The sequence below is a fragment of the Aplidium turbinatum genome, chromosome 10 (assembly GCF_918807975.1).
Source record: "Aplidium turbinatum chromosome 10, kaAplTurb1.1, whole genome shotgun sequence".
Classification (NCBI taxonomy): Eukaryota; Metazoa; Chordata; class Ascidiacea; order Aplousobranchia; family Polyclinidae; genus Aplidium; species Aplidium turbinatum.
The window spans coordinates 9345104-9417192 of record NC_137481.1 but is presented as its reverse complement, the minus strand read 5'-3'; the positions used below and the strand labels follow the sequence as shown (position 1 = coordinate 9417192).

General features: G+C 37.8%; 2 protein-coding genes across 3 annotated transcripts; one reads left to right on the top strand and one right to left on the bottom strand.

Annotated features, from left to right (window-relative positions):
* Positions 1 to 23810: 23810 nt before the first annotated feature.
* On the bottom strand, positions 23811 to 46687 carry LOC145778126 (ELKS/Rab6-interacting/CAST family member 1-like). Of its 2 annotated transcripts, none has more exons than XM_082589539.1 (23): positions 46525 to 46687; positions 46257 to 46390; positions 45970 to 46058; positions 45527 to 45670; positions 43788 to 43933; positions 43035 to 43189; positions 42444 to 42589; positions 41307 to 41381; positions 40624 to 40779; positions 40355 to 40522; positions 39891 to 40058; positions 38110 to 38247; positions 37002 to 37142; positions 36593 to 36733; positions 36348 to 36374; positions 33801 to 33893; positions 30866 to 30966; positions 30611 to 30716; positions 30029 to 30160; positions 28301 to 28461; positions 28070 to 28217; positions 26160 to 26276; positions 23811 to 25922 (listed from the first exon to the last, which is right to left on the bottom strand). In XM_082589539.1, the coding sequence occupies exons 2-23, from the start codon at positions 46372 to 46374 to the stop codon at positions 25896 to 25898; spliced, it is 2697 nt and encodes an 898-aa protein (XP_082445665.1). In that variant the 5' UTR covers positions 46375 to 46390; positions 46525 to 46687; the 3' UTR covers positions 23811 to 25895. The 2 variants fall into 2 exon arrangements, with proteins under 2 accessions (XP_082445665.1, XP_082445666.1); XM_082589540.1 differs by having other exon boundaries at positions 40355 to 40555; positions 40621 to 40779; positions 43812 to 43933.
* A 3094-nt stretch (positions 46688 to 49781) lies between these two features.
* On the top strand, positions 49782 to 58570 carry LOC145779154 (uncharacterized). Its single transcript, XM_082590729.1, has 10 exons — positions 49782 to 50021; positions 50151 to 50353; positions 50653 to 50780; positions 51026 to 51117; positions 51359 to 51434; positions 51825 to 51985; positions 52133 to 52267; positions 54601 to 55378; positions 55711 to 55828; positions 56243 to 58570. Exons 1-10 carry the CDS (start codon positions 49880 to 49882, stop codon positions 56435 to 56437), a joined length of 2028 nt encoding a protein of 675 aa, XP_082446855.1. The 5' UTR covers positions 49782 to 49879; the 3' UTR covers positions 56438 to 58570.
* Positions 58571 to 72089: the final 13519 nt, after the last annotated feature.

Sequence of the window (72089 nt, the reverse complement as noted above, 5' to 3'; positions counted from 1 at the left end):
TCTGATATTCTTGATACTACAATGCACTGGATTGAATTTTCTTCACTCTTTTCAATGACAGGTGTCTGTAATTGCATTTTTTGCGTAGGCCTAGTAAGTTGAATCAGCGTTTCAAATACTTTGTCAAGGTTAACAAAAGGATCACAAAACCACCATCTCGTCACAAAGATGTAATTGATGCATTACATGACGTGTTTATGGCGTCAATACAATAACAAAAGGGCGGTTCGAAATAAACCCTGTTTCCTGAATCACAGTAAATGATGCATGAGCAATATAAATGACCTGACTCTTCTGTTTATGTTTCTACAACTTATTAACCTCAACAAAGTGGCAACCCAGTTAACGAAATTAGTCATTTTGTGTTGATTCAACGTTTGCATATCGTTTTTTGTAGTCTGGGGATTTGTCTTAGGCGTTTAGATCAATAAGGTTCAGAACGTTGGCAGAAATCAAACTTGTTCTGTGGAAAATCTATGAAGAGTAAATAATGACTAAACGAACTGTCCCGTCCTCAATGAACACCCGATTCCAGGTTGAAGGCGTTTTTAACGTTGAAGTTAAATCGATACAAGTTATAAATTGTAATATTTTCAAAATAGATTAAAAAACATACCGCTGCCTTTGTTACTTGTTGTTAATGCTTTCGCTCGACCTTTAACATGGTTGGAATTAAAATCCTTCAAATTTTTGCTTCAACATCTGCTTTAGAATTTGTCTTTCTAAGATTTATACGGCTTCACCGCTTTACACAACCGATTGGTGTGAAAACAACTTGGTCATCAAAGCAATGCTTTTTCATGTTGGCTCAAGGTCTAGAGAAGTTAAATCAATATACTGTAACAAGGGCTGCTTTGCTGGCGAAAGGCAAGTATGATCAACAAAATTTATCCTAGCGTCAAAAGGCTTGTTTTGGCACAGTCCAGTTTTCCAAATTTTGTGCTCAAAATTACGCTTTTCTACAATACTGCTTTGATCTGAAAGACGAAGTGGGCTACCACCCAGACAGCAAAATCTATCATTTTTACATTGATTCAACGTCAAAAAATGACGGATTTTGCTGTCTGGGCAGTTAATAAAAATATATCAGCTAAAAGAAACGTTTTGAAAATTCACAATAACAAAACAGCAAAGTGAAATCAAACTTTAAAACTTGGTTTTATCCTTGGATCAGCTGACACTTTTCCAACTTTGACATCTAAAATTGCTTGTAAAAAATCACCAATTTATTGTGGATTGCATAAAAGCTTATAAAAATGTCACCGATTTTTACATTTTGTTGATTTTTACCAAATGTCAAAAATTTAAGTTATTTATAGCTTTGAGGTCACTTCTGTATTCTATTCTAAAATCTTGCCAAATTATGTGTTTTCTTACTTATCTCAAATGGAATAATTTTATAGTAGGCTACACTTTAAAATAGTAAAGCTATATTTGAAATAAACCTCTAAAAAAATTGAAGGCCAAATAAATTTTGCAAGTAATTTACTTTGAAGGTCAGAGCCCACCATCGTATTGGCAACAATGAACCTCGCACAGTATGATTTAGCATGAAATAGTTGGTCACTCTGGGACAGAAGTTACAGAACCCAGCTTTATTTTTTGGTTCAGGGGGAATAGATGTTATATCATTGGCAATTCTAAGCGACACATCTTAAACATGTTGTTTAGTTTTACGTTTGCAGTGGAGTAAACAAATTCATTTCTAAACTTTATTGTTTTCTACGACATGGTAATTATCGTTTTTTTCAATTTTGTTATATTTTTATTTTCGCATTTAGAAAATTCAAACTTTTTAGTTTTTGTTCTATTTGTTAATGGGCCTATTGCATATCCAACAATTTATTAGTCCTTCAGCTTGATTACGTTGGAGTGTTTGATTTACCCAGCAGATGCGCTACCTATTATTTCCGTCACAAGAGTAGTATTTGTGGAGAGTAACACAAATCTTTCGCCTTAGAAAAAGGTTTTGTTTCTTATAATCCAATTTTTTCACCAATTGAAAATTAAAAGAATCTTTTTTAACTGGGATAGTCAGATTTACGCTACTTGTATACATGATACTTATCACCGTCTGTAGACAAGCCAAAAGGTCGTTCCGGGTCACCAAACAATGCCACCCTTTCTTGTTGAATCAGTGTCCGGTGTAGCAGAGATGTGCGTAGAAAAAATTTGGGAAACGTAGTAGTTGATTATTTTATGATGACAAATTCTTTTTTCTGTTGGCAATTATACAGCAGGAAAATGGTGATAGGCAATCTTGCTTGAACTAGCTTAGAGAGCACAAGATTATATTACTGAAGATGTGCCGTTAAGACAGGCTTTAAATTCGTAACAGAAAACAAAAACCCATTAGTTTCAGTGTTAAAAGAAAACTATTTGCAACTGCAATTTTTTCAAATTACACGTTAAGGATATATGTTTAATGCTTCAAACATTCAAATTTTTTTGCTGGTTGGCATGAAAACAAACCCCATAGGCCGCGAAGTAGGCATTTTACATTTACGCTTGTATTTTTTTTTTCACTGCAGCTCTGTTTTGATTTACTTTGAGCTTGTGACAGTTCGTAAAAGGTCTTATCATAGACAATACTAACGGGGTGACACTGCAACTATCAGATAATTTTTAAACTCCACGGGGCACAACAACGTGATAGGTCCAAGATTATTGTGTAATTGAAAAGTCAGAAAAGTTATACGCCACGCCCGAACAAATAACCCAACCAGTCGGCTACCATCATTTTAAAGAAAGCAAAACACTTCAATTACTACCACAACTTTGTGTTAATTTACTCTTTAAAATTCATTTAAGACTAAAATAATTGCATTGAGATATTTCCTTTAAGATTTTTACCCATCCACTCTGACTATGACGTAATAGATTTGTGATAACTAACCACCAGATCACAATCAACAACAGAAACAAGTTGTCCAAAATATAACAGCGGTTTGTTAATTGCTTTTAACTTTTTCTAGCAAGAGAGTTCTACTGTAGTTATGATTAAAATACGTACAAGTTTTTCTTTTTTATCAGATGTTGATGGTGTCCAACTTATTGAAGTCACAAAATTTGCTTCCTGGAAATCGATCAAAATCGACAAACATGGTAGAACTGTATATTTGCATAAGATCATGCATTTGTCAGGCCGCCATTATCGATCAGTGTCTTATCTGTTACTCCATGTATTTGTTCGGTTTTCCGCCCATGTTTTTCAACATGGCAATCTATTGTTGAAGGCCGGATTCAAATCTAACTTATTTAAGTGCACCTCAAGGGAAAATAAACTTCTATAAAAAAATTGGTCTTAAGTTGAAATTGTTTTTATTGATAAGTTGTAAAACCGCAGCTATGTCTATTCACGCGTGGCTTCATAAGTTCGACTGTTCGAGTATGCTGTGAACTGAGCAGAAAAATAGGAAATTGATTTTTCAAGCAGACTTATTGTCTTCCACAGATAACATCAGAGCAAGTTTAAGGTCTTTTCTAGAACAAGATCAGAAAACTTCTCTTTGATATCCTGAAGACCAAAATAATTGCAAAAGATTTCATTTTGTGAACAATGAGTTGATTTTGTGTCAATGTAGTTTCGTTTGACAATCTTTCCACTCCGCCAAATTGAATATAAAAAGTGCTTTTAAATTATGTGTTTAGGTGCTTGTTAACAATGTGTTCTATGCGTGTTGGTCGCTAATTTATTTCAATTTTTAAGCTTGTTTTACAGAAATTTTGTACATGAAACTGAAAGCATTGTCTTGTTCATCTCGCTGTGCCATCGTGAGATAGTCACTCAATCAATGACAAGACGACTTAAATACGATGCATGTTTGAGGTAGTTTGGTAATACTGTAGTATAAATATGAACCGATTGAAAAAAAAACTTTGATTTTTTGTTTTTGTTTAAATTTTATCGGCTTAGTCTACCTTAAAGTAAGCTAGAAAAATATTGAGGCTACGAAGGGTTAGGCATCTGACGCTACAAATTTTTCCGGAACATTGCTCCATGAAAGTATCTTTTAGTTAATGGGAAAACAGAATTTAAGCCAAAGTCAATTGTTGATGGAGAAAAAAAGAATAAGTTTGGCCAGTCTGTTTTATTTTGGGCATAGCCTACTCTACTGACGATGATTAACTGAAGCTGGAAATGTTGTTTGGCTTTGGTAATTTCAGCTTATGCTGTAGCAAATGGGTCGCATCAAGTGGAATCTAACCATAAAATACAAGCAAATATTTAATTTAGAAGTTAGTTTATTAACACAAGGAATAGACTATTCTCAGTAGGCCTACTAATCAAAGAAAGATGTCAAATTTAATACGAATCTCGTGTAATTTAGTTCATTGAGTTAAAAGTGTGAAGAGGTGGAAGCATTAAAAAAATACATATCGGTGCTGTAGCTAAAGGAAAAACCTGGAACATCACACAACTAAGGCGAAAGAGAAAATTGAATTGAGTCCTGTCTTTGTCATGAGTTACCAAGGGGGGGTGGGGAGGGGACTTATATACCAATCCCAGGTATACAAGTCCCCCCCCACCCCCCATGGTAACTCATGACAAAGACAGGACTCAATTCAATTTTCTCTTTCGCCTTAGTTGTGTGATGTTCTAGGCGTTACCGTAGCTAAAACATGTAAATCCTACATTTAAAAAAAATCCGTATTAGGACTAGGGTTGGGATTTCGGGATCAAATTTAAAATTCCGGGATCGGGATTTCCCGGGATTTTTGCTCCTTAATCCCGGGATTTCTCGGGATTAGCAAAGTGGGAAAATACACATGCAAGCTACACAAACCGCATTCATTTATTGTAATACTGACGCAAAAACATGAGAGCATCATCGTTAAAAACGATTTCTGATTTTGCGGGCACAATACCTAACAGCTAAAATGCACGTTCAGCCTCAACAGACGTTGGCTTAATACTTTGCAATGCTGCATATAAATCGTTCAGGTTTTCTGGCCTTTTTTGCTTGTTTCATATAGCAGCAGTTCTTCTTGCATTACTCATTACTTTTCGCCGACATCACAGTTTTGTGCTTCTTCACTTTCATCTTCTGCTACGAAAGCATGCGGCCCTTGAGCTAAAGTCATTTCAGTGTCATGGCTGCTATCCTCTGTAATGGTATCTTCATGCAGTTTAGTAGAGACTCGATCCAATTCAACAGTTGAGCTTGAGAACAATCATTGAAAAACGTTTGTGGCCAGGGCAGCAATTTTCTGACGCTTTATTTTATGACCAAGCTGATCCTGCGGTTGATTAATGTAGGAAGGTTTCTTGAGGTACCCCAAAAGTTGAACCAGTTCAATATTCCGACGCTCGTCGATTCAAAACCTAAAGCTTTTTTTCAAATTTTTGTTAACTTCTGAATTTAGTTATCAGTTCCTTTGTACTGAACCCTTAAGCTTTCAAAACGGCTTGACACAAGTTACATTTTGCTTTTTCCGTATATTTGCAATACAAAAAGTTTTGCCACATCTAAGATTTTCTCTTTGAACTTACATCTTCAACATTCGCCATTCTGAGCTAAATTTTAATTTCTCCTTTGCAAAAAGCTAGGGCAGAAGTAGCAGAAACTGTACTAACAGCACAATGGCACAACCGTCTTTCTCACACAACGATACCCAGTTGCACCAATGCTACGACTGAAGCGATTGCGTAATTCATTGTTTTGCCATAGTTGGTATTATTATCACACTAATGTGGAGTGTTTAAGACAACCCGTTGATATTGTAAAGCTGCTTTAAAACCAAAATAATATAAGCGATATAGCGCTACATCAGCTTTTGTAGATGTTTTCTGGAAATCCCGGGATTTTAATTAAATTAATCCCGGGATCGGGATCAGAAAAATGGGCTAAAATACCGGGATTCCGGGATCGGGATTTCCCGGGGTCCCAACCCTAATTAGGACATTAAATAGAAAACAAATAGAGCAAGAATTGCAAGAAATTTCAAACGCTTTCTTACTCACTATTTTGATTTGGCATTTGTAGATAGACAACTAGCCTACATAAGTTGTTACTTCATTGGTTACCGCTGCATTTGAGTTTCCAAAAACTTACGCCAGAAATAAAAGTTCAGTCAAGGTGAAAATGGCGTCACTTCAGAATAACCAAAACATTGCAGTGAAAATTTAAAACAGTTATTTTCGCATCAAGTGGTTATGGTCATTTTGTTACACTACATGATGAAAGGAAAAAACGAACACATAGTTATTTGACTGTGTAACCGCATAAAAAGGACAATCCTTATCACAAGATATTTGCTGAACGTCACTGATATCAGATTTAAGATGACATAGTTCAGTGAACTCGTGAAAATAAATGTTGAAAAATAAACAGGCTTAAAACCATCTCTTTGTTCGGGTGAATGAAAACGATAAGTAAGTCATTTAAACATGTCAATTAATGTGACAACATCATCATGGGGACATATTATGCTGACAGAACCTTTTTCTGCCTTTACAAAAAAAGAGACATAAATTGGTTGTGTTGGGCTGAGGAGAGAAGAATCAGATTTTTAAAATTAAAAAAATAAAATAAACAGCCCATGTAAGGTCACAATAAATCTTAATCGTATGGCTTGAATCGTTGGAAGACGCATGGGCTACAAGGCCACGACTTAATCTAACAATGTAGCCGTAGTATATTAGTACTGTCTGTTGTCTAACGTTACAGATTTTATCCTACCCTCTGCAAACGATGTCAAAACAAAAGATGTCTTGTATTTTTAGAAAAAAATACAACTTATGTGATAACGTTGCATTGCATTTTTTTATTCAATCTTTATCGCAGTAATTGCAACAAAATTCCTTGGACAATGATTTGTACCACGACAGGTATTTGACATTTGCGACGTTTGTCTTGGCTTGTTTGAGCTGTAGGCTTGATCTAAAACCACAACTCAGCAATCGACAGACGACAATGCATTTACTTTGAAAGTCAGTAAAATTGCTCTCTGTAGAATTAGATAATGTCAGCAAAGTGATTCGCGTTCGATAGGAACAGCTATTAAAGTCATTAAATCTTTTTAACAAAAATGCTCACAAAAAGTTTGCAAAAATGTCGAACTGACAGTTGCAGTGCCGTACTCCACATTCCAACCCTTTATTCAACCACAGATACAAGGTGACACAACTAACAGAAACGCTAAAAGCAAAGCTCAACGTCTATGTGAACTTGAAGAATACTTTAAAAGTTTTGTCTTCACACAACATTATGGAAACGTTAGCATAACCGTCGCCAAAAATATGTAAAGATAGTGAGAGTTAGCTAACACAAACCAACAAAATCATCTCAGCTTGCTCCAGTGTTAAAGACAGGCTGCCAAAACTGCGCTGTGTTAGCTGGTTCTGTTGACAGATGGAATACCACAACGAAGGACGTGGATCATGGCCCCATGTGTGGCAAATAGTAGGCTTGTATAATCTTTTACCCGAAGAATAGTAAAAAAAATTGTCAGCTTGAGTGCATTTGTTTGTTTTTGCATATGAAGGCGTGAGAGAGATCGTATCGTTTTTCTCAGTTGTTTTAAAATGTGTAGCGTACGTAGCCTACTATATTTGGTTACGCTACGGTTTACGTACTACAACTGAAAGACGTTTCTTAGGTAGGTAGGTAATGTCATACTGACACTGTGTATGTCTGCAAGTAACTTTACTAACGGCATTAAACAAGTTAACTTTTGTCCTTCATTCATGATAGCTATTCACAAATGACCTTCACGTATTTGTGTTAAGCACTGGTTCTGTGCGACGTCAAAAATCAACGTCGCTAAATATCGTCATGTTCAGTGACGATGCAATAAATCGACTTAAAAGTTTACCTCTTCTTTCTCGCTTGCTTGAAGGTCGAAATGACAACGTTATTTTTCATGATTTAGACTTGAGAGGAGTTTATTGAAGTGACAATTAGGGATTGTAGATCATAGGGATGCGAAACTTCATCCGCTTTTGGCTTATCCGCAACACTAGAAGGGTTACGTTTTTTTGTAATTTACAAAATATTTTACTTTTTATGGGATATATAAGAAGAGTGAAGTTGGTTTTAAAGTAATTTGAGGTTTTTAGTCGAAAGTAAGCCAGCAGTAAAGCGTAAAAAAAATGTCAAATAGGCAATTGACCCTTCTAATGTTGAAGGAACAACGGAGTTGCGCGTCCCGTAATGTACCGTCCCTAGTGACAATGCCTTGCTTTTCCGGTACAGTTTTATCCCTAAACTTTTTTTCAACATGCACAACCTGCTACTTCTTTGTTCAATAGATTGAGTTCGCTTTTACCAACATGATCGTCATTCGTCACTTATTTCACAAGTTCAACGGTTGCCACAGCGAATTCGCAGCAGTAGGCTGAAACAATCGTTGTATCTATACTTGTGAATTACTTCTCTGTTAATGTTTCTAATATGATGTTAGGTTGAAATTTAAGAAGAATATAAATGGAGCAGTTAGCAATATGGGCTACAACATCAAAAGCCTTTGCCACATGATGTACATAAAATAGGCTACAGTCCTTAAATTGCCAAAACATAGCGTAAATTCAATCTTGGAGTTGTTTGTCTGTTTTAAAAAAAAGAAACATTAAAAACGTAAAAAATATTTTAGGTTTATAAACCATGCTTAAACGTGATGTTCATCCAGTAATGAACATTTTGCTGCTTAAATCATCATGGAGTTTCTAATCGAGTTACTCTTGTTATATAACTGTATCCGACAGCTTGCTTTAGTCTGGTGACTCAGAAACATCTTTAGACTTTCTTGACGCTTGGTGTCAAATTAACCTCAGCAGAAGTACGGTAGCAATCTCAAATACCTTTGAGATCTCCAGGCTTTATGAAAAAGCGATGTTAATGCTATAGCCAGATATCAATGCTAGAAAATGATTGCACAATGTACATAAAGAATTGCATATCTTCACTTTTTACAGCAACCTCAAAAATATTTGATAGAGTTTGAAAAAAATATCGAAAACGGTGGACACCATGTGCAAAAACCATCAAGATTGCACGCCTCCAACTACGCAGGCCTACAGTGAAACCGATACCTTTTTGTTACAGCACTCGCTATAAGTGTGTATTCCGACCAATCCTAACAACTTCAGCACTTAGGGTACATTTGAGGTGACAAAAGTTGCTTGAAAGCTTGTTTATGTCAATGAAAGATTAATTACACGTTAAAGGGATGAAACTTATGTACTAATTTAAAATGACTCACAGGAAAGGAAAAGATTCTATTTCTTTTTACGTGCTCGTTTGAAAATGGCCATAAAGAAACTACATTTGTGTCGAACAGTCTTGTGAAAAACTTTTAATTATAGCCTACGATCTTTGATCAACAACAAGTGCTAAGTAAATCTCTCATTTATACGCGTGGTGTTGTGTTTTCATCTTGGTAAAGTGTTTCCGGTTTCAAGTGAAGGAGGTAACCACACCCCTCAGATAAGAAAAGGGCATCAAAACTGTTTCTGTTTTATTTTCATTAATTAAGACTGCTGCTTAAAAATGATAAAAAATACGGTAACCTTAGCTTTTTTCGTTGTACGGTTTATATGTGAAATCTGTTGTGTAATGAAATTCTTCAAAAGAAACTTTTGTTCATCTGCCGACAATGACGCTGGAAAAGACATTTCTGGACTAAAAACAAATTAGCGAATTTCATGCTAACAAAAATCTGTCAACGTTGAATCATCGCAAATACCAAAGATGATTTAAGTTGGGTATGAGAAAGTTCGATGTGAGTTCACTCTGTTTTTCATTTGCTATCTCACTTGTCAATATCTGTCAAAATATGTTTGCTCCTCCCACTTAATAGCGTTGCGTCGCTACAGACCAAACTAAGGTGCGACTTAATGATTTTGATTTGCAAACTGTATCGTTTTTGATTTTGGACAAAAAGCCAATGACGCAGAGGTCATCTTGCATTGTTTTCAGTCTGTTTATCCTTTCAATTGTTGTTTAGATACAAGTCGTTGTTTGACAAATACGCCCCTCATCTATAAAGTATCGTTTGACAGAGATGTAACCTGTTATCCATATCCTATTCTCATTCTTCGGCTATTTAAAAGCGGCCTTATGATTAAGCGATGCTTTACGCCAACAAATCACACCTACAAGACGACACTCTATCCCCAGGAACATGCCTTACCTGGGTAAACCACAGTGCAAAGTTTCACACGGTATAGGATTAACCGGATGTAACTTGAAACGATATTTGCAAGCTGTGGATCAACATAGATGACCAAACCAAAATTGCTTTTTGAAATTATCCATTTATGCAACAGCTGCGTTTATAGTTTTACAAACTGTTAAAGGAGAGACATTCAGCTGTGTTTTTTGAGAAATAGCCTAACCTTAGATAGCAAAAGTCAAAAACGCAGTTGAAGTAACACTGTTTTAAAATGGATTGTTGTACATTCATTTTGTGGAGCTTTTTGAACCAAACTCTACTTGCTCCTAGTTTAGCGTATGGATGGCGGCTGCATCCTGCAATCTCATTGACTGTGCACGTGCAGTTTTGGGGATTGTTCAAATGTCTTATGATATGACAAAGCTTTGGAAAAGAGTTCAATTTGTTGAACCATAGACAGACAAAAAAAGTAACTTTAGCGGGTTTAACATATTGTATTACACAAAAAATATATCATAATTAAAATAAATTCAAAAGTTTTCGATACGTAACGTACCTATGTCCTCATCGAGAATTATAAATTTGCAATATACATAAAATGAGAATCATAAGAGAAATCTGACTATGCACTATATCTGTAATGACACTCCGAACTGAAAAGCACATTCAACAAGCGATACAAGAATGAATACGAGAAAATACACGGCGGGAAACAGATCACACGAGGTGTTTTTACAAGCATGTGACAACAATTAGAACACATCTCTAGAGTGAAACCGATATTTGTACTGAGTCGTAGCTTGCTGTTGATCACAAACATCATTTTGGGGTAAAAAAAAAACACTAAAATAATGTCATAGAATGTTTCAACAATACGCTACTTAAACTTACGAGACTTTTAGTTCAAACAGTCAATAATGACGAAGTACAAGATGAAAGATGAAGGAAAGGCGGCTGAAAGAAAGGAACTGGTCACCATACCTTTGTTAGTGCATTATCTTTTCTTTCCCCGAAGCTCAATAACTTTTAGCATAAGATCATTATTTGCTCGGTCAAATATAGCCTACATCTACATGCCGAATTTGAATTACGGCAACTCAGATCCAAGTCCATCGCGAAGTGCAGATGGACTTTGTAAAAAAAGTCAATCTTAGCAATAAAAACAAACCCCACTACCTCAGTGGCCAGATTAGTTTTTCAGTTTTCGCTATACTGCTGCTTACTTTTGATAAGCTCTGGTTTGATTTCAGCTTGGATCATTGCAAGAAAAGTTTAAAAGATCCCAGTTGTGCTCTTTCTGAAGTAAAATGAGTAAGTCCAAATGGCAACGTGTTCACAACGTAAATGTGATACAAAAAACAAAAAGATACATAGGCTATGTGAATAAAACTACGTGCTTTTGTCTCCAGCAAGTCGATAATAATTAAAACCGTGATATCGACATTATGAAGGGCAAATACTGCATTGAGTTAAAAAAGTTTTTCAACATGATTACTTGTCAGCTTGGAGTAAAACTGCCAGAGGAAACATAAACAGAACCCTCTGTCTTGACTAACCAAATGTGAAAGTTAGGTCCTTCTTTATTTACATTCAGCGCCAAAAGAAGAGCATCTGCATCACAAATGTGAAAAGGGGCCTAATTTCAGCTATACTTGGCAACTCTGGCACAACATGTTAATATGTCATTGATTTCAACAAACCCCAGCAAAAATTCGTCAAAAACTGAATTGCATTTTAGATAGACTTTGCAAACTGAATGCCATGAAGCGCAGCCTGAAGCTGCCTAAAGGGAAAAGTCCATGACATCTGCTCCGGTTTTTCACTGACCTTCTTATATGGTTGTTTTCGAGCCTTGATTTCTTGATTTACTGACAATGATTTCTTGTCAGGTGAGTGGGGTAGTGCAAGGCCGTGTAAGTACCATCTCGGCCCCTCTAAAAACTACTAGTGCGCCTTATTTTTAGTGATTGCTCTTAACTTTATGACCGGAAAGCGTTTGGGGTGGTAAACCTTTTCAACAGGCCCGTAACTAGCTTGGAGCACCAGGGGGGGCAAAAAGTATTCCAGAGGGGGCCCAACTTTTACCTTCCGCATCATGTACGAAAACGACGTTTGTACACAATGTGGTATATCTACGCAAAAACATTAATCGTATTACAGCGTTTACATTAGCATATCATAGATTATCATAGAAACAGCAGCGTAAACTGGCATTATAGAGTCAATTACATATTGTAGCTTAAGCAGTTATAATGACGACAGAATAGAAATTGAGAAACAAAATCATTTTTAAAATATCCGATCCGGATCCGACCATCAACTAGCGATAAAATGGTTAAAAATTGGCATAGAAACCGCAGTGAAATAAAAATTTATGATTTTGTAGTTGACTCTTTTTGGTAGTTTTAATCCTTTCATGAACTTCGAGTTTGTTTTAGTTTATTTGCACTTTCCTCTAATGCGCTGTATAAATCACACAAAATATACACAGAAAATAGGTGTTCAACTATGATCAAATAGGGCTGCAGCCGCTGCACCTGTCACTCATCGTTTTGTAAATAATTGTAGCCTACAATGTGTAACCTACATTGCACCTCTTTTTCTCTAGTGCAGATTCAACAATTATCTCTTCAAGATCAATCTTTTAAGGATAATATTGAGAATGTATTCCACACCATCAGTGAAATATATCCTCGCCATAGATAGGTTATGTCCCACCTTAACAGAACGCGTTGGTGGACTTCACTGAGTCTATTAACAAAAACTTTCACGTCTATTTTCTCGGTCATTTCTTTTACAAACCCCAACAGGACCAAGTTCGCCTGTCTCGTCTGGAACATAGACCTGCGTGTAGGCTGGTCTATCTGAGATAAAACGGAGAAGCCACTCTCACAAACCGCACTACTGGACCCGAATGATGCCATAGTAGCAGCAAGTTTATATACATTCGGGAATGCCAGTCGTTGATTGGACAGTTCTTTCAGTAGGCTAATATATTGGAATTTTGCAACTTCCACACGATCATGGAGGAACTGTTTTGCGACTTGCAATTCCGCCTCTGATGGAATATCTATCTTCAGTTGCGTCGTCGTCGTCGTCTGAGCTTCTGGGGCCGAGGGTCTATCCTTTTACCACCCCAGATTCACGATGTTCCCGGACTACACTGGAAGGCTGCTAGAGAGCAGCCAGTCTTTAGTTTCATCATCCATGACGCGCAGACCTTCCACTCCGTTAGGTGGCTTGAAGATGGTACAGTCATTGATGATGTGGTCTGCGGTCTGTTCCTCGGCACCACATTCACAGGAGGAGGAAGAAGCCATTCCCCATTGGTGCCTGGTTGAGCGGAAAAGCCCGACGCCCGTACGGAGACTGTTGAGGCGCACCCATGCCTGTCTCTGTAGTGTCAGGCCGATGGGGCGTGTGTCGGCGTCGGGGATGAATGAATGGAGTCTGGTGGTGCTTGACCTCCATTCAGAATGCCATTTATGGTCCGCCCAAGTAGCCGCAGAGATGTCTTGTTCGTCAGCTTCGTTGATCAGAAGCCGAGCGGCTGGCACGAATGGGTGTCTTGATTTCAGTCGGCGGGGGTGCCCGTTTGGGAAGGCAGAGATCTTGTGGTGGAGAAGATGATTAGGCTCCAGTGCCCGTCGACCGAGGGACAGAGTGGATTCTTCGCGACGAAGCTCAGCAGGTTGGATGCCAGCGAGAATGGGGAGATTGTCCAATGGTGTGGGACGCAGGCATCCGGTCACTGTGCGCAGGGCGCTGTTTATGGCAGTGTCGATGTTGTGGCAGTGAGCACTGCGGCACCAGACAGGTGCACAGTACTCTGCTGTAGAGTAGACAAGGGCTAAGGCTGCTATTCGCAAAGTGTCAGCCCTCGCCCCCCAGCTAGAGCCTGCCAGGCGCTTCAGTAATGCAGCGCGGGATGTCAGTTTCTTGCGCAGTGACACCAAATGGTGGCGGTATGTGAGCGATCTGTCTAATGTCACCCCAAGATACCTTGGCTCGGGGCAGAAGGACAGAGGTTTTCCGTTGTTGTGGACATGTAGCTCACGATCAGCTTCCCGATTGTGTAGGTGGAAAGCTGCCGCCACAGTTTTGGTTTCGCTGAGTTTCAGTCGCCAGTTCTGGAGATAAGCTGAGATGGTTTGCATGTCCTGGCTCAAGGTGTCTTCTAGATTTTCCCACGACTTTGTGGAGTGGAGAATTGCCAGATCGTCCGCATAAGCGTATTTTGCGGAGACCGTGGTTGGCAGGTCGTGGGTGTAGATGTTGAAAAGAAGTGGAGCCAGGACCGATCCCTGTGGGACGCCGTTTTTCAGGCGTCTCAGTCTGCTTCGCCGTGGGTTGCCGGTGGTGAGGGTGAAGCTTCGATTCCTGACAAGTTCCATGATCATATGGACCATATGTCGGTCAGGAAGCAGGCGAAGCAGCTTGTAAGTAAGGCCGCGATGCCATACAGTATCGTAGGCAGCTGTGAGATCTAGAAAGACAGCGCCGGCCTTCTTTTTTGCCTCAAAGCAGTCCTCGATGTCCTGGGTCAACAGTGTGACCTGATCTAAAGTGGATTTTCCGCGCCGAAACCCAGCTTGCTCTTTTGGAAGGAGCGGGTCGATGATTGGGTTGACGCGGGCATAGATCAGTCTTTCGAGGATCTTGAAAGGAACACAGAGGAGGGATATCGGACGATAGCTCTTTGGGTCCTCTGGTGGCTTGTGAGGCTTAGGGATCGCAACTACTAAAGCTCTTCTCCAGATTTTTGGGATTGTGAGGTGGTGCAGGCAGGAAGAGAGGAATCTACGTAACCAGGACTTTAGGGCATGGCCAGCATGGAGCACAAGCTCAGGGCAGATCTTATCGGGCCCTGGAGACTTGTGTGGTTTCACTAGGCGGAGGGCGGTGGCGAATTCCTCTGGAGTGAAGTCTCCAGAGATTGTTTCTTCTGGTGGTGTTTCCACTCGCCATAGGGCAGATACTTCCTTGGCAACAAGGCGGGATGCCTTGCGGTCCTTTGTCTTGTACACCCCGTTCTGCACTAGCTGGGAAGCGATGGCATTAGCAGAAACGGGGCACTGACGAGGGGAGTTTGCTGAGCGCCCAGTGAGGTTGTTGATGATGCTCCATGCTTTGCGGCTTGAGTGTGAGAAGTCGATGGTTTGGACAGCTTCGTTCCACCGCTCAAGCTTCTTTGTGTCCAGCCGCTCAAGTAGTCTGGTGGCGGCGGTGTTAGAAGCAGCACCACTTGTGGCGGCTAGGTATGAGCGGTAGAGAGCTTCACACTCAGAGTCCCAGCATGGTTTATAGCTGGTTCGATGGCCACGTGGTATTGTGGCCTTTGCCGCAGTTAGTATGGCATTGCAGAAGTCCTGGTATGCCTCGTCTGCGTTGCATGTTTCAGTCGGTGGTAACTTTGCAGCAGACTCATTGGTCAGGAGGCTGTATTGATTCCAATAGGCTTTTTTGAAGTTCCATCGCTTCACCGGTGAACTCGGGACAGGAGCCACAAGTTTTGGGGTGATGATGAGGGACGGCCGGTGTTGGGACCGCGGGAACTTCTCAAGCACACGTCTGTCTGGAAGAGAGCTGTCGACACTCGCGAAGGCCAAGTCAGGGTTTGTCCCTGTTCCCCAGCGGCCGGAGTGAAAACTGGCTGGTTCCTTTGGATTGAAGTTGCGTATATAGGCCTAATTGGAATGAGAGATTCACGGTCCAAGAAGTTTTCATTTTTTCTTGAAAGGGCACGAACAGATGTATAAAACCATAAATTGTCAGCAAATCTGAGTTTCATCTCCAAAACAATGTCGTCTATCACAGCATACATTAGTAACTTTCTCAGATCCCTTTCCTCTTCCATTCCTACAGCAACTAGTAGGTTAGGCTAACTCTCCTAAGGCGTGTGTTTGGCAGTCAACTTTCTGCACAGTATTCTGGAGACTGATCGGCTATCACACTGCTTTACTCAGTTGAAAACTGGTGTAGCCTACTCTGGATCTAACCAACATTAAATCTCGAGTCTGTCTAACGCAGGGGTTCTTAAACTTTTTTTTAACGCGGACCCCTTAAACATTTTTTGGTTGGCGTGAACCCCCTTTGTGGCCTAGTCCGAGAAACTTTTTTTGATCAGTATGAATTGGACATGACGCAATAAAATTAAAATGAATTGGTAACAAAATTTATGTTTTATTAAATTTAAGAAATAGCGAATGCAGATTGTTTTTCAATATCTTTGATTTAATTTTATTAATATGAAGAATGCTGCTGTTTGTCTTCAACAAGAACATGAAATTGTGGCTTCGAGTTTGATAAGGCTGATAGGATAGTTGTTTGAACTTAATCTTTTTTCTTTTGAAAAATTTATTCCATTTTTGAAATTATACACTAAGATTTCCAGTGGGCCTTCATGGACCCCCTAAAACTAGTCTGCGTGCCCCTTGGGGGTCCACGGACCCCAGTTTAAGAACCCCTGGTTTAACGCAACATTTGACCACACCATTAAACACACAATGTTTACAATTAAACAACACAAGAAAATCTGGTATAAAAGTGGAAAGTCAGCGAACAGAGCTAATTAACATCATTTTTTCCAGGGGGTGCCAACATTTTTGCAGGGGGGGCTTCGCCCCCCCTGCGCCCCTCCTAGTTACGGGCCTGCTTTTCAATGTGAGGAAAAAATTTACATTCATCATTTTAGCAAAGAGTAAACAACTTTTATGATTTTGTAGAACAAAATAGTTAATTGGCTATGCCGACAATGCAGAAGGGGATCCAGAAAAAAGTTGGGAAAGCACCAGAGTTTTAACAAAGTAAAATTTATAACATAAATGAGCAATGCAATGCAAAACTTAATGTCCAAATAAATGAAACGGAAAGGGGATGTGGAGGCTTGCCCCCCAGAAAAAATTGACAAATATAATCTTGTTTGGGTCACTTTTTAGGAGTAATATTTTTTTATGAAAATGCACACTTTGTATGTAACCAAATTCATCAAATTAACATTGGATTAGGGTTATAAGTTTTGTTTAAAATTTAAGTTAGCCTACCATTTCAATATTTTTTATTCACAACCACAAAAGGATAATTTATTTTTTAAAAGTTTGTATAGCCTAGTGTGTTGTAGCCTTTCAGGAGGCTAAAACTTCGAAAATTTTACCTGAGATGTCCCCAACTTCACAGATAACTTTTTCACTTCATAACCTATCTCGACTCACATTGAAATTTATCAATTTAATTATTTTTAATTAACTAGGCTATTTGAGTGAGCAGTGTTCACTTCGAAATATTGCATGATTTTGTTAGTTTTTTCTAGACACAAAAAACTTTTCACTCCCTTAATTCTCAACTATGCTTGCCCAACATCGTCGAGTTGAGCGAAATGTGGTTGAGCAAGCAAAAATTTTTTTGTAAAGTGGAAAAAAAATTGTAAAATTACAAGCCGAAAAACGCACGAATTAAATATGAGAGGGCCCCTAGTTAGAGGTAGGCTCCTAGTAGAGGAGGTTTGAAAGGCAGTAAAAACGGCCTTGCATGATTTAATTCGCTATTGATTGATTATCGAGCGTTTGTAGTATTTTTATTTTTAAACAGTGAAAAAACATTAGACAGACTAAAATGAGTGGGCCCCTAATCAGCCGGGGGATACAGAGGGCGGTTAAAACAACCCTGGGTGAGCGTCTTAGGTTAGTTGATGTACCTTAGTTTCACTAAAAGTGACAAAGATAAATGCTGTTCGAGGAAGCCATAAAAACAAAACCTTTGTAAAGCCGCCACTTAACTTCTTCGAGCAAGCTTTAAATTAAATCATATGTCAAAGGCAGAAGTAAAATTATTTACAACTGTTGTGGATGAATTCGACAATCGAAATCAACAGGTTTACGTCGTTTCAATATTGTTGGACATTGGAATAAAAAATGCGCTCTTTCTTGAATTATGCGAAAATTTATCTTCATTAGACAAATAAATGACTAATGCGGAGTATCTGCTACTAACGGTGTTTTGCAGACAAAAGCAATGTTGCGGAGTATGCGACATAAATCGATAATTTATGTCATCACGTCATCCATAGAGACAATGACACAATCACAGAAAAAAATAAAATGCGATTTTGTTTGATGTCAGTTCAACCTCGAAAAGTGTCGGCTGCATAGCCTAGTGGTGAGAGCCTTGGCTCGGCGTTCGATAGGTCACCTGTTCGACACCGGTCAAGATCATGTGGCTGTGACTTCGGAAGGACACTCAAAGGCATACCTGAAGCTTCAACTACTGGGTGTAAGCTTGGATACGACAAAAAAACGTTGAAAAGTGTTAAATTGGTTTGAAACACTCCATTAGTGCCCCATCAATCTTATGTTCGAGTGATGATTTGTCGTTTGTACAAATGTGGCAAGTCGGAGTTTGCACCAGCCGCTGGTTCAATCAGTAGGTGAACAGTTGCAGTTTCATTATTTTGCAACATTACAGAAAAAACTTAGTTTATAATTTCAAAACCCAAAAGCTGGTGAGCAAACCTCTAAAAATTCGCTCACAGAGTTTAGTTTGAGAGCCATTGATCAATGGAATCCAATAGGAAAGGCACAAACGCTAACGCACTACAATTGTTGTATCGCCAAGAACCGATAGACACTGTTAAGAATCTTTTAACTAAAATTTCTCCAAAATTCAGTTTTAATTTCATGAATTCGGTCAAATACGAAGTGTACGTGCTGATCAAAAACGTATTATTGGGCTCCAAAATACACAAAAAAGTGACCAAAACAAAGTTAAATTTGTCAAACGTTTCTAAGGAGGAATTTTACAAATTTTGCTCCGTCCAAACTTTGGAGGGCCCTAATTTTTTTTCTATATCCGCTACTGTCTTGCTATTGTTTTTTTCGTTATAGGCTATTTGTAAAAATTGAAACACTGCTTGAATGTAGAATCTTAGAATTACGTGACTTTTTAAAAGCAGCTACTTCCTTGTAGGCTATACAGTATACACGTTTTCCATGACTGTTAACAATACAAAACTGAAGTAAAAATAAGGAAAGAAAACTAGCGAATATTTTAAGTCCCTCTTTCATGGTAAATACCTTTGTTTGTCTTAGATAAGCTATTTAGTGTTTGAAATTAGACATATGAATGACGTCGTAGAATTGTTGTGCAAACACAAATGAATTCTTTCTTAAAAATGTGGAGTAGAGTACTGTTCTCTAGCCAACTTTAAATAAAGTTTGTTCACTTTCAATATTCATGCCAGTAGCATGCTGATCAAAAAGTATTGTTGATGCAAAGTGGTCAAGCCTGAATAAGTTTAGGCGGTATTGACTGTTCAACATTTGTTGGAACCTAACAGGGTTACACTCTTATCAGAAATAAAAAAGCAATATACACCGGTCATTTACTGTTCCATTCTTTGTACAAATTAAAACTTTTTTTACGTACGTATGTCATCAAATTCTAAGCACAAGTTTAGCAAATATGTACAGATCATTGCAGATTTGATTGAGCATGAAACGTACAAAGACCTGTTCTGATTAAACACGCAATGCACTTGAAGTGAGGTCATATGCGATCGGCGTTCTCAAGCCACAAACATCTGCCACTTTTCCATGGGTTAAAGTTTATTGCAACCTTGCCACCTAACTCTCAAAACTTCGTTTTCAATTTATGTAAGCACCTGGTGCATTGTAACGCTCTTACCTCTCCAAATAGCATCAACTTTCGGTCAAGCTGAAAAGCATTCAAGTTTGCATACGTCATTGTAATGTTACACGAGGTTAGATTGACAGAAAGTTGGTGTGCTTAGCCTGTGGGAAAATGTTGAGTCGGCTCACTAGAATCAGACACCAAGTCTCAGCTGAGCCAGAGAAAAAGATCATTTGCAGAAATGCATTTGCAACGTCGAAGCAACTATCACCTTTTGCTGCACCGAACCAAATTTAAGCCCAAGTTTCATAATAAAAATCAACACGTCTAAGAGGGTTATGAAAATTTTAAAATAGTTTGTAACAGTGTATTTAGGTTACCGTAACATCACAAAAAAGTATATTTTGCCCAAAAGTATTTGCAAATCACCCACGTTGTTTGCATGCATTCAAACTGGGAAGTAAGTTGCGTAAAATTGATCACTATTCCAACCATAAATGTTGTCACCCAGAGGCTATCTGCAAGTAAAAGCAGTAGCCGAGCTTAAGTAATTTTACGTTTTTCTACTTTGCATTGTCACGACCGATAAAGCAAGTCTCTGCAGTGCTACATTCCGAAGCTAGGAGCTGAAGTATGGTAACATTATCGAAACTGTGAAAATCGACCTTCTCTAAATAAAAGTTGAGCAGCCAACGGCCAGATTGTGTCAGTCAATAATTCCATCCAATCGTAGACCACACGCGAAAACATCAACAACAAAGTGGATTAAACACAAAAGCAGTTACAAACATAAACGTTCTGCATCATCATTAAACCCTTTAAGTGAGTGTTTTGGCTCAAAATTTAACGACATTAAGAGATGAAGTGCAAAAACATGAACATATGATTCACCGCTTTCTCATATGCGTGGTTTTATTTGCTCATGTGAAAGGGTTTTTTCAAATCATTTACTGTCGCTTTGGAATTTTAATGAATTTAAACTTTTCAAAGGTGAATATTATTAAAATTTTGCCTGTGCTTGGTGTGGCAGTTAAACTTGCGTAAATTGTCCTGGTTTTATGTCATCTACAGTAGTAAGTAAAATTGTAAATTGAACCAATCATTTGTACCTTCCTTTTCACCTTCGGGAGAAGTTTGTACAATATACACATTACTGCCATTGCCTGCAAACTGTTTGCATTGAGTAATGAGGCAGTTGAGGGTTGTAAAAAAATGAGTGAAAGTTACACCCGAAAGATAAAGAAATTTTCCTTATTTTAAAAGTACCGTAGTAGTTGGTTGAGAAATATGAGTGGAATTATCTTTTAGGCGCAGCGATGCCCAACTTCACGATCAATTGCAGGAAGTTATTGACAAAGTTACATCCTTTTGCATACAATATCGTAATACTGTAACACCATGATTCCCTTAAATGTACAATTAAGTTGATCAGGAAGTCATCAAGTTACGAAAGTTAAACTTACTCGAAACGCAGTCGTTGCGCAGCTCAGTTGTCATGTTTTTAAGTGTCGTAAACTACTAAATTCCAGATTTACACCTTGAATAAATATAGAAAAATGCTATTCAAGTTGCATAACTCCAGCTATGACCCTAACAGGCGAAAATAAACGAAGCTTTCACCAATGGTTGGAAAATGCTTCAAGAACCAAATAGTATCAGCCTATTCATAATGCAACGAAGATTATTACCAAACAAAATAGGTTTTTAAAACTACCATTTTTCACACGTTTAACTTTTAATTACAATTAAAGTGGCTAGGTGTCAATTAATAATTGTTAATAAGAAAGTGATGACAAATTACATGAATTCGAAGCGATTTCATGCTACAAATTGTAACCTACAAGCACGAGGACAAAAACCTGCTAGCGGTCATTCACAGAGGGTCCCAAGCCAGAGCATTCTATTTTGTTTTGAATTTTGCTTGCAACAAAACAAAACATAATAAAGAAACAATGAAAATAAAAGCTGGGTGTGAAGAACTTTCTAATTGGAGATATATAAGCGCTGGTATCAACAAAGACTTCCACATAATAAATAATATCATCACAAATAGGCTGGAGTTGGCAGGTTTGTGATGATCGATAGATGACTTTAGTTTGCGCATGAATCTTTGTTTGACAAATGCGCAGAGAAAACCACAGTTACAGCCCTGTTTGTGCATCTTTATGTTATTAAGAAAGTTAACAAGCAAAAGTCTAAGTCCGATTACTTCAGATAATCTAACAAATGCTTCATGTAAGCAATTGGTCTGATATATGTGCCAACCGAGTTGGGTAATCGCCAGGTTGAATCGAAGCAGAATGCTGTAGTGGTCTAGATCCGCTCCAATCCCATTTGATCGAAGCCAGTTTAGCCTTCAAACTTCTCAAGAATGCGACATTGGGCAATGAGCTCACATCATGAACACAAACTTCTTGTTCACTTGTCATCGTTCGAGGTTCGCAGAAAAAACGCGCTAATTCAAAGTGAATTGTAATTTTTCGGCAAGCTTAGCTGCTGTGTACAGTAGAATGGTGGAGCCGGAGTTTGTTCAATTTTCAGAAAATGCAGTGGATTCGAAGTTTTATTTTTCACAAAAGTTTCAGAATGGAATGGATTTGAAGTTTGCTTCAGCAACTTTGCATTTAGTTAAAGCAAGTAAGCGTCGTATAACTCTGTTTGTAGAGAGAAATAAACGTTCCAAACGGTTTTCGACCCAGCGGTGAAGCTTATAAGTGTACGCCACTAAAAACATTTTTGTGCTACTAAACTTGACAAACATTTGTGCACCTCCTGAGCTATTTCATGTTATACGCATTGGCTAGTAGGCCTATAACGTTACCTAAGAATTTCGTTTTGGAGTGAATTCAGAATATAAAATAATGAGATTTTTTCGGAATGGGAATCTGGTTTCATGGAGTAGGAGTCGAGTCTCAACAATCACACTCCGCTCAACACTGCTGTATAGAGAAAAAAGACCCACTAGCAAAATCTGCCCTTTTTACAACTTCTCGTCGTCGTCGTGTGAGCCTCTGGGGCCGAGGGTATATCCTTTTACCACCCCAGATTCACGACTCAACGTCTGATTGAATCAATAAAAAAAGAAAAACAAAATTACCTAGCTAAAGATAGCCTATAAAACGAGATTGTTTTGACCAGCGAAATTCGTGCTGTGTAGTTTATAGGCAAAAATTATTAGGACTAAACAAAAACTTATCCAGGCTGGAAACATGCCCCAGCCAGCAAAATCCGTCATTTTTACATTGATTTAACATCTGCAGACGTTAAATCAATGTAAAAGTGATGGATTTTGTCGTCTGGGAGTCAATACTCATTGCAATCAATTTTGGTTTTTAATGAAGTTGCTTTGAAAATGCTGGTAAAACCAGGTTTGGAAACGTGAGAAGATCTCTGTTCAAATGTGATTGATCTCACATGCTTGGAGATCAAAGAGGCCAGTTTAAGCTTTCAGCTCCAACACCTGATGGTGCGCGCAGAAAGGTTTTGAGTGAAGACTTACAACTTATCCCGGAAATTCTTCGTTGATAATAATTCAATTTCATTCATTGATGTTTGTATACACATCTGAATTATAAATACCAGAAAACAACAAAGGGTTGTTCAAACGTCGTTTTTCACTGATAACGGTGGGTACCTTGTCAAGAAGAATTGTAATTTTTCATCATTTTAACGTGTAGCGATGTTGAGACGACGTAAAAGTGACAAGTTTTGCTCACTGGAATATCAGGTCAATAATGTGGAATTTTTTAATGAGTAGCCTATTTGCAAATCCTGGAACAGCTTTAGTTTTTGTGAATTTGACAAACCAAGAATATCCAACCAAAACAATTGCATTTAACGGCAAATCAATACCTGATAGGGAAAATACTCAAAAACAAACTAATTGCGCATTTTTAAAAGTTAATCGGCGAAGAAAAAGCAGCAAAACAATACTTACTCGTTAAACTTTCCCACAAGACCTTGAACATGGAAGAACATTTCAGATGAAAAAATGGTTCCGCCTAATTGTAATCTTGGCTGCAACAGATGGCTGGGTGGAAGACTGGCGGCAATAAAATTCGACTGCGTTTTTAGCGTTTAGTTTTATTGAACAAAGCGTCGCAATACATCAAAGTGGCCAAGTGTACAACAAGTTTGTACCAAATCATCAGAACTTGCAAGCAACAAATGATAAAACAACATAAAAATACCGTGAGACCCGGTCCAGTAAAATGAACCAAATAAAACAAAAACATTGATTGAGAAGCGAACAGGTGACGAACAACAAAACTTCAGACAGCAAAATCTGTCAAAAATGAGGAATTCACTAACCACAAACTATAGCCTTTGTACATGAAACGTGTCACTTTAAAGGTTTAATGAGATAGTAATACTGTACTTTTACGTGAAAACTACTTTGTAACAAACAAAGCACGTGTTTTGCCACATACGATATAAAAGCAACACATAAAATTCACTAATTCAGGCAGTTTTAGCAACTTGGGCGCATTTGCTAAAGCTAGTTAGTTTGAGGACACGATGCAATTGCAACAAATAACCATTAACCAATGCGTTACCAGAAGTAATGAAAATTTTCCAAAGTATACATTTTGATTGCGCAAGTACTTCGATGAGTTTTAAAAAGATAAAAAAAGATGGCAACACTGCAAAATTGCAACAACCACAGAGCGTTTGCATTGACCATCCAGCAACAAAATTAGTCCTTTTCACATGGAAGCAACGAAAAAAGTGACTGATTTTGTGAGCATAGTAGAAATAAAAGCCAGACAAAGCCCGTAAACAAAGGAAGTTTTGTCAGCAAAAAAGCTAAACAAAAATGCGATTTGGCTGTTTTAGATCTGGTCCGGAAATCGAAATCACAAACAAAAGACACAGCAACACAAATTCAATGGAGGTTATATCTCTAGCTGACTACTTGGAAGCATTGACAAAAACGCCATGATCATAACACCAAACTTAATATAGAAATTGCACCAGCAAATTGTATTTGGAAACAACAAAGTCTTTGACACAACCACAGCAATTGTAAACGTCACTTTAAAATCGTTTGACATTCCAACCTTGCTTAACAATTTTATTCAATTTAACATTTTTGCAACGTTACTCTGACGAAGCCAACAACTTATAAAATTCTGCACAATTAGACCTAAATGCCAATGACAGAACATCAAATAAATGGGCTCGTGGAAATAAGTGCAACATGCACTATATGTATTAATCTCATCCCAGTTGACAAATCAGTTTTTACATCTGCAGCCGTTGAATCAATGTAAAAATACTGATTTGTGGGCTGGGATCGAACGCCCATGACGGAAGGTCAACAGAAAATTTGCGAATGTTCAACCAACAGTTGCTAAAATACTTTAAAAATGTGGACAAAATTGAGCTGAACAAAAAGGCCATTTACTGCAAAACAAAAAAGATCTGAAAACATAACGAAAATGAAATCATAAAAGCTAGTTTGAAGTTTACTTACCTTTTAATTTAGAGCTTAAACTTAAGAGATCTTTTCTGCATTACAACTTGACGAATAATAATTGTTCCGTTATTTCTATAAACGGTACCCACGTACATTTGCCAGCAGAACAAGTGATTCTAAGCTTAAAGGCGTTGGTGAAACAATGCGGTTCGTCAATCAAGTCGCGATGAACCACTCTGCCAAATGATAGCAAATACATAACTTGGCTGACAATTGCTACCAGATGAAAAGACTTAACCACCAATCTTCGTCGACAAGAGTAAAGCTTGTACTAAATGTTGTGCTTGAGATATCACAACGTCACTCCAGGTAATACGTGCTTGACTTAAGGCAAATTATATCCAGCCGGGTTTGACTTTGACGCAGATAAAGCTGGCATGGTGGTCCAAGGATACCAACAAGCACATCGGATCGGACATATCCAAACAGGCAGTACTAATTCATATGAGCAGTGTTCAATCGTGTACGTCAGCAGTGGCCATTTATGCGGTGCCAGCATGGCAGAAAGCCAGTAAGACCATACAATGGAGTTACACAAAGGCAATGGAATGTACACAGCTTTTACTACCAATAGAACACCACCCCAGAATCTGGCCGTGTTGCCAGGCGTGGCTGTTTTCAAAAAAGCATTTCTGGGATTTCTTTATTCAGTCGTGCTGACAAATTTCTGTCCGTGTCACGCCCATATTCCTTCTCCATCGTCCTGTAATGGAGTGTTGCAGAGAAAGGTTTAAAAGTGACAAACTATCATTGCTACACGAAAGCAATATACAGAAAGAGTATGTTAGTAACCATGTTAACACAAAAGTCCATAAACACTGACAAACTTTGAGCTGTGGAATTTGTTTTATTTTAAACCATACATGCTTAAACTTCGTGTAAAGGATGTTGACACCTCGCAAATCAGTCCTTTTTTTTTTTATTAGGGAACAAAACCAACCTCAGTTTGACGGGAGCCACCGTGCTTCGGTTTTCCATTTCCATGTTGTTTCTTGTCGTAGGAAGATGGAGAAGTGTCTTCGTAGTTCTCCTGGAGGAGCTTCAATCGATTCTGCGTCTGGAAACATACAGCAGTTGATGAAGTTCGACCACGGATGAAAAACTCTCCATTCTTGCACACAGAAGATAGCGATACAATCACAATGTGTAACCTACCTAACAAAACTCGTCTTTTTGAAATGGATTCAGCGTCTGCAGATGTTGAATCAATGTCAAAAAGACGAACCTTGTTAGCTGAGCGGTAGTTTGTACTGTGATTGGCAGCCATACTAGACTACGTCAATTGCTAACTTTAAGACAACAAAAATCATGTTAATTCGTATTGATCGCTAAGTTCAATAAAATCTTTATCGAAGTTGAAGTGGAAATTTCAAATCCATTTTGATTGATCTTCCCACAGTAAGTTGTTGATCTAACAAATTTAACGTGAGATCAAAAATACAAAAGGATCGTTAACACAAGCTATATATAACAATGCTTGAACTTTAGTGGGAATATGCCCATCAATAACAAAGCTTTCAACCTTTGCATTGATTTTCAAGACATGGTTGCAATTACAAAACTCGGCTTATGCTAAGGCGGCTAAGGTCAAGTTCCGATGTTATTTTGTCGCAAATTACCGCGGAGACAAAGCGGATTTCTTACCGGCAAACGTGGATGTTAAACGAATGCATATATTGCTAATTATAACTTTTCAAACCTCGGCAAGGACTTCCAAGAATGGTACGTCTATTAACGAAGCGATTTTCTTGTTATTGTGATGATTTACCATCTCATATCGTAGGATCAACGTAATTACAAAGCATATTACTGACAAAATAATGTGGTTATCTACAACTACAAGGAATAACGCGAGGTCAAGAACTGATGATGTTTTTAATGCGGCAATTTAAAATGGAAAGAATCCGTCTGGTTGAATCAACGAATTGAGTAAATGGTAGTGACAGACTGCTCTATCTGAAGTGGAATAATCTGCCAAGAGTGATAAACAACAATATCATGTCTCTTTTGTCATTCGCGTTGATGTGTATAAGTTAAAGGCCTTTTTTGAAGAGCACGTTCATCAAAGTATTGTTTAGTCCAGGCATCAAAACAAAACGATATGTTAAAAACAGAAAGATTATTATCAACGCATACAGACGTTGAATCAATGTAAACACGGGCTGATTTGCTGGCTGGGTAAGCGAGCTTTTCCAAGTGACCGGGCGTTAGATATGATTAGGATCATAACCCATTGCGCGAGAGAATTCAACCAATTCCTTTCTCTCGGCCGCCTTTCCTTCAGCAACTTTGCTCACACAATTTATTGCACTATGGTCGAAGAGACATGTTTTCAACATCCAGCTTAGTCGGGTGTCGAATCAAGATCGCATGACTGGAAATCGAGAGCTGCCGATGACGTCTACTCTACAGGTCATGTGATGTTCTGTTGAGTGCTGAGCAGACGACAATGTGACACAGTCAGAAAAGAAAATCTACTCAAAACCTACTAAACCACAAAAATGTACTGAAGACACAAAAAGACAACCATTGCTACCTAGGATCGATTCAAATCCACTGTTTTTTGCATTGTTAGTTAAACAACGTTGGTTGAAAATTTTTAAATCGCTTGCCACGTTTGATCCAGGACAACGCGGTGGGCCGAATTGTCAAGCAACTTAAACATCGAGCTCGTTGGATTTAAAAAAAAAAATGACAACCCAGCCAGTAATTTAGTTATTTTTACACTGATTCATGGTCTGCAGACATGCGAAAAAGTTTAACTGGCTAGAAAAACACGATTACGGAGATACCAAGCAAAATTTCGAAGTCAAAACCAAAATAGAAAAATGCCAAAATAATTGGCATCACCTGCTGCTTGAGTTCTTGCACCAAACGGTCTTTTTCTCGTCGTAACAAACAAACCTCTTCTGCGTTTGTTTTCTTGCGAGACTGGGAGAGCTCTAACAACGCGATGTTGGCGTCCTTTTCACTGATCGCCGCCAGCAGAGCTTCTTGCCTGCATACGCGCAAAACATTGGTTCGTAAAGCATCGTTTCAAATCACTCCTTGGCGCCACAGTGCGGACGAGAAAAAACTCACTTCATCTCAAGCACTTCCTCGAGTTGATTTCTCCTGTCGACCCTCATCTGATGGATGCAGCGCTCTTTCTCATGGAGGGACGCCTCGGTGGACATCAGCTTACCTCCTGTTTCATCCAGGATTACTTTGGTTTGTTTGAATCTTGTCACAAGTTCTTCCATCTGAAGATGACAAAAATGGAATTTCCCTTCGCCTCAGTAATCCATACCCAGACAGCAAATCAACCGTTTTTTACATTAACGTTGAATCAATGTAAAAAAAATGGTTGAATGGTTGTTTAGGTGAGCATAATGATCAAAAGAACAGAACAGTCATTTTCGTTTGCGAATGTGCTAAATACGATATCTTTGTGGATTTCGAAAACTGTTTCTATATTTACGCATCATCGCTTAACTAGATGACATCACCAGTCACGTGAAGCAGCTCATTTGGTTGACTTTTTGCCAGCCTAAAACCACGTGCAAAACATTCCCGTCTCTATGACGTCAAAGTTGCATGAAATTTGTTGTGAGTCAACACTTTTGTTTTTACAATTACGAGGTGTCAATAGTTTGCTAATTTTTATATTTCTTTTGCATTGTTTAAACAACGCTAAACGTTTGTCCACATTAAAAAGTAGTAAAAGTTGAAACTTTTCTACCAAGCGGTTGTTTCAAGAAAAGAAAAACGCAATCAACACGGTGGGTTGACACCCGGCCGCACTGCTTGCGTGACATGCCAGATCTCGCCAAAGACGAAGAATTGATGACGAATCGGCGTCTAATTGGCCAATTTTTGGCGTTCATGCAATGACAGATCGATATCGCGCTTGTCAGAAGAAATCAAACACAACGGAAATGTGAAAACAATGTTGATGAAAATCAACTTTATTATGGGTTTGGAAAATGTCACCCGTATATACTTGTCTTTATAAGCTTTTAAGGCAACCTGTTCTATGCAATTACTTTATCCTAGACCTAGACACTCAATTTCAGTCTTCACACATGTCATAATTTGACTTCATGTACACTTTATTATGTAAAGCTTTATGACAAAGTTGTGATATACTTACATGAAAACGTGTCAAAATAATGTAACTTGCTCTACAACGAACAAGGTGTATCAAATATTCACACGCTAATCGCCAACACCTCTTGCTGGATACTAATTTTTTTTCTTGTAAAACTTACAGTCCTAAAAGTTGAGCAAAAAAAATTTCGATAAAGATACAGTTAGTCATCCAGAGCTTCCTGGGCAGTGACATCACAGCGGTGAGATAATCACGCATTCAAAAATCAACAAAGTAAACTTTGGCTTGTGAGCTGCGATGAACACCAGCACGACAGCACGGTTCCTAGACGCAGTTACAATGTTTGAAGACAGTTTATTGATGTAAAGAAAAACAATGGCTTCGCAGAGAAGTGACATGTGCAAAACAGACCACCTAGTGACTAGAATGCTCTGAGTGGCGTGCATCAAACACCTTTGACAGTTGAAATCAACCGCGCCATGAAATTACTTGGCTAACAAAAAGCAGTCGTTTTTCAGCTCGACTCAACGTCTACAGACGTTGAATCAATGTGAAAATGATGCCTTCAGTTGAGTTATCGGTGATTTTCAGAAAAACAGGTTAAATTTTTGTATTACGTTATATAAAAAAAATCTGAAAACTTTAGTCTTATTCTTATGCCATTTCGACTTTGGTTAAATAAAAACACGTAAAAATCTCAACAAAAAACGTGAACTAGCCTGTTTTTCTAGCTTCCTTCCTTTCTCCTCTTCTTTGGACAAGACTGCCTCCCTGTCCGTGGTGATGCTGACGCTCTCTCTCAAGGCAAGTTCAAGCTCCTCCACTCTTTCGTTCCTTTCTTTCAATTGACCCTGATGCACAAAAGGCGCTCCGTAAAACCGGCAGTGATGATGTCTTCATTGCACTCAGTTAGCTTGAGCATAATTTGTTGCAAAGGGATTGCAAGCAGAAATCTTTCATCTTCAATCAACTTTAACCATTGCTCTTTTATTATATGCTGTTATTATACAGCCACAAGTGTTATTATATATATTATACACACTATTGCATGTCACAATCTAGCAATCATATTAAACTACCAAACCAAGCGGGTCGGTTTTAAACTCATATCGATGGAATGCACATGGAAAGTAAAATTGAAGGCCTATCAGCTGAGGCCAAGATGTAGTCATTTTAAGAAGTGTTGAGCTGTTAAAGTCAAGAATAACAGAAAGTTAAACGTAGGTAAAATGAAGTTTTCGATTTCTAACTTTAAAATACTGTTTTAAAAGAAAAGTTATTTCTGGGCGAGAATTCCTCACCAGCACGTTAGCCATGTCTTTGTCTTGTGCCGCTCCCTTCTTCTTAACTTCTTCTATCACTTTCGCGTTAAGAGTCTTCACTTGAGCACTAAGGTCGGCCACTTGCCTGCATTGCATCGAATCAAAGTTTAGCAAAGGAAATGAAACGGGTATTCGACCGCACAAATGACAAAGGCTTAGAATGAGTCTTTACCACAACTCAACAGTTCATAATTAAATTGACGTGAATAGACAAGTTAACAAGCAAACACTAACTTTTCGAAGTTACGTATTTTCTGATCTTTTCCGTGCTTCTCATTTTCGGTTTCTTTTAGTATCTGCAGAAGCCTGTCAAGATTTCCTTGGCATTCGGTAGCCTGATAATGGAGGTGAGTTAGATATTCTTGCTATGGTATGACATCAGAGGCACAAAATCAGTACTTTTTACATTGTTTTAACGTCTTCAGACGTTGAATTAATGCAAAAAAGGATTGACTTTCTAAGTTGAATTTGCACAACACTTGAAGTTGATAAAACATTTCAATAAGAAATTTCACCAGCATTGCAAATGTTGTTTCTCGGCAGCCGAGTGCAGCAAGAGTTGATAGGGATCGTCGATCGACACGTGTTTAGCCCACGAGATTAGGCTCATCAGTATCGCACCACAAAATCATGGCACAAAGCCTTCGATCGCTGCTTTTGCCAGTCAATCGAACTCTTACCGCTGTGGAAAGAAAACAACCAAACCAGCTGCCGTTAAGAATATACACGAAACAACGTGTATATCGCTGTCAATTCTTGCTGCACGAGACAGCCGACACACATTTGTTGATAGAGTAGTCTTGATGGCTAGCGTGGAGGGAGGCTATACCCGTATGATCAGCCAAGCGCAATGCTCGCTGTTCTATAGTGAGTACTTAGCCTTGCGCTGACGCCAAATAGATCGTTCCTTCTACATCAGTGGTTCTTAAAGTGCCCCTGACAGGTTGGACCCAAGTATAGTAACTTTTCTAAGCATTTTCTAGCGCAGAATTATGCTTAGCGAACTTTTTAATCTTAACCTCGAAGCTCGACTGGTTAGGGCGAAATTTATAAAAAACGACAGTTCCGCAGCGCCACCACAGGCGAAACTCCATATTTCACTGCTCTGGGACGACTTTGGTGGTGTTACGCCATCCTGGGTGGGCGTCGTTAGCGACAGATAAAACAAATGCTTTCTAGATGTAATTGGTGGATCACAGTTTGGTCGGAGTTGGTACAAGCGGTTGCTTTTTTCGAAGATTTATTGTTTTTTGCAGTTTAATAAAACTGTACTGGATACGTTCCTACAAAACCTAAAATATACTTGAAGTGAAAAATGAAGAAATCGTACGAATCATCATTCATATTTAATTCACCATCATGCATCACTATTCATAAATAAATAAAATTTCTCTCTCTCTTTCATAATGTGCCTTCAGTTGGCCATTGAAATCCGGTGTAACGGCCATCTGGACTTGAAAATTGTTTCGGATTCGCCAAACAATGCATGACGGCAGCACAATCCGATTGTTGCTTCCGAGAGCACCACCTTGTAGTATCCACTCCAATACATGCCTGTAAGCGACTAATTACCGATACTGCCTGCAAGGAAATAAAATCACTTCGTTTAGTGTGCATTCTTTAGCGTATAGGGTATTTTTAGCCTAATGTAGCATCCTTACTCTTTTGATAGGTCTCCGTTTTCTCCTTTCGGTTTATTGCTTTTTCTCCAGTTCTTCCTGCTCCTCATAAAAAAAAGTCCTCAGAACTGCAGGATGTAAGTGTGCCTCAAAATCGGTCAACTTGGTAACACAGCTAGATACGTCTTTCTTCAAAAGTTCTTTCATCTGTGGCACTTCATGGCAACATACACATTCATTGGGCTGGGACATAGACTCGCACTTGTGACAAACGCACCACCTAGAGTTCCCAGCACGCCACTTATTGCTGAGAAGATCCAAATCGGGTTGGTGGTGTTAACAAAATCATCTCCATTGAAGTGAAGAGAACATATACGACTAGTTTTGTATGGTCCATCCCACTTTCGAACACTTGAAGAAAACTTTGACTATTTTCTTCTCAGCACCTTGTTTTGTTTGAAAGCATGAAAAGATAGCACACGTCTTTGTCACTGACTCTGTCACATAAACAGCAATTTCCAGACATTACCTCAACCATAAATAAAGGGTACTGTCTGTGAGATACTGCTGTTACACTGCAAATGGCTATAGCCAGATTAGGACAAATAAAAAATTATCCAAATTGTAGCCCTACAAGAGTTTAGAAAAACTGCAATTTCAATTGAATTGAGATGCTGTTTGATAGAAATAAACTCAATCTATTTGATCTAAACCTGATAGCAATAGTAAGTTGACTTTTTCATTTCGGTAATTCTCATTTTGCACATGCTTTAGACCAATAGAGCCCCACACATTGACGTTTTGGAGCAGTCGTGCCATACCTTACCAACTCACCACAGAGAAAGAATGTATCCTTCCCACCCATGGTGACGTCACAGCGAAGTTGCCGTGCCGTTTTTATTTTCGCAATTGAATGAGTGCCAGATTCGCCGAAAGTGAACGAAAGTTTGCAAGCGTGTAACTTAGTAGCCTGTTGATATTTTTTACGATTTGCTGGTCAGGGAAGTTTGTTCGTGTCATCTCTTTGGTATCTTAGGTAAATTCAGCAAATTTATTTTCCTGTCAGAGGCACTTTAAGCTGGGGGGGGGGGGGGGGGGGGGGCGAAGGTGGTAAGCTAATGCACTAGCATACTACTATATTATATAAATGGTAAACAAAAATGTTAGTAACCCTTAACTTGTGTCACGATTTTATTGACTGGAAATGTGACCATAGTTTTAACTCTATTTTTCAGCGCTTATTTTTACGGTTGTTGTTTAGTCCATTGTTCGGTAACAATGGTTGTTTGTGACGTTTTTTGTGTCAAGTTTGTTTTCTGCACTTGCAAGTGTAAAGAAACAAGCTCGGAACAAACTTAACTGTGACTCTGACATGCGATGTGCGTTGTCTTTAACTAAGCTGCGAATTACTGGTGACTTCGAAAAAGCAGCTATACATCTCCTTCCTATTACACTTACAGCAAGAAAAAGTAGATTGTGATCCACTTAATTTTTTGATTTATGTAGGCCTACGGTGGAAAATAGAAAATAAACTAATGAACCCAACAGACCTCTTCGGATTTTTTATTCACTTGAGCTTCCAGTTCTTCAATCTTTTCTTTACTCTCTTTTTTGACTTTTTCCAACACATTGTTCTGCTGAAGCTGTGAGAGTGGCAAGAAGAGCAATTTCAAATGAATTAGTAAAACGAAAGAACTATGGCGAGGTTGAATTTAGTTTGCGTTGTTTACAACTGCGTTTTCTAAAATAAACAAAACATACGGTATAGAAGTATGGTGGTACAAATCCTTCATAGGAATTGTGTGTAATAATTGTCTGTAATACTTCATTGTAATTGTGTGCAATTCTTCATACAAATTGTGTATAATCCACAATTCAGATCAGTGGTTCTCATTTTTTTTTCTTATTTCTCCCTGAGAAAGTCAAGCACTGTCAATTCCTCCCCACCCAAAATCCCAAACCGTTGCAAATTAAAAATTTGACCAAACGAATTTCCAAGCAAATTGTTATTTTTTATTAGTAAGGACCGTGCGCTCATGCTGGGAGGTTAAAAAAAAGTAGAAAAACGTGTGCGTTTAGGGTTAGTTGCGAATTAAAAATTCTTTTCTTAGTATGAAAACCACTGGTCAAGATCATACCATTGCAAGATCGATGATAAACATGAAAACGTGCGAACAGTTCCATGGGGAATTTTGTGGTGTCCCCTAGCTGTCGCATGAACTGTTTTAAAAATGGAGATGCCATTCAAATAAAACAAAAGTGGGGACTTTGCTCGTCACGTTCGCAAGCCATCGATATATTGCACAAGTGGAATTTATTTTATTTATTCATTTCATTAAGCGGAACTTAGCATGACATCATTTAAAGCAGTGACTTCATCAAGCTTGTTGTGGTAGTGACGTTTTATATACTCGAGTCTCGACACCTCTAAATTAAGAAGTGGTAAAATCATACATCTATAAATAAAACTATCGCAGTTCCAATACGGACTACGACGAACGTGTCTAGGTGTACAGTGTACACGTATCACAAAGTACATATTTTTTCATAATACAGAAATAACGTTAAAATTAGCTAGGTCTATATTCTGGTCCTCTGAAAGCTCGAACGGAAGTTTATTCAGCAACAGAAAGAACAATAAGAAGGCGAAGCTCAATTTCGTTCATCCTCGGTTATTATTACGTGATGTACCAATTATATCGCTCAATTCATGCAGTGATTACTAGGGTTAAAAAAATAAAAATTACGGTCAGCAACAATGTCAAGCACCTGAGATATCCATTGCTCAATTCCTATGTGACGAAATTGGGTTCTTTTCAAGACCACAACGCAGTTTTACCAACAAAATTGCAAGACCTAGTAAGTCGAACTATTTTCACAACAGAACTCTGGCTACCAAAGCTATCACGTAAAGTAGCAACAAAGACGTCATCACCTCCTATATCAAAGTCGCATCATTAACGTTACAATGGCGTATGCAACCAGATCTCGTACATCGAAACTCCGACGGATCGAATTTCAATCCCAAACAACAAACACCATCCAATTTTCAGGCAAAACATGAGCACTTGCTAAGCACCCCATCTCTCGTGCCCCATCAAAATAATCTTCTTGACAGGGGTGATTCACCTCCAGGCCCAGGGGGTGTAATTTCTCCAGTTCAGAGCATTTATGATAGACGATAGACAACGACACTCCGCACGGCTTGGGAATATAGCCAACTTTAACGTCGTTACACTCAAATCAATGTCAGTTAGGATAAACGCGGGCCGACTGTGCGCATTTGCAAGTAATGCCGTAATACAGAACGCGATGACGTATTCTTAGTAACAGTCAGTCACACGGAAGTAACCTCGGTTACAACAAGAAACAAAAGCAGGTGATTGTTTTGTCAACCGGGGATGAAGTTTTTATCGAATAACGACAAAAAATTATTTCATTTGTAAAACGCATTAGCTTGAAACGCAATAAGTTTTTGTGCTAATGCCTCTACATGAGCGCTAGTAACATAATGCGGGTTTTATACATTAAAAACACCTTTTTGAATACCTCACCACGTGCCACTAAATTAGAAAACTAAAGTAAAAATAAAATAAAAAAAAGAAGCAAACGTGGCAAGTCAGTGTGATACCTTCAGCTAACAAACTTTGATCATTTTTACATTGCTTACTGTTCTATCGATGATAAAAAAAAAATGAAAAAAATGATCAAACCTTGTTGGCTGGTTAGGAACTGATCAGTTAAAGTTGCAAAATTAAACTTTCAAGCCATTAGCAAAGATGAGCAGTTAGAAGCTGCAAAATAAAAAAAAAAACGACAAATTTTGTTGTAAAGCCTCTAACTGCTACAATTAGTTAATTTTTCGCTATTTTTCAATTGAAATTTTGTGCTTTACAAAAAAAAAAGTGAAAAAGTATAGAAATCACCACTTAGATTCCCATTTGCAGAACTTCTAATTTTCCCATCTTTGCATAGAACAGAAATATGTGAGGTGCAACTAAAGCGTAATTAGTGGCAAGCAGAGATAGTGAAATGAAACTTAAATTCGGTGTTAAAAGAGAAAGATCGTTAAATTGCATGGCTGGAGACAAACTCACTTCATTTTCTTCTCTCTCTTCTAACGTCTAAACCAGAACATGTCATCAATAATTCACAAATTTAATAGCTTGTTTCCATGTAGTCTTGGTTGTACAGGCAAAACGTCAGCGTGAACACATACTCACTAGTTCACATATCCTCACATCAAACGAAGTAATTGAACAGAAAACAAGTAATTCAAACATTTATTCAACATCTTTAAACGGAGACAAGATAATGATTGATGTAAGGAATATTTGCCAACCTTTTTGCATTGGGAGTCAAGTCGGATGACCTCTTCGGTCTTCTGCTGCAGCGAGATTTCCAATTGTTTTATTTTTGAATCTTTCTTCAGTTCAGACAAGGCGAAGGATGATGCTTTCTCTTTCACATCGTTCAGTGTTACCTACACAAAAGAAGATTGATCTTTAAACATAAACCTTATATGAAAAAAAAAACGATTGTACACTGTCGACATTTACGACAAAACAATTAGTTTTATATGCAAATTTTTAAGTCAACTTCGTCAACGATTAGCTGGCTTTTTCTGGTCTCAAAGCAGCATTTCCCTAGCTCATAAATGAGTCTCGTTTTACGTTTTACAACGTCTGCAGACGTTAAATCAATGTAAAATGAGACTTATTTGCCAGCTTGGTTGTAATGACAGCACGCACGTTCTTATCTCTGAGATCGGCTTGCACCGACTCCACTTTCTTTTCCAAGATCCGTTTCGCCCTTCGAAGTTCTTCCGTTTCGCCGTCTAACCGTTCTTCGAGTTTCGCTTTTTCTGATCGCAAGCATTGCACCTCTTCGTCCTAGAATTGTTGATAAAGAAATCCACGTTGATGCAATGTCACAAGTCAATCTCAAACGTAGTAATAATATATTTTGCTGATGAAGTACAGATAAACTAATATGATTCCAACTGGGTAATGAGTTCTATCATAAAAAATAAAACCTCATGAATAGGCGAGCAATGACGCCCTTCCTTATGCAACTGATGATGTCACTATAGGCATCGCGCTCTTAATATCAAAGCAGTTTAAAAGTAAGTCGCTTTACCAAGCAATTCGAAAGTAGACAATACAACAATTAAAAACAGAGAGAGACTGTTCACCAGGCATTTGGTAATAAAATTAGTTTGCGTTCTTCTGGTGACTATATACTAGGTTACCTCGTGATGTTAAAGATGATAACTAGCTTTTGTATTTCCGACGTTTCGTCAGTCAGCACGACTGACTTTATCAAGGTGGCTAAAACAGGTTAACACAACCTGTTCAGCAACGATGGCACAACACAAAAACATACTGATAAAATGAGTAAAGTAAAGCAGCAAGAATCAGAATTAAAACACGCAACGATACCTAGAGGTTAAACCTCTAGGTTAAACCTCTAGGTATCGTTGCGTGTTTTAATTCTGATTCTTGCTGCTTTACTTTACTCATTTTATCAGTATGTTTTTGTGTTGTGCCATCGTTGCTGAACAGGTTGTGTTAACCTGTTTTAGCCACCTTGATAAAGTCAGTCGTGCTGACTGACGAAACGTCGGAAATACAAAAGCGAGTTATCATCTTTAACATCACGAGGTAACCTAGTATATAGTCACCAGAAGAACGCAAACTAATTTTAATACAACAATTGTTAAAGTAACTTTTTGCTCACAAGTACTCCGGACAAGTACACCAACTATTTTTTTGACATTGATTCAACGCCCGTACATACTACCCGTTGAATCAATGTCAAAAACGGTTGATTTGCTGTCTGGGATATCATCACATTCACCTTCTTGGCGAGTGCTTCCTCCATAGTCGAAATGTTGCAATCGAATGATGAGGAGTCCTGCTGGAGCGAGCTCATCCGACCTTTCGTCGCCTCCAGTTCTCGATCTTTCTCCCGGACAACTTCCATTAAACTCTCGATCTAAAATTTCGAACAACTTTGCTGGTGTTTGTTCAGAGTATAGCACCAATGTAGACTGCTGCCGATAACAGCCAACAAACGTTGTTCATTTTACATCGCTTTAATGTCTACTGACGTTCAAGTAAGGTAAAAAGAGAAGCTTTTGTTGCCTGGTCTTAACGCTAGGAAACTGTTATCTTGCTAAAATGCACGTTTCTTCAACGTATAAACTCACAACAAACTAACCTCTCTCTCAACGCAAAGTTTCAAAAAGCACACGGCTGAGCCATGCGATCAGAGACGCCAAAACACTGAGTACAAAGATCCCAAGCGCAATTATTGATGGGAAATGACATTCTCCACGCACATCCTGGTGGGGACTGAGCAAGTGAACGTGTGATGTATATTGGTTACAGGCTTGTCCAATCAACAAAAATAATTTGATATTATTAACAAAACTTATTGTGGATGCAATGTCTCAGTTCAGCCACGTCCACTTTGAGATGTTACACTTGTAGTCGTCACGGTATCCAGGGTGATGCCCGGTTGTTCAAGATATAGATTAAGTGGTGGACGAGTGACTTGTCATGAACTGATATGCCAAGAGTCAGTTGCGTGCTCTTGAAAGGCCTCGAACCGGCGTTTCCACATGTTGCACAGGCGTTCTCACCGCTCGGCCACGCAGCCATGTTAAGAGTAAATCAAAAGTTAAGAGAAATCCGACCGACAAAGAAGATGATATGTTAGGAAAAATTAACTCTGTGAAGTCTCTGCTATGGCAACACTATCTGGACAATCGTGAGATGTCATTTTCACAGGCAACTACAGTATCAAAACCCCAACCAGTCGTCACAGAAGCAATGATTTTGTCAGGTTTTCGATGATAAACATTTTATGCGTGTGGTGAATAATGTGGATGATGTTTCTCATGATGAAGGTAAAAACCAAACGCTAGAAAATGAGTCAACACATGCACACACACATATATGTTAAAACCAAGTAGCACAAACGCATTGAGGGATATTTCAATAGACACAAAAAAAACAACTAAGTAATGTAACAAAAGCCAAATTGTAAGCAAAAACACATTAATTGTTCATCGTTGAGTGTCTAAGAAAAACAGTGATACTTCCGGTTGTGTTACATGTCTGTGGTGCAACTGAGTGAACTCTCTACTGAACGTTAGGTTAAGATTTAGATCATTAGATTAAGATTTTGTGTTGCAGAGTTTGATTTAAAAATTACATAACCATCTATTGTATGTTGCAAATAGAATACTATGCGCGCGCAGCAAATTGGCATCGAAATTTCCTTTAGTTGTTCGTCTTATGTAGGTTTTACTTTTTCTTTGTGATACTAATAAATATTTTATTTTAACATGTGCCAGCTGAAAAGGCTGTTATTATAGCGAAATCGAATCTTAATAACTTATGCTAAGAGATGTGCAAATGCTAGCATCTGATATATGCAAACTAGCAGCTCTCTACTGAAACTGTAATATACATTTCAGAATGTCAAAACGGCAATGTCCCTGTTGGCACTCACACACAGATATATACATTTTGATTTAGTGCACTAAGCTGTGAGACCACGACAGAAATGCAGTGACAACAAAGCATTTCGGTTTATTTCCAAAGACAAATGCATCGTGTTCAACGACTGACCTTTTTATACAAGACAGCGATCTTCCTGTCCTTTACATCGAGCGTGTCGCGAAGATGAGAAAGCTCTGATTCGGTGCTGCTCCGTCCCTCCTGCAGCTGAGCGAGTTGTTCCTGCTTCTGGTCAAGGACCTGTTGCTTCTCGTCGAGTCGGGAACGCAGGGAGTCAACCTCGGGGAACAAAGAGGAAGGTAGATGAGGAAAATCGCAAAAACAACGTCACGAGACGTAATCTTAACTGAAAGATGCAATGTCTTGTAAATACAAATCAACCAAATAGCAAAGTGTGCACCCGTGACGTTGCTCTGACATAATCCAGCGGTTGAACATACTTCAGACAATTTATTAAGAATGACATATTTGAAGAAACGCCATGGCGTTAAGTAAATGTTGGCCACATTTACTGGTGTCGCAGCTATCCGTAACGATTTTACGTCTATGGATGTCGCTAACGTCTCCCAAATTACCTCTCCTTGCAAAATGGAGGCTCCTTGTTCTTTGGCAAGCAGCGATTCTTTCAATACGTCAATGCGTTGCCGATAATCACTCTGTTGATTGTTGGCGGTGTCCAACCTCGTCTGCAATGTTAATAGCTCCGTGTCTCGTTTCTGTACGTCCGACTTCAACTGATCGACCTGGAATGGAAAAGTTAAGTTCTCGCGACTTTCCTAAACGAAAATTTATACACAGATACAAGTGGTAAATATCAAGAACAGCAGTTAATTTTGCAAACCACCTTGGCTTTGAGGAAGTTGTTGTGTGTTTTGTATGCTACCAATTGCTTAGCTTCTTCCTGGCGTTCAGCGGTTGTGATGGCGCCATCTTGCCTTGATATATCAACTTCATTCTCCAGTTCGCGGATAATTCGTTCCAAAGATGTGATCTTCGTTTCCTGGAATGACGTAATCGCTTTCGTAACTCCAGCATATGTGGTATGCCGGACAGCACAATGAGGTTACGAACTCAGGCAAACGCCATCGCACGCCTACCAACTACAAACGTGACAGTAATAACGCGAAGTATTATCCAAGTTGCGTTGGTGACAAGACTTTTCATCTTTAAAGAAAATGAATCACTGCGTTGGTTGAAGGTGTGTGATGTACAATTGTACATAAGGTAAGTATATTAGAAGAGTAGGTTACGCATGCACACTATTACAAACTTTTTACCTATTAACACTCGTCTAATATTCAGATACGCCATTGTAAGTGAGAATTTATGTTTCTGAAACACCCACTCCGTCAGAAAATCAGTGCGCTTTTCCATTGGTTCAACGAACTAACGTCAACGCCTGCAGACGTTAATTCGATGTAAAAAAAGGCTGATTTGGTGACTGGGACAGTCTAGTTGAGCACAAAATGGCAGGAAAATGCATATACCACGTGCAGATTTAAACATGCCCATTGCCCACAAACCTACCTTGGCCTCAAGCATGTTTTGTAGAGATTTGGTTTTGGACGAGTCTTCGAAAACATCGTTGTTGTATTGAGCACTCTGTAATGGACATGTAAAGAAATGTACTCGACCGAATAAGTTGATCATCGCATGGTATGGTGATATACCATGAGTGGAAACGTGCGACATAAGCTCGTGTCATGCGGTCCGTTTCACAGTTACGTCTGAATATGCGTCGTTTTGAAATAAAAATTTCTGGTCATAATTCCAGCTAACGTTGGACTATAAATACACATTTCTGGTCAAAAATGTGCAATTGTTTTTACGGCAAATTCCATAACTGGATTGTTGAATCAAAACATCATCAACACACGCAGAGCCAGGCTCTGTAACTCTCCTCCGATGTTAATGTTTATTGTTTAATGGTAATTGGAACAAAACACGCCACAAAGTTGTGATGTGACGGAGCTGTGAGTTGACGTAAAAACCAACCCACTCAAAAAGAAAGTAAAAATTGAAGCAGTAACAACCAGGCGTGTCTACGTAGCAACAAACCTATCACGTGGACTCGATGAGTGCATTCACGATACCTTGAAACACGCAGATGACATTTGTCGAGAACACACCGTTTTCTGGCTATGAGCTACAATGGTATCACACGGTATAGGCTCTGTTCTGTCATGCCAAGATTTAACTTAGCAAGGCAGTGGTTGCATAGTCGAGTAGTAAGAGGGTCTTCTTAGCGTTCGAAAGGTTGTTATATATTAAAACATACTTAGAGAGCATGCGGTGTCTTGAAGACATTTATTGACATGCTTGAAGGTGGGTACAAAAATTGACTTTCACACTTTCACGCCCATCCCATAACAATCTTCAACTGCGAAGTTTACGACTCGATACATAAACGCAGTGGTAGCTGGAGCCATATTTAACCTCATTGTAACGACAAAAAAGAAACAGTCAGAGCCATTTTAAAGAAACAATTTTTACATTTTTTAAACATTATAGCCTAGTTATTCTGCTCACTGTGTCCGTGCAAGTTCAGCCTACCGAGATACGAAATCTAATAAGTCAGTTTATTCTAGAAAAAACAAATCAGCTCTTGGCATCAGTACTTTTGTTCTAATTTCCTTGTTAAAAAAACATAAGTGTTTTTCAAACCTGTTTAAAAGCTTGGAACTCTCTGTCTTTTGCATGCAGTCTCATTTCCATATGAGCCAGTTGGCTCTCATAGTCAGCAAGCTGAACTCGCAAAGCGTCCACTTCGACGCTGGAACCAATATCCGCCTCGTCTGACGCGGAGACACCTGAGAAACATCATGACTTTAGGGTCAACCTTCGAAACACTCAAATTTGTTGACCACTTGTCAAGAAATGAGGGCATAATGCATGCGCGCAAAAAAACGAAGGTCACAGCAAACTTATGACGATATTTTTCCCGCCTACGCAGATTTTCACATTCGATGAAGGAAACAGTCTTGAAATAAAGAAAAAGTGGGACACAAAGGTTTTTGAAACTAGATCAAGTGTTTGTGACTTCTTTTTTGTCCTTAAAACGTAACCACTTAAAAATTCTGTCAAAAGCTATAAATGTTAACCAAGAGACGTATACTACAGTATAAATCAAATTATATTCCAATGAAACACGATGATAAACCAAACAACTTGAGCATAACACACAACCAGAAACAAAGTAAATTCCATTCATGACTGAATTATGTTTTGAAAACGACCGTGTAAGAAGTAATCTACCTTTGCTTTGCAGCATTTCAAGCAGCTTCCTCACAGATTCATCCCGGGTGGCAAGCGTCTCTCTCTGGGCCTCGATTCGAGTCTCCATCTCCTCCATAGTTTGCTGGAGGAGCCCGTTTTCACGAACCAAACGCTCGTTCTCTTCTGTCAACAGCCTGAAGAAGTAATCATAACTAAGCGGGGTCATGTCAATATTAGTAAATATAATGCCATTTGGTTTCCTTCGGTTGGCAAAAGTATGCAGTAAATGCGTGATAATAAATTAGAGATATTATAACAGGCATTCTTCATAATAATAATAATACTGCAGTCAAATAGTGACAGGTTTTAGTAAAACTTATGCATCTCTGTTTTCATTTGGTAAAGTGGAGAAAAGTCTTCCTGATCGTCCACCTCGTGATGCAACGTCTCAGCCAGCAAATTAGTCCTTTTTTACATTGATTTAACTACAAGAGACGTTGAATTACTAGAAAAAAGGGTAATTTTTTGACTGAATAACCAGGTTGCACGGTCACAAAACTGCATTGTGCATCGTACGCGTGTTGAATAAAAGTCATGTTGAAAGTTAAGTGGAACTTTTGGGGTGTATTTTCAACGTCTTTTTTACATTAGTTCATCGTCTCCAGATGTTGAAACGATGCAACAATTGACTAATTTACTGACTGGGCTTCGACGAGTCAAATATCGCCAGATGATGCTGTTTACAATGTTGTTTATCGTGTTAAGATCTACGTAAAAAGACGATTTGCTAACCGAGGTTCAGCTGATAGTGACGACGATGCAAATCCCCCGCCGCCATCTTGTTTGTGCGATGACTCAAAATCATCTTGCAGAAGCTGATTAAGACCACGCTGAGCCCGCAATTCATCTTGAAGCGCTTGCATTGTCAGTTGGGAATGCTGCAAAAACAGGGTCAAGAGGTAAGACGAATGATCCAGCAACGATTTTTCAAAAAAAGTTTCAAGTTGAAAACATATGACTGGTAATGCTGGAGTAAGAAAGGAACTGAAGTCTGGGGCATGAATTAGTGGTACGGTACTGATGAGCCTAGTCTCATGGGCGAAACACGTGTCTATCGCTGTCAATTCTTGCTATACTCGACGGCCGAGCGACATTCTACAAAATTGAAAGTTGTATGTAACTGAGTGAGTGGTGAGATATGTTGTAGAGACAGGCCAAGCAAGATGTTGATTGTAACGAATTTAAGGATGCTAACCAATAAATTACAGACAATCGCTTTCAAGGAAGGAAGGAATGTGCAGTGGATACAAAACGCCGCCGGCACTTAACAACAAATTGGTGACAAAGTTTTTCGAAATATTTATCTTACAGCACTTCAGCAAAACCGTAAATTGAAAAAAAATTTCAATTATAGCCAAACGTTTGTCAAATTTGCCAATTCTACAAGCACACTCTCTCTTGTGTGCTCACACACCGTCTGGCGACGTTGAAACGCTGTAAAAACAACAACTTTTGTGACACGGGTGAGTACTGTTGATGGTGCAAGGGTATGCACACAAAAAAATCTTCAGTCAACAAAATTTAATTCCCAACGTAGAATCAATGTGAATTTGCTGGATTTTAACAGCTGTCTAATGCACAAGCAGGTGACAGCTAACCCATAGAAAGTCACATTAATTGCTACATTACTAAACACATGATTAAACGCAAGAGATGGCAAGAGGCAGTGAAATGACGTAAATACGAAATGACGTCAACACGATAGTGGAATGAATCATCTGAAATGTTCCAAATGCGTATGATAGTAACGTCCACACCAAACAGGGGATTATTTATAATATTCCTGCGTAGATTCAACGTTTAAAAACATAGACCAAAAGAAGGTTGGAATTATTTGGCTGAAACCGAACTACCTAAGTTGTGCAATCAATTCTGATGTGTAAAAACGCTTAAAACATTCCTAGTTATATGACATCTAACTAGGCTCACAATCACGAGTTGCTGCTTGGTATTAAATAAGCCGAAACATTTAACTCAAGCACGCCAGAAAAAGAAACAATATTGCTGGGAACTATTGTGCAATTCGTTCAAGCAAGAACGTGTGCAGAATCCTGGCAGAAAAAGACTTTCCAAACTAGTGTCGTTCCACGCCCAAGGTAGAATGAATTATTTATTACATCAGCATGCGGAAAGCATAGAAAGCAGACAGGGAAGCAACACTTTGTTTTTCGCTTCCCGGTCTGGCAAGCCATAGTGCCCTGTCATTGAAATGACGTTGTTGAGCAGACGTGCATTCAGTCAGCATGAATGGGCAAAAAAACCTTGGGAATGTTTGTTGGCATACTGAATGTTTGCTTAATGCAACACCACAAAATTCCCAAATCATACGTACGAGATGCTGTTCAAAAGTTGTCAAAAGCATTAGCCGACAAATATTCACATTTTTCTCTTTCCCAAATGCTGTTAAGTTGAAATTTACAGGCTTTCAGTAAATTTGGTTATACCAGAGCGCACGAATATGGTCACCGCACCTGATTCTCATCCTGGGCTACTTTTAATTGCTCCTGTAAAGTTGCGATTCTAAAGCTCTCCTCCTTTCTCAAGGACCGCTCTTTCTTCAATTCCGGACTCCAAAAAGTCTTGATGCTGTTCATGTTTGACTGCAGCTTGCTTTCCTATAACAAAATTTGAAAAACGTGTGGTAAGATACCAGACACCCAATCAGTCCTTTTTTACAATGATTTGCAGACATTGAATCGTTGTAAAAAAGACTGATTTCTGACCGGGATAACGACAAAACTTACAACAGAACGACATGTCTTAAAATGACTCAACAAGCAAATACAAACGCAAGTACCCAGACAACAAAACCCGTCATTTTTTTTATTAACCGATTGCAACGTCGTTAAACATTTTCACTCGTTATAGTTGATGGAAAATAAATTGCAGTGCGGGCAAAATTATACGATCTTACCTTTAAGTCAATTTCTCTGCGCAACGTTTCATTTTCTTGTTGTAGTTGTAAAATAAAATCTCCACTGCTGTTTCTAGACGATGATCTCCCTACACAGCAACGTATTTGCATAAAAAATTGGTCCTTTTCACATTTACTTAACGTTGCGCAGACGTTAAACACGTAGAAAGACTCGTATTGTATTTTTGTTTAGTGATTAATAAAAAACCTTTTGGTAGTCTAGTTGTGACTTGTGATGCGCTTTTTTCACGTTTTAATTCTAATTTGCAGTAGATCATGTTGCCTACCTTCACCATTAACCGGAAATAAACTGCTTCCAGCCGAGCTTCCATCCCTATTGTGCTTTATGTTGATTCCATCTTGCATAGAATTCGACATCATTGACAAATTTGGAGACGAGGACATCACATTCGACCTCTCCCTAACAATGAGTGAGTCAATAATAAAGACGTTAGTTTAAGTATGAAAGACGTCTTCTGAGCTCTTATCATCACTCAATAAATGAACATAAAACATAGCACAGTGAAACATTTTTCTACAAATGTTGCCGCATACTTGCGTCTGTGAGGACTAGTTCCATGGGCAAGTGAAAGTGTGGTTAGGCGTCCAAGGGTCCGGGACCTACCAGTCCTACAAGATTCATCAAATTTGCTGGGATATGAAGGACTTGTAGTGTATGCAGCATTTAAAGACTAAATACAACCAATCAAAAGTTATTTCACCTGCAATGCAGAAGTTTGGAGATTCAAATAATCAAATACGGAAACTTACTATTGTGTCAACGTGCAGTGAAATAGCTATGTTGTGAAATTCTTTAGCGAGGTAAAAATATGTTGTTAATTCCGGAAGAATACAATATAAATGCGGAGAGAAAACTTTTATAAAATGATTTGAAATGTGAATGAACAAAGTACATTTATAATATATATATACAAAACTTATGCAGATAAATACATCGAAATATCGTGCTGTTTAGGATGATGTTAAGGACTAGGACTACTCACAAACAACAACGACAGATTGCATTTTTTCCAAATGCATATTGCACAAGTAACTTACATTTACACAACTCCACATGCAATCATCAAAAGATTGGGGATAATGAATCATAAGCAACTCGTGTATCATGGATTAGGCTCATCAAATATCGGGTGGTGAGAAGCAGGAAGCTGTTTTGTATGTTTGCGCTGATGTCACTAGGCATGCAGCTATTTTGTCCGGTAACGCTCAGCGTCATGAAGAGTGTTTTAAAAATTCTACACTCGCTGCCGTTCAGTTGAGTTTCTTGTCGCTACAAAGTGAAGACACTTATTCAGCAGAAAACTTGACAGTCTTCAGCAAAATGCTGAGCAATCTTGATGTTGATACAATTTTTAATTAGAAAAAAAGTCTTGCGCCATTTAAAACATGATGTCGCAAATTGATGCTAAACAGTTCATAGAAAGCAGCACTGGAACAACACGAAGCTAATTAGCAGCGAGGAAATATTTACACTTTAAACGAAAAGGTTAAAAATGACAGGCTTTTAATATTATGTATATACAAAAATTCTTTTCAACCATAAGTTAATAAAATACTGCACGCAGTTAATGTTAAATTACACGCAGTGCAAGAATTTAGTTTGCAGAAACAGGCTAACCCTGTAAAAGAAAGCTGAGTGGTACTTAAGTTCATTGAGTGATACGACGACGACGAGTTGTTGGGTCATCGTGAACTTTAATGAGAGAAGAATACAAGGTAAAAAACAGCTGGATAGACTGTCAACAGAGAGCTTTCATTGTTCTTATAGAATAATTAGCTAATACTTTTAAGACCTAGATTTTAAACATGAGACGTTAACAGTGAAAGTTAGTCAATCAGCCAAAAAATGAGTTTATTGGTGGCTTTTATGCTTTTGGCCTATTGATGCATGTTTTTGCAAAATCTGTGATGTTCAGTGGCTACTAGCCTAACATTTGCAGCATAAGTTAAATTCAGTAGACCATCGCCCTAAGGCCGTAGACATCTCTCTTTAGAGCAGTGCACTGTGTTCCTACATAAGATAAATCAAGGGCTATAGCCGAAAGGGCGCCAATATATATATATGGCTATAGCAAAAAGCTGAACTGCATTCAAAATGTACGGACTCACGCTAGGCTCACATCAAGCTACTCAACTGGTCAATATAGAAAACAACACTTTGTTTTAGGAAATATTTTTGATGATTTCATACGCTTTAGCAAAACACCACGGTTTCAAGCTTTTGTGATGTAACAATTCGCAGATATATTTAACAACAGTCAGGTTACTTTGCGGTCGAGCCTCCTGATATAGGAAAATTTCACATATATCTTCGCTAAATACATATAATCTACATTGGACAACGAAACACTGTGGTGCAGCCCAAGTCACAGCGAGCTTGGAAGAAACTCGCCTTCGTATGACGCCACTGATCACTCGTATCGAGGCAGCTTCAAACGCCACCACTCCCGGCGACAAAGGCAGGAAATGCAAAAATGACGTTACCAAGACAAAGAATTTACGCAATATTTATGCAATGAGAACATCTGAGAGTGAATATTAAAACCCGCCCGAAACGACAATAAGTTTGTAACATTAATACTTAACGTCAAAACAAACAATCTTATTACATATTTACATAATAATACAGAATATATTTACATAAATCTACAATAAATTGCTTCAGGAATTGCTATCAGGTCGGCAGCTGACTGCCTCTAAGCCTTCCAAGCTCAACAACACAGATGGCTGGATACTTGTATCAGACCCTTGCTCTAGTAGCCTAAGTTATTCATTGGACCATGAAGATCCAACACTAGGTAAACTTCGCAGTAGTTGAATGACAACTCACCGAATCGGACTCACCGAATAGTAGCAGACCCGAAAAGAATGAAGGTATACCTTCGGAGTGACAAAATCTCATTTGTAATGATGAAGAACTTGAGAATGACAAAACATGGAGGGTCTGCTACTATTCGGTGAGTCCGATTCGGTGAGTTCCTAACCTCTAACCCTAAAACGGCAATGATAATTAGGCTACGATACCCGATAATTTAAAAAAAAATGATAAAATCACCGAATAGAGATCGGACTCACCGAATCGGACTCACCGAAACGGGCCATTCCTATTCTTTTCAATGTCTTGTTTGACTTTTCCAATTGAGTCTGATAAATCGAACTGATACGAAATAAGTTCTCCTGTTAAAGTTCTAATAAAGGGACATCCTCCTCTCAGACGAGGTACAACGTGAAGGGAATGCTCATCTGAAATCTTGTAGTCACTCAGCGTACGACCGTCTTCTAGCTGCTTTCCTTTATATAGGAGACGTTGAAAATCAGGTGGAAGGTTTTCTTGCTCATATATCTTCTTTTTAACATCATCAATACTGTCAGAAGTTTCAACCACCAAAGTTATTGTTCTTGCAGATGGTACTTTCACAAAAATCTGCATTTTTGCTTGAAAAGCAAAACCTTGATCTTCTCTCGATTGTCTTTATCTCGATCTTTTCAGGGGACGAACTCTGATGACGAAGTGTTTAGGGGATGAAATAGGTTGCACCCTAATTAATTTTAGATCAACTTTGTCGAAATAGCGATCTTCACGCTACAAGTCAACTTTTCAATCATAAAACTACCAACAACTCCAGAATTGGTCTTATTCAAATATGACACATTTTTGATTGCTGCAAGTCAGAAGAATAAAGGTTTAAGAACAAATTTGAAGACGACTATTCGAACTACTGTTTATCGCTAACTTACAATTGCAATAGATGTAAGGATTGAAATACAAATGATCAACAAGTGTTGCAACAAAATGATAAACTTGTAACTTTTTGTTAACAGGTTAAATTTATTTAAAAACATAAACCTGAAAACGAAGAATTATTGTGAAATACATTAACCAGATACAATGAATATGACACCAAACATTAACCAAAGTAGGATTATACCGATAATGATTGAAAGAGAAATGGAAACTTTCATGTCAAACACCACAGGAGCTGCAACAACTGCGGAAAGCGTCATAATTCTCAGCACAGCAGAAAACCCAGGTAAGGTACCGCAACAATTTCAACATGAGAATACAATTGCACCTAACGACTAACGTATGTAATTGAACGCTTTTTGTTGTTATTCGACATCTTGGAGTTTTCAGAAAGCTAACACTGACGTTTTTGCAGGTGACGCAAAATATTTTGGTGTATTCATTGGATTTGTCGTTCTTTTCTTGGGAACAGCAGGAAATGGCTTAACAGTGTGGGCATACGCACATACCAAGAACTTACAAACATCCTTTAACATTCTCATAGCAAACTTGTGCCTGATTGAACTGTTGTTTTCTTTGGTGGTCATTCCCACTATTATTCCGGGATACATTGTCGGGGTGAGTCGTGCAATGAACCATTCTCAAATAAATATCAACAACAATAACTTCGTCAAAAACTGTTCAAATCTATTTTTCCTGTCTAATGCAGTTTGGTATAAATAGTTCAAAAGTACTCAAGTATTTCCTGTCAGGTATGCTCGCTGTTTCTGACATTGATACCTTTGCTTTTTTATCGACATTTATAGAATGTCTGGCTTAGTCCTTCCATCATTGCTTTTACTATGAATATCAGTTTGTACTGTTTGCCACAACAGCAATGTTTATTAAAAAAAATAACAGATTGGTTTCTCTTTCAGTACAATGTTTACCCAGAAGGCTTCTGCTCGGCGGTTGGCTATTTCTACTACGCGTCACTAGCGTCCTCTCTCTACAATTTAGTTGCCATTGCTGTGAATCGTTATGTTGGGATAGTCCAGCCTGAAAAGTAAGTTTTAAATTAGCAATAAACAAACAGGATACCACCCATCATTAACAAAGCATTATTTTATAATGGGCACAATGTAACAGATAGACCGAATTTAATTTGGCGACACTGGGCGAGCTACTTCAAAGCCGTAACTCATGAAAACAGATGCGGTAACCGATGTTGATACGCAATCTGCTTCAAGCGGAGATGGCGACGAAATAATAACAGATCGAGCAAAAGTAATGCATTGATTTTATTTTTAGATACCAGAAATTATTCACAGGACAAAGACTGAAGATTTGCATAGCGTCAATTTGGCTGGTCCCACCGATACTTTACTTACCGGTTGTTATCGGTAAGTGTAAGGGATTTATTTGTTATTCAGTAGAACCCTTTAAGTAGCTAGTATCAAAATTGTTTTCACAAAACTTTGAGGATTCACTACACGATAAAAAAAAAGAAGACTATTTTACACAGTTTTGTTGTTAAAACCCAACTAGCGTCTTGTTGTCAAAGCAGATTTTGAATATTTAAAAACTTGTCCAATTTGTTTCTTTCTTCTAGCGCCCCTATAACATGTATACATACACATTTAGGAAAAGGAATAAGATGGAGAGAAAACACGTTGCGGTGTAGTATTGGAGAAAGCGCGGACGTACACATAGCCATAAGGTAAGCAGTTAACGTTTTTCGTGGTACCAGGTGAATTTTGGTTAACACGTTTCTTCGATAGAGCGATATTTTCCAACATTTTCAAATCACCGACGTTTCCGCTCAAGCATTTACTTTCTTAGAATCAATTTACATCGTGAAAAATATTTAAAATAGGCCATCAAATAGATCAATAAGAAAATTATGTGATTTCAAAACAAAGTCCAAGTAATGAGACTTGTTCGATATCGCGAAAGCACTCATGGGCTATTTGTAAAAACACTATAAGTAGCAAGAAGAGAAATGCCAACCACTGATGACCTTTCCATTAACATATTTCTTAAACTGTTCTTTTTGTCTGAAAATTTGCCTCCGATTTTTATGACTAACACAGTTTTTTTTTTTCATTAGGTGGTACAACCTTGTATTGAACATTACTTTCCAAGCAATCCCTCTTCTGGTTTTAATCATTCTCTATGCGGCAATCTTTCGAAAAGTGAAGCAAGTAAAGCAAAAAATGAAAGAACACCGGAAATCAAGCAGACGATCTGGACGAAGCTCTCGAAACAATTGTGAGTGTGAAAGTGACCTTTCAACTGCTTTTAAAAATAATAAATAAAATTAAAGACTAAAGAACTCGTAAAACAAAAACATCTGGTAACATCTCATATTTCAGCACCACAGTTATAGCCGGACTTATTATTATCATTGTATCGCAGCAACTGGAAGTCGCAGCAGTGTCGCTAGAAACAAATCAGGCACCACCAGTGATGACACTGGAGATGATTTTAAACCAGGAAGTTTAATTGAAGGAATCGGACTAAACCCAGTTCCCAACAGCACCGAGAATCAAGGTGTGTATGATGCAATAGTATTTATACTAATTGGCTAGCATTTAAGTCTGCACTAATTAGAGCTCGACCGATATATCGGTCAGCCGATATGTATCGGCCGATATCAGGTGTAGCCGATATATCGTATCGGCTTTTTTTCGCCGATAAACATCGGCCAGCAAAAGCACACTCAAAACCATCCATGCATGCCTTTAGAAGAAACACAAGTTTCTCAAACGTGCTTACATAGCACAAACAATTGCTGTGAGAATAAAATTTCCCGCCCATTCTAGTGCGAGCATCTAGAAAATGTTAATACTGTATCCCTTAGCTTCAATTCAAGCAGGAAAAATTTCGAGTTTTACGTTGCTTCAACGATTGATGACATTGAATCAGTGTAACAGTGAATTTTTCGCTAAGAATCGTTGGGAGTGCGGGTGTACTTCTACAGTCTACACTAACCACGCACAGCTTATTTCAAGTCTTACGTCACAATGCCTGGCTTTGATCTCCGAGTGATATTGATCAGGCAAGATTCGTTACAAAATGAGATCATACGAGTAGGCTATCGCAGCAAGATGCCGCAAAATTTGTCAAGTTTTGGTATTACAGTAAGAAAGAAAAGGTCCAGGGAAAATTAACTTTTGTTCACATGACACGCAAAAATAAACCCGAAGAAAACATCCTAGTGAAACTTTGCACAGAAGAAAATAGTAGCGTCATTGTAGAAGTTGCAAAAATAAAGAAAAAATCCTGGTGAAACTTTGCACAGAAGAAAATAGTAGCGTCATTGTAGAAGTTGCAAAAATAAACCCAAAGAAAAAAGCCTAGTGAAACTTTGCACAGAAGAAAATAGTAGCGTCATTATAGAAGTTTTCCGATTCGTGCCCAGAGCATTGTGACGCAAGAAGCCACACGACCTCTTTCGGTGAAAGTTATGCGGCGTAATTAAGCAAGCAACCACCTGCGCCGAGTCCCGGGCGGGTGGGCCGCGCCCGCCGGACATTTCAGGAATTTAAAAAAAAATAATTCAATTTTAAGTCCAAAAATTTCTGTAACCATCTGCCACCTTCTAATACTAGCCTACTTACCTTATTCGCAAGGTTTTGTCGCCATATGATAGGCCCTACTAGACCTACTAATTAAGCGATTAGTTTTCGTCAATTATTGCCATGTTACATTCATGCAACGTTAAACAACGTTGATTCGTCGTTAAACGAGCAAAAGTGTCCAGCCGCGCCGTTTGTCTCCACTCTGCCACTCTTAAGCCCAGTGCTATAAATCAAGTAAATTGTGCAAACCTGTGAGGAACTTCCCAGACAGCAAAATCCGTCATTTTTACATTGCTGTGACGTCTGCGGACATTGAACCAATGTAAAAATGACAGATTTTGCTGTCTGGGTTCATTCGCAGCAAAAGTCTGACCGCAATTTCCACTGCTGTTACATCGTTTTAACATCGCCAGATGTTAAATCGGTGTAAAAACTGTAGCATTGTTCTTCAAAGAAGTAATTTTCTCTCAAACGACGTCATCAATTAACTCTGCTGCTAAAATGCTCTATGTTGTCGTCTCAACCATCACAGTTGCGTCTGTTACGTCACTGATATTAAACTGTGCACTACTGAACAGTGCACACGTGTTGGTTTGGCGGGATGAAACCGTTGGTTGTCACTCATTAGTTGCAATTCAGCTCCTTCGTTAACTGTTCTATTGTAGATTCAATGTAAGCTCGGTTCAATAGCGCAGTTTATCGCTAGATATTTGCAATTTATAGTAGTAGGAACTAGGAAGCCTAGATCTTGGACCTTGGTGGCAGGAAAACAACAGTGGAGTTCTACATTATTATTGGTGATCACGACGTGACGTGACAGTATGTGTTCGCCCGCCCAGCTATTTTGAAAACTCGGCGCCTATGACAGCAACCAATGCATAAACTTTCTTGGACTGGTTTGTTGCTTAATAACCTTGTTGGTAACAAATTTTTCGTAATTGATATACATCGGCCGATATATATCGGTATCGGCCTAAAAATTTCATAAATATCGGTATCGGCCTGAAAAAGTGATATCGGTCGAGCTCTAGCACTAATGCGTACTGTCAACAAGTTAAGATACGATTTACAGCTTTTACGCTCATCAAAAAATCACTGAGATTGTAAAAACACCTAACACACAGAACTACCGTTAACAGTAAACATTTAAAACAATCAACACATGAAAATATCTCATTTTAAGGTAGTTGTACAGTGTACAATGAATATCTTTCAGTTAATTCAGAAACCCTCAATGCATTTTACCCACAAAAATTTGGTACAGCAGCAACAGAAACTTAAAACAAGGTATCATTTTTACAGATTCGCCAATTCCTGACACACCACCAAAAAATTCAGAAAATATTGAAGATACTGAAAATAACCCTATCAACGATCGCCACAATAGCATTGGGACAGTTTCATACCAATCTGAAGATGAAACAAGACCTCAAAATCCAGTTCCAACAACAAAGAAAAGAAACAGTATATGGAATCTTCTTCTTCGAAATAATATAAAAGCAAACATAAAAGATGCACCTCTTTCCGTCAATTATGTTGACACTCCATCACATAGCATAAGCACAGACCATCATTCATCTGATGAAGATACATCCATAAAGACTCCCGTTGAGTCACAAGATCCTGCAGAGGTTAAATTAAGGAACGGTATGATTGAATTGAAAAACCTGCGAAGAAAAAAATCACTGAGTGCACCAAACCTACCACTTTTGGATTTCACAAACCCAAATGTAGCAAAGTTAAGCAATTTTCAAAATATACAACATTATCTTGAAGTTCCTCAATCAGTGGCTTCTGATCAATCTGACAATGAACAGAAAATGAATCGCGCAAGATCAGCATATGTTAAACGAGCACCCAGAGACAGAAGTCAATCGGATACAGATCCACAGAAGTCTAAAACTGCGTGGTCTGTGCGCATAAAAAGAACCACTAAAGAATGGGCAAGCAATTTGTCTGTACAGGGTGACAGTGATAATGAAAGTCAACAAGGACATAGACCACGTCTGGGAACAATTGCAAGAAAGATTCAAGAAAAACGCATGCAATCAGAAAAAAGAGACGAAAAAAGCCGCTACCAGTAAGCCGTGGGTCTTCTATTATAGTAATGTTTCAGCTCGCATTTTTTAAAAGGCTTACAGTGTTGCACTGCTTAAAGTATTTACAACACACGATTTTTCATCATTACTTGTTTTTGTGGTTTCCTATTGTAGTGCAGTTGTTGTATAAAATCAAAACGTTTTAGTGAAGCAAGCAGATCAGCTGAAGCAGAAATTGTTGGCTCAAAGCATTATGATTGATGTTACTTATAACATACATACATTTGCTTTGCCCAAAGTTAACAAATAAACTGGTCAAAGTTTTTAACGTGTGTGCGCCTCCAATAACTTTTATATATATCTTCTATTACAGAAGAAGGATGTTAAGAAAAAGACATGCACGAGAAAGACAACTGGTCTACAGCAGTTTCACGATTTGCATTGCTTTTGCGGTGTGTATCACACCGACATCTTTACTATATCTTATTCAGGTGATACAAATTACACATTTCATTTGTGACAATTGGGTAATGAAAACAGTAGTTTTCTAAAAAGATGCTGAACATATGTGTGGTTTTCGCCTTTTTGAGCTCTGTATAACACAGATTTTTTACGAAGCATTCCAACTATTTTTCCCCAAAACATATGCAACACATGATTGAAACATCATAGGATTCGGAGGAAAAAAGCAACAAGATTTTGTAAATGGAGCACAACCTAAACTACAGTTCTAAATTAAAAGTAGAAATGTTTAGAATATGCACTATATCTTCATTGATTGAGTAGCATAGTCGACGTAACATATCAGTGCATGTTGTATGGAGTAATAGTCAAAATCAACTGAAGTGGTATTGACTACGGCATACACAAAGCATATTTTAATGATCCTTTTTTAATTTTTGCAGGTTATTTTCTCAATTCAAGCATCGGCAGCTGCCGTCACCATAATAGGCTGCATTGCCTGGTTGCATGCGGTTGTTAACCCTTTGATATATGGATACCTCAATTCACAGTATCGTCGTGAATATAATAAAATGGTAAAATCCATGAAAAACAGGCTGTTCAAGTCAGACAATAATACTTTAAAATCTCGCCATTAAATGCTGTAAACAGTTTAAAGTTATTCACGTTGTTTGCAACTAACCCAGAGGATTGCGTGATGGACGGAGGCCATGAAACACTTTCTTCAGAAGGGAAATGTACAATTGTGCATTAACAGCGGAATGCTGGTGTCATAAAAAGAAAACTGATGGTGCACGAGATGTCAGCATACAAGATACTAAATGTGTGTGCTCTCACTGCTTTGTAGATCAAAATTTTTTTTTATCTACTGTATATTATTTGTCATTTTAACATCTACTGTTTATTTCTGTTATTTCAAAAGCCTTCTAAGAATATATTATTATACAAATTGTTGATGAAAATTATGAAGCCAAATTATCAATCGTGACTAAACACTTTTCAACTTTTGACATTCATTTGAGACACTTTTATGGTATATATTTGTAAAAAAAAAGATTTATATTAGCTCAGCATACACATGTAAATGTAATATCTAATTACATCTGGTGACAGCACTTACTAGCCTACTTACATTTGAAACAATACATTTCTAGAAGATTTGTGTGATGCCACAGATAACATCACAAACCTAACAGATACCGGTACCATTCTTCGCACCTTTGATGCATGTCTTGCCAGTGACACTGGCTTCGTGACCTGCTTAACTTATCAAGTGGCACCATCAATACTAATACTTTTTATAGCAGGAAGAAGTTAACTGCTCTCATTCAATTCTTCATGTCAATTGTGTTATTCACTACTTGGATTCTTGTGTTTGCAATTTGCATTAAATAACTCTGCTCTATTACCACTGCTACAACCATTATCCTTCTCTTTTTCATTTTGATGTTAAAGATCAGTTCAATTTCAAGTAAATTTAAACTGCCGCTAAGCATATATTATTAGTGTGTTATTCAGCATATGTGCAATAATTTTGAATGCATTGGTAATGCATGGAAAACAAATACATCAAACGTTTTATTATTGTCTTTCAAAGTGTATTGTTTTCAAACAAGAGTATAGTCGGTAATGCTATAAATTTACTTATGCAATGTTTTACAAAGAAACTTTTGTACTAAACAGTTTGCATGTCTACAACATAGCTTTCTGAAAAATAACCTACCAACTGAAGACTCAAATGAAGTAGGCCTAAATGTATTATATGGTATATATAATTTCCACAATTAAAACCATAAGTATATATGATAAAACTAAAGCATACTTTTCCATGCAACATCACAATGGCAATGATCATTATTATTTGCACAATAAACACTCTCTATTGTCCTGCAGCCTTAACAAGAATTAGAAATAGCAGCAAGAAGTAACAATTGCAATAAGAATTTACCAAACCAAAACCATGCCCTAAAAGAACTTTTAACTATCATGGAAAATACCAACTTGTCAACTACAAATTATATCCCAGTAATAATGTAATTGATAAATTTGTAATAAAAGATTAAAATTTAAATCATGAGGAGCAAAATACAATTTAAGCCTGACAAGCATAATACCACTTATTCAACAAATCAAATATCATCAAAAAATTAGAGAGCCCATGACATTTTGGATAACTTTGTCGTCAGACAGACTAAGTAAAATGTATTAAGAGAATTTTTTGCGGTGACCTGCAAGACATTCTTGATTGTAAGTCATGTAACAGTACTACACAACAATAAGTAGAAAATGTACTAAACTGTGGCTAATTCCAAAGTCATTTCTGCATTGTTTGTTGGGAAGCACCTTCTCGCATAATACTAAGTTAAGGGTCTTTGTTCTGCTTCTTTGGCTCTGATGATACATGAAATTGCTGTGATTTGGACTATCCACATATGAATGTTACACTTGTGCAACGAATCCACACATGTGCCACCAGCAAAGCATAGAGGCAATTCTCAGTACAATTCCAAAACACTAGCTTTTTACATGCATGTTTTAATTGTTTTATATTATCATGTTACCATTAGTCCTACTTCTTGTTGTGTATGATTGTTACTTGCTCATTAATAAAATGCTGCAGCTGCTGCTGTTACTGGTCCAACCATGCCACTAAAAGGACTTAGGCTAATCAAAAGTCAATCAACAATGATTCTATGGCAACACGAGCATGTCAATGACCCTAACACCAAGTTAAAAATCAAAAATGTTATGTTTTGGAAAAAATATGCCAATAAAACCACTGTCTAAAGCAGTTTTTAAGTGTTTTAAAGTTTGCAATCATCAATGCAAAGTTTTGTGTGAGTGGATTTATCAGCCTACGTGTGACAACTTCTTCTGTATTACCAGTATGCTATTTGAGTGGTATTTTCATTATAGATTTGTCAGTCTTTTCTAAGAAATCATAAGTCCTAATGCTTTCCAATCAATTTACACAACAAACTGGTAATATAATACTATAAATTAAAGAGAATGTTGTTAAATGATCAATACATGTATTCACAACCAACATTGAATAAACAGCATTTGCTCAAGATAAGCTTTGTCTGTCTAAGTACCCTACGAGTAGGACACTATCAAAAATTGTCAATTTCAGAGACGCAAGTATTCACAGATTTTTATTCAACACTACCATTTCACGGCTTTCCTAATAATTGGTGATAAAAAAAAGTCAGTGGAAAGAAGTTAGCCTTCAGTTGAAATAAAGCTAGTCCCATTATTGCAGAAGTTGTTGAGTTATGCATCAGAATTATTTTTCTTAATCATGAACAGTAGACCTACGACAAATCACGGACAATCCAAACAACACTATGTTAGTTAAAAAACAAATCTAAAATTGTTGCATTCACAGGCCTTGTGACATGAAAATGTGACACAACATACATTTGCACAAGCACATAACGTTAACACAAGTGAATAGTTACCTGAATGTTTTCAACAGAAAGAGTTTTACCACTTTTAGAATGTAGACATACGTTATGAGGCAAGTGTTTTTCAGCCATAACACACTTTCCTATTGCACGACATTGACACTAGATTGATCTGATGTGGTAGAAATAATGATATCGAAAAATGAGCTGAAATAATGCAAACATTTTAAAATTGCCCCAAAAACTTCTGGTTTGTTAATGCTTAAATATTTTCTTGCGTGTATAATTTTGTATGATAATCCTCTACTTTGTTGGTGTCCAACCTGTGGGTTGCGACCTTATAGGGGTCGCCTAAATTTTTTCTGGGGTCACTGCAACTCATCATATGCTTGCTGCCTAGGTATGATAATGTGTACTTGTACTTAAAATATTTTTTCTATACGAGAAAACAAAATGGAGTCGTATGCAAACGCTGATTTCATTATTATATCTTTTAAATCAAGGGTCATTTCTTAAAAAGGATAGGACCACTGCTTTACTGCACTTACTTTTGAAAATAACAATTTCTGGGTATCGGAATTGTCAAAAAAATTGAATATTTTGGAAAAAAATTCGAACCTGGCTTATGCTTTCAACAATATTTTAGTGCGATATAGAGTGAATGCTATGCAACAAACCAAAATCAAACATACCATTCTTTTGAGAAAATTGAACTAAAATTACTAAAAACTATTTCCAATAAACAAAAAGGAAAGCTAAGCAAGCTTTAATGAATTAACTAATGTCCTACACAAGGATGCTAAAGGAAAATTTGAATGGAGATGGTGAAACCCCAAAAGAAATAAGTTTATTCTTGCTGAACAGCCGGCCTCTAAGCTTCCAGTGGCTATGGCAGCCGAGGCCCGAGAAGTCGTTAGATGGCCTCCAAAACTATTGCGCTGGTAGGCCATGTTTGATCGTCTAAGCATCGCTGTTAACTTATAAAAACTCAAAGAAGACGAGCACTACACCTACTGTACTTGGGAAGCAGTGCATTTAAATAAAACTGCAAAATATGTTTCAGCACCTTGTTAGTGTTGTTCTTATCTTAAGAGTGAACAACAAAATACGGTATCAATTAACGAATCTTTAAGAAAACGAATTTTAACTGATTTTTTATTTTGGCTGCTGGGATTGGGAAGGTGCTCTGGTTGGCCATGCTTAGTCACAAAGTAAGAACCAAAACATTTTTTAAACCACTGTGACAGGATCATAAACTACATAGCAAAATTATGGAGGTGGCTATATTTATGGGCCACAAATATAGCCATGCCATGTAAATTTTTTATCTTTATGTCGTGCTTAGTGCATTTCTAATGACCACCACAATTCTGACAATAACTTTATGCTGATGTGCAGACTAGAAAAAAAAGTGTCTTGGAACATATTTACAAGCTTTAGTAAAGTGGTACACAATGTTTTGAATATGTTTCAACGTAAATATCTGAAACAAATTATAATTCAGAAAAAGAAAAAAACAAGTTTTGGTAATAATGAACAGCTAAGCTATATGTAGTACTATAAAGTGAAAAAAATATAATTGCTCATCAAAACCATAGCCTTCAGAGTGCAGAATGTCATAAATATGATAAACTAATATCATTAGTATTGATATAGCAAAGTGCTTTAACATTAACAGGTTCCAATCGGGCCTCGCCGACTAACCATCTTGTAACTCAGACTTCACACCACATTATCTACGGTAACAATGTCCAATGGCAATAATACCAACCACAGGACAAGTACGGTATGTGGACTTACAATGCTTGATAAACAAACAATCGATTGACTGCTGTGTCTGGATCTAACAACGTGAGCTGCAGGAGCATCAAACTTAAGAAGAAGGAAGCTATAACCACAACGGGTCTACTACTATTCGGTGAGTTCCTAACCTCTAACCCCTAACCCTAAAACGGCAATGATAATTAGGCTACGGTACCCAATAATTAAAAAAAAAATTGAAAAAATTCCCGGTTAAGGGATCGGACTCACCGAAACGGCCATTCCGACCACAACAAACTGGCATAGAATTTAATGCAGTTTATAATATTAGGCTTACCATATTAGGCTATACCGCAAACTATACAGGTAAAAGATAATAAGACGAAACATCTCCAAATGGACAAATTAACAACATTGCCTCCAACCCTCAACGCGAGGAAGGAACATAGTGATGATAACAGAAGTACACCAAAGTGAAAAAGGTTAAAGTTGAACATTGAACAAAATGATAAGTTGATTAACACAACCATATTCAAGAACAACAGTAGCAGTTGCGGAGAAAGAGTAATCTTCCTGGAACTCAGTGACAGTACCAGACTGAGTACTCACTAGTGCAGTAAGGAGATTGTTTTTCTCACCAAAAGGATGTAGCCACATTTCTAACTAATGTGCAAAGAAATGTACCATGGCAGTTGTCACACAGCAAAATCAAAACACTAAGTGCAAGAAAGCAATGAATGCATACTGTACTGTAGATGAAGAATAATAAGAAACAACGAGTACTATTGCACTTTTGTCATAAAATGACAGTATAAACACAAAATCACAGATTATTGTACGGTACGTAAACTCCAGTGGCATACACAGAAAGTTTTCATGGGGAGGTTTAAAAAAAAATGCATTAGACAATTTTTACAAACGTTTACGTCAAAGCAAAAACGAATGTAGGATTGTAGGCCTATGACAGATCACAAAATGGAGGCTTGTAATTGTGTTGATGATGAGGGCTATAAGATGGTTTTAAAAGCAAGTTTCACTAACATTACGGTACTGTATATTTATATGTTTTTTTGTTAAAAATTTGTTCGTTTAGTTAGCAATAAAAATATGCAATGTAAATCATGAGTGCAATTAAACGTCCATCCAAAATTTAGCTGGTCTTTCCCATGGAGTACGAAGACATTTTTCATTTGAAGTAGGCTACTTTAAGATTGCATTTTGTAGAAAAGGTATTTTAAATTCTCGTTGCAGTGCTTTGCTTTTACGCTGTGACAGAAAAAGGAAGGTCAAAGATGATAAAAAAATTTCTACAAGGGACCTTGTGATTAATTATATTTATTTATCAAACAAAAACAGTTTTTGAAATACGTTGTGTCTTGTTTGAAACACCTCTAATTGAAAGAAGTCAGTTTACTTTAAAATAGACACTTTTTACACAATCCCATCCATTTCTTTGCCACTTTCTACCTTGTAGACTATGATGCTCATGCATTAGCATTTCATATTTCTTTTCAGCGCATAAAGAAACCAAATTAAAATGTTTGCTTGATCTCAAAGTCAAAAAAGCTAATTAAGAAATTTTTGTCAAAATGAAACAAAATTTTGTTTTAAAAACATTTCAAATTAACATAAAGTTGCTCATGATAGGAGCTGTCCCATTAAATGATGAAAAGAAACTTATTGCCTACTAAGAAAATAAGTTAGCCACCACCAAAAAATATAATTCAAGCAGGTGGTTATAACCAGAGTTCACACTAGCTTTTTTTTTCAAGCAGCCTCACTAAACTTGGGCTTTTGCCGGAGGATGGGTTTCTTTTATGTCCGGTTTCTTTCTTCAACCAATTAATTATTATTATGATGACTGCTCAATACATCAATATTGGAACTGGCAAATTGCAATCCAAAACACTTTCCATTAGGCTGTCATTTATTACCGTACTACATGTGCTTCTTTTTGTTTTTTTTGTGGCTGTGCTAACTACAGACATATGGTAGCCTATTACATGATTTATTACTCAGGCACGTTTTAAACCTGTCAAGGTTTTTCCACTTTTTCCCGTTCATTAACGGTCATTAATCTGTGACCTTTGTGCACTTGCAGTTTGTGTATTATTTCATTGTTTTGTTTTTGATATGGACAGCTTTGTCAGCAGCAAAAAAATAGTACCGGTACCGCAATAACAATAAAAACAAGTAATACGTTGCATTGATGAAGGAAAGTAGAGGATGGCGCATTTACATAAAGCCATAATAAGCAATAAAACAATACAAAAATTTCAAATATCAAACTCAATCAATGGGGGTTTAACCTCCAAACCCCCTCCTTGGGTACGCCACTGAAAGACTCCATTGTCAAATGCTAGTCTATAAAAAGGTTTGTCAAACTCAATGTTTCAATATTTTCTATGTCTAAATCTTCTTTGAATGTTTTGAGACAGAAAAACATGTAAGGTTTATGTAAAAAAAAGGCAGTGGCTATTTGACCGGCTCCGGTCTTTGAATCTGAAATACTATTTGACCGCTCATGACGTCACTGTCTACATAAGCACTTTTTTCTTTCAAAGCAAAAGACGATAAGCGCGTTAAGTTTTAAATTCAACGTGTTTTCTTCAACTGAGTCCGTGGCGCACACGTAACGTCTCGGGCTGCCATTTTAGAGGGAATGAGTTCGATACTATAACTACAAAAGGATACAAACTGATATGAATGAATCAACAAGTGAATAAAAAAGCTTCAAAACGAATTAAAAAAGTTTTTTCTAGTTTTTATTTTTAACAAATTCCTTTCATTTCTTAGCACAAATTCTCTGAAAAAATCACACCTTCTAATAGGCTGTAAGATTACGTTTCGCTGAAGTCCGAAGTTAAAAATTAAATCCAGTCTCATTGTCGCACAACAATCAGTCAAGTTTCAAATCATCATCTCAACCAACCCTTCAAGACAACTTTCCACTTCTAAAAATTTAGTTAAAAAAAAAAAAAAAAAAAACGCTTCCGAATAGAATCGAACTCATTCCCTCTAGAATGGCACCCCGAGACGTTACGTATGCGCCACGGATTCAGTTGAAAAAAACGTGTTGAATTTAAAACTTAAGGCGCTTATCGTCTTTTGCTTTGAAAGAGAAAAAGAAAAAAGTGCTTATGAAGTGACGTCATGACCGGTCAAATAGTGTTTCAGATTCAAAGACCGGAGCCGGTCAAATAGCCACTGCCTAAAAAAAACAGTACCGTAATGTGTCTCTAGTTCAATTTATCATGCTTAAAGCAGTGGTTCCCAACCTGGGGTCCGTGAGAAAGCATTTGGGGTTCCTTGATTACCTTGATGATTTTTGGAAGAAAAAAACGAAAAGCGATCTTTTTACTTTCATTTCTCTTTTTAAATGCAAATATGTCAAGCTCAAGCCCGCGAGAATAAACTGTACCGCCACAGTACCGGTATGTATTAAAACAAATCTATGCTGCTGCCTACAATGTGTACATTGACCTTAAACTTTATCTACCACAACGGACGTTGAGTAGGCTAGGCTACATTCTCATGATTTGAGATCGAAAGAGTTATTACGCATTGAATTTCATTCAAAAGCTGTGGAAGAATTATGGTGCTCACAACTGCAAACCTACCCATTCTTGGCAAAGCAAGCAATTATTGTTTTGTTTCCATTCATAACCACTCACCTTTGGGCGGCAGGATTCTAAACTCTTGTTACAATAAAAATTAAACATCGAAATCGCCTGGACATTGAAGATGACATGCGTGTTGCATTGTCAAAAACTCAACCACAGTTCAGTCGTGTAGTTCAGGAAAGGCAACAACAGCCCTCTAATTAAATTTGATTACGTTGAAAAAGTTTCGGCATGGCACTTTGGGTCACCTTAATATTCAAATACTGCTGACATTTCTTGAACAATTCACTCATTTTCTTATTTGAGCAACTGTTTAACGTGATATTTGCCGCAGGAGTCATAGCGGCAATGCAATATGACACAGTACAGTAGTTGAGTAGCATAATTATTACAATAGTCAATAGTATGTTAATTGAGTTTCAGGCAAAATTTAGGTGGGGGTCCGCAGAATTAATAATTTGTCTAAAGGGGTCCGTGACAACCAAAAGGTTGGGAACCACTGGCTTAAAGGAAGATATTTGTGCAAGCTTCAGCTTCAATTTTCAACAATAACCAAATTTGATTGTTGGTGAAGAATACGATAGCTGGAGTAGAGTAATAAATATGCCTGTTTCTCAAAATATTCAACAATAACGTTCTTACAAGTCGCCTTCGTCTTTTGTTTAGAAATCAACACCCAGAGGCCTGAACCCTGATGCTTTGACCTCGATTATGAAAAAATGTTGTTCATTCGTGCATGTCGAGTTGTGAACACTGGCTTTTTGATATTTTTTTTTTCAAATTTTATGGTCTTTGACACTTGAGAGCCTGAATGGGTCGCTTGATAAATTCAAATTAAAACACTTGTCAACAATACGTTTCTGCTGATGGCTGCATCAATGCATAAAAACACAACATGTTGTGCCCCCCAAGGATCTACCTATGCATGGACCATTGATATTTTTTGATACACAGTTATACCGTATGAAGTTTGAATCAAACGGCACCTTCAAGAAATTGCTGAAGTAGCCTTCGTTGCCTTCGCACTTCAGCAAAACAGTTTGCAACTTCTAAGCCTGAAAATGTGGTATAATTTCAAAAATAGCCAGGGTCATGAATGTAAAATCTTTCACAACAAAAATAAAATTCAACATCTGAAAGAATTTTACCAAGGACTGTTCTTGTTGGTTAACTTGACTGCTGTTTGCAAATTTTTTTAATTGAAGAATGTTTCTACTAGCCCACTGTAGCCTATTATAACGACATATTAGTTTTTAGTAGTCTACCCAACCAGAGTATAGACTGCTAGAGTGTAGGCTACAGGCTGACAAAGATATCTTCATATTTTGAAATAATTTATTGGTAGGGGAGAGTGGGTATAATTGGGACGCGTTACAACTGGGACACCTGCAATATTTCCCGCGTTTTACACCCAGTCATGCTAACGATCACGTGTTCACGTAAACATCAGTTTCTATTCACTTGTGTGCAGTTGAGACCATTGTTGTAGCAGCTATTCAACTTCAGTCGCTGTAAGTAGTTTTTGAGTGGAAAAAGTTAATTTTTAGGCTTGGCATTATTTTGTAATAGTGCTCGAATTAGAAAGGTATATTTGTTTTAGTGAATTGGCTGTGTTGCTTCAGGTATCAGCTTGCATTGATGGTAGTAAAGAAGTCATCTTTTTGCAAGAAAAATGGTAGAACTATAAAATGGCGTAAAAACATCATGCGGGAGTACTGGGACAGGCTGTCCCAGTTCTCCCCGATAGTAGAGCTAGTTCTCATCGTAGGGTTAGATCTTGAGAAAAAGACATTGGAAAAAGTCTAACTTTGCAGTGTCGCTTAGCCTAAACGTCTGCAAAAGAAGAAACACGTCGCTGGTGATGAAAGCTCAGGTGATGAAGACGTTGTGATGATCATGGCGGATAGCGAAGATGACGAGCTTGAGGAATGTGAAGATCAATCTTTAGATCCCATTTATTTAGGAGGTGTGGATCCGAATGCCTTGCAAGTAGGGTCATATGATCTTGCAGAATTTAAAATTGAGAAGGCTCTCAATCCTGTATTCTATGTGGCTCAAGTTGAGGAAACATCTAGTGAAGATGAAGAGGTGATGGTTAACTTTTCAAGGAAAACTAGTAAATTCAACAACAAATTTGTTCATCCGCAAGTCCTTGACGCAAGTCCACTGTCCACTGTTCACTGTCCACTGTCCACTGTCCACAGTCCGCAAGTCCACTGTTTCTCCACTTGGTAGCCTATTATTATATTTCTCCATTCTTTCAAAGTCATCTTAGAAAAGAACAATAGGCTACTTCATACCAAGGACAGCATAATATTTGCCGTCAAGTTTGGAGATCTTGATATCCGCTAAAAAATCAAAAATATTTTTTCACAAACATGTTTAAAACATTGCATTTCTATAGTGTGCTGAGTGCTGACTGTTAACATTATTTTCGTTATTTGAGTTTGTTACTATTGTAATAAAACTAAAAGACAAGCTTCAACAGCAAAATTTGTGTGCATTTTTTGTACTGCCCATTTTACCCCAAGGTGTCCCACTTCTCCTAACACTGTGTCCCAGTTATCCTGCACGTGCCCCAAATATACCCATTTGACTCACTGCTTTCAAATTCAAACCTCATTTTTCTTTAAACCTATGATTTCATGTAACCCATAATTGATGACGTGACCCGACAGTTTATCGAAAGACAATTTATCGAACGACAGTTCATCGAACGACAGTTTATCGAAAGACAGTTCATCGAACGTCAATTCATCGAAACGACAGTTTATCGAAACGACAGTTCATCGAAACGACAGTTCGTCGAACGACAGTTTATCGAAACGACAGTTCATCGAACGACAATTCATCGAAGGGGCTAGGAGCTAGAGGCTAGGAGTTAGGGGCTAGGGGCTAGAGGTTAAGAGTTAAGGTTAGAATTAGGGGTTAGTGGTTGGGAGTTGGAGTTTATTAAGGGGTTAAGGGTAGAGTTGGGGGTTAAGGGGTAGGGTTAAGTTAGGGGTTAGGATTTAGGGGTTGGGGGTTAAGTGTTAGGGGTAGGGTTACGGTTAGGGGTTAGTGGTTAGGGGTTGGGGGTTAGGGTTAGGTTTTAGGGGTTAGGTTTTCGATTAACTGTTGTTCCAGGCCCCTAGCCAGCAGGGAGCCAGGGAGGCCTCGCCCCCCTTAAAAACAAATCCGCTCCCCCCTGGCAAAATCCAAACATTCAAGAGCAACAGCTACATTTATAATGATTTTGCCCATTTAAATTTTTTCGGCCCCCCTTAAAAAAAGTTGGCCCCCCTTGCTCTGCGGTCTGGCTACGGCCCTGTGTCATTCGATAAATTGTCGTTCGATAAACTGTCGTTTCGATAAACTGTCGTTTCGATAAACTGTCGTTTCGATAAACTGTCGTTCGATGAATTGTCGTTCGATAAACTGTCGTTTCGATAAACTGTCGTTCGATGAACTGTCGTTCGATAAACTGTCGTAGTACCAATAGATGAAGGGCATCAAACTCCACAAAATACAAGCGCTAGTAATAAAATCTCGCAAAGCAAAAAATCGTAATTTGCGTTTTTCTGAACCCTTAAAATTTTGTCCCACATATCCCCAGTCTCCCCTAATCTTAAGCGTTATCGGTACTAAAAATGTGCATACTGTGAAATCCATCATAAGCTTGTCAAAATAGTCGTGTTTGTTTAAGAACAATAACATAGTTATCGTAATTTACTGATAATTTCAGATAATTTTTTTTATTTTCTTTGTGAACACCATCATTAAAGCAATGGCAGAACGCTGAGTTGTTGAGATAAGAATTACAATGTAGGCACTGTATTAGTGGGAATAAAAATATTTGATTGAGGTAGGCTATGTCGCATAGGCAGGCTACAGTAAATGAGAAAGGTTATACTGTATTTAGCATAATTTTACCACGCAACTCGATGCGCCTATTGTCATGCAAAAACTACTACAAGATGCAAAAAATGTGATGTCGGTCTGCACGTTAAATGCTTCAAGCAATATCATATTCCGCAATGACTTGTTTCAGTGATGTTGTGTTACTTTGCTAATTTTCATCTTTATATTTTTTGAACTTTCATTTCAATACAATGCTCGATGACAATAATGACATGACAAGACATGAACAAGACATTTCCCATTTATCCCTTTGAGCGATAAGTAACATGTAATAACGCTTAACCCTTTCTGGTATTCGTTTCAAAGACACGCGAAAAGCACGAGACGGGACCATTTGGCCACGCCCTGATTAATGGGTTATAACTCAGCCGTTAAATATCGCACGTTTGAGAAAATTTACATGTACATAGTCAAATGCTTTTATTTTATATTGTAATTATTTCTTTTCGAAATAAATGCTTAGTTTGTGTATTCTGAAGACATATGTTGCAAAAAAGCTCTAAAAACGCGAATTTTGCTGGCATTTAGTCATTTTATGTCCGATTTTCTTCGTTCGAATTTTAATTTTGATGATTTGTGAACATTTAAAAAAATACTTTGAAACAAATTATTTTTTCCTACAATAAATACAGTATTTTTCATATTCATACTACATCAAGCGATTTTGAGTGTATTGTGATGAATTGCACTGATAGGTTCTCCACATGTGGTCATGGCTGCTTAGCATCGCAGTATCTCTCATGACAAATCAAGATGAATGAAAGCATAAAATAGTTGTCGCGTCCCAGCCAGCAAATCATTTTTTTACATTGATTCAACGTTCGCAGATTGATTTTCTGGTTGAAAGAACTCTAGTTTATCACATTCTTTCCCAGCCAGCAAAATTGGTCCTTTTTACATTTATTTAACGTCTGCAGACGTCGAATCATTGTTGAAAGTGGTTGATTTACTACCTGGGTTAGAAGTATAGGTAGGCTAACACGATTTCCAGTCAGCTGTTTTTTCATTTCATAACATAGAGTGTAGCTTTCATTTCAACCTGCCAAAATGTTTTAGAATCAGAAAAAAAAGCTTCTTTTTGATACTTTTCAATGTAGCTAAACGTTGAAACGATATAAAAGCCAACTTTTCTGCCTGGGCTGCTGCTTTTTGCTAAATTTCCCAGACAGCAAAACCCGTCATTTTTCAGACGTTGAATCAATGTAAAAATGACGAGTTTTTCTGTCTGGGTTGTTTAACTTGAGTCTGGCAATGTCGAGACAATGTAAGAATAGTTAATTTTACTTTTACATAATTAAAAATGAAATGTACCACAATTCTGGATCAACACACAAATAATCGTGGAGTTATGAAACATTCAGTTTACAAGCATTTAGAGAAACACGATGCTCGCTGTTCTGTTGTGAGTAGTCAGGTAGTGCTTACGCCAGAAAGATTGCTCCTACTCAACTGTAGCCTACATGTCATGAATGGCATGACATACATAGTTTCAACATGTGCTTTGTGCAAAAAGGCATATTGCATTTGGAGCGACGATCAGAAACTTTGCCGAAATTATTTCTTTTTTTGGAATAACCCGTTCCTCTGATGTCGTCTACACATAATGGTACAACGCTTTGTGGATAACTGTGGTTGATGATTCGGTTGTGATTAGCCTGTTTTTCTTTTCAGAAGTAGCAAAGTGTAAATACTAAACTAAAGTAACGGATGATTCCTAGTAGCCAAAGTTTGCTTTTCATGTTTTGAACACGTCGAATCTTCGTAAAAACTGGTCAACTTCATTTGCCGAGATTGTGCAATGACGCAACAAAAACTGCCTGGGATTTAGATAAAACGATAAATTGCACTATGAGTCCCATTGCGTTTAGTTCTAAGTTTAAATGTGTGATTGATGACTTGACTCGCGGTTGACTGCGGCCACTGTGTATACAATAGCAGAAACGATGAGTCATTTCGAGGCCGATTGCCAAAATATAGGAATTTATACAACATTTCTGAACAACCTGTGACAAAATGCTTATTGTGAACCACATAATGTTCCAAAAATAACCAAATTAAGTTTAAACGATGCTCAAATGATAAAAAGTAAAAGTCAAGAAATATCAGCGCTTTAGGAAAATTCCTTCTATATAAACTTTCAAAACTAGTGAAGGGCGGGACCATCAGGTCCCGACTGATAACAGGTCGAGTTAAGCATTACGCACAAGAAACTTGTGAAATTTGATAACGGATTTGCCTAGCGTCTTATACTGTAGCCTATATAGGACGGCTTTTTTCTCAAAAAGTACAAACACAATTAAGAAAATAATAATTGTGATATGTTTTTAGGTCATAATTATGCAATATTTAAATTTTCCGAAATTTTTTTTAAGTACTTTCACTTTCGGCACAAATGGGTTAACTTTGTTAAATGGCACTTATGCATTCGGTTATTTTTGGATTAAAGTTATATCGCCAAGCTAGAAAAAAATCGATCTTACAGTCTATAACCGATCTTGTGTTGTTATTGTGTGTGAATTTTGTCTTTTAATCTGAGTTTGTGACGTAACCGCACGTCTCAAGGCAAGTTCTTGCAATTGTAGTTAATCTACTCATCTAAAGATTTGATGCGCTAAAAAAAGTTTCATGTTTTGACGAGAGAGATTTTATTTTTTTACGACAATTACTAAAAACTAACACTTCCAACGAAAAAAGAAAACACAAGAATAAAATAGTTGATCGTGAGGTGGCGCAAAAGACCATGTTTCCTATGTAAAAGCGGCCTCGTATTGCGACACTTTCACAAACCACTTGCCAATTTCTTTCGCTTTGCTTCAAAGGAAGTTGTGGCGCCTGTGCGCTTACATTTTAATTGTAAAATTCACTCGCGATTGCCCATTGCAGCAAAACAACAAGAGACTTGTTGCATGCATTTCATTGCATTGCAATTTGCAACTCTAAAAATTATTGTGTTGTCAGGGTCGTCGCTGGATGGGGGCGTGCTCCCTCTCTTGATAACGACCTGTGCACACACACTTCAGGCACTGAAGAAGAACTGGTTTTAATTTTAGTTTCATTAACTAGGTGCTGGCTAGTAAAAATATTAGGCTACTTTCATGATCTTTCCACTTGTGTGTTGATCCGAAATAAAATTTATCGGCGATTAATTATCGGCGATAATCAAATATTGCCTTTGGCGATAACGATAAACGATAACTGAAAAAATAATTGAGCGATAACGCTAAGCGATAAAAATTTATCGCCGATGAATTATCGCCGATAATGCCCATCACTGCCTATGCTTGATACCATAACAGGATGATCAGTTTGGCACTGTAGCAACACGTTAGAAGTATTTTAAAAGTTAGAAAACGAAGAGAAAAAAAGAGGAAGCTAATAATAGGCTACTGATAAATTTTCAAGCATTTTGCGTTTTTGGGAATTTTTTAATTATTGCTGACTTTGCTGTAAACAGCCTTTAAGCAGAAAGCAAAATACAAAGTTTGGAATTTTTTATGGTATTTTCATTTGATTTAATTATTTTGCTTACTGCACGTAAGCGGTAGGTGTAACTCAATTGATAAAAGCATCCAACTGGTATCTGAAGGTATAATTATAAG

Excerpts from the sequence above, each read along its gene's own strand:
- LOC145778126 (XM_082589540.1), bottom strand. The coding sequence starts at position 46,374 with ATGTCCTCGTCTCCAAATTTGTCAATGATGTCGAATTCTATGCAAGAT. Across the intron at positions 43,934-45,526 it reads TAGCCCAGGATGAGAATCAG|CATTCCCAACTGACAATGCA; the intron begins GTGCGGTGACCA and ends CTGTTTTTGCAG. Across the intron at positions 30,967-33,800 it reads TGAATAAAAAATCCGAAGAG|GCTACCGAATGCCAAGGAAA; the intron begins GTCTGTTGGGTT and ends CTCCATTATCAG.
- LOC145779154 (XM_082590729.1), top strand. The coding sequence starts at position 49,880 with ATGAATATGACACCAAACATTAACCAAAGTAGGATTATACCGATAATG. Across the intron at positions 50,354-50,652 it reads TTCCGGGATACATTGTCGGG|TACAATGTTTACCCAGAAGG; the intron begins GTGAGTCGTGCA and ends TTTCTCTTTCAG. Across the intron at positions 50,781-51,025 it reads GGGATAGTCCAGCCTGAAAA|ATACCAGAAATTATTCACAG; the intron begins GTAAGTTTTAAA and ends TTTTATTTTTAG.